This window comes from Phaenicophaeus curvirostris, chromosome 5 (assembly GCF_032191515.1).
Source record: "Phaenicophaeus curvirostris isolate KB17595 chromosome 5, BPBGC_Pcur_1.0, whole genome shotgun sequence".
NCBI lineage: Eukaryota > Metazoa > Chordata > Aves > Cuculiformes > Cuculidae > Phaenicophaeus > Phaenicophaeus curvirostris.
The window spans coordinates 70,446,754-70,501,046 of NC_091396.1; the positions used below are offsets into that span (position 1 = coordinate 70,446,754).

The 54,293-nt window shown below is 53.7% G+C and overlaps 1 protein-coding gene and 1 long non-coding RNA gene across 10 annotated transcripts; both read left to right on the plus strand.

Annotated features, from left to right (window-relative positions):
* Positions 1-10,392: 10,392 nt before the first annotated feature.
* LOC138721647 (uncharacterized) lies at positions 10,393-52,652 on the plus strand. 9 transcript variants are annotated; one of them, XM_069859005.1, is made up of 14 exons: positions 10,393-10,479; positions 10,963-11,240; positions 12,399-12,514; positions 13,173-13,301; positions 13,918-14,489; positions 14,928-15,727; positions 19,093-19,202; positions 20,085-20,174; positions 21,196-21,396; positions 48,712-48,824; positions 49,875-49,965; positions 50,299-50,420; positions 51,294-51,601; positions 52,262-52,652. In XM_069859005.1, exons 8-13 carry the CDS (start codon positions 20,104-20,106, stop codon positions 51,407-51,409), a joined length of 714 nt encoding a protein of 237 aa, XP_069715106.1. In that variant the 5' UTR covers positions 10,393-10,479; positions 10,963-11,240; positions 12,399-12,514; positions 13,173-13,301; positions 13,918-14,489; positions 14,928-15,727; positions 19,093-19,202; positions 20,085-20,103; the 3' UTR covers positions 51,410-51,601; positions 52,262-52,652. The 9 variants fall into 9 exon arrangements, with proteins under 9 accessions (XP_069715106.1, XP_069715108.1, XP_069715105.1 ...); XM_069859007.1 differs by having other exon boundaries at positions 14,174-14,489; positions 19,071-19,202; XM_069859004.1 differs by having other exon boundaries at positions 14,174-14,489.
* LOC138721649 (uncharacterized) lies at positions 22,829-23,867 on the plus strand. Its single transcript, XR_011337577.1, has 2 exons — positions 22,829-23,261; positions 23,628-23,867. It is a non-coding gene; the product is annotated as an uncharacterized lncRNA (long non-coding RNA).
* Positions 52,653-54,293: the final 1,641 nt, after the last annotated feature.

Consider the following 54,293-nt stretch of genomic DNA (forward strand, 5'->3'; position numbering starts at 1 on the left):
GCAGATCATATTCTGAATGCTGTTAGTTTCTTGACTTCAAGAACTTCCTACGGCAATACTTTCTTCAGTCTAATCGTGTGTTGCATGATGCAGTTCCTTGTATTCATTTTAAACTTTTGCCTTTGTTCATTAATTGTCCTTCATCTTTCTGTTAGGACATGGGGAGAATATATATTTCCTAATTATCTCCTCCAGATGACTCTCCATTTTTTATATGAACCTGGAATTCTTCTATTTCTCTCTTTCATGTAGTAATAGTGCCCATGACCAGAGCTGGCTTAGGCCATCTGCCACCAACAGATTTCTGGTGGAGGTAGATGCCACCAGTATGAGTTTCTAGACCCAGCCCTGCTTTTACCCTGATTTTTATCTCTGTTCACAGACCAAATTTTCTTCCTCTCTTTCTCTAACAAGAGAGGCAGGTGTGAAATCTCAAGAGAGACAGCTGAACAAGTTAGAATTGGAGGATGCATGAAAGAATGAAAGCCATTATTTTCGTCTGTGTGCTACAATAGAGAGCACCGTTCGTAAAGCAGCAGCTTCAGTTAGCCTGAGCTTTAATCTTCTCAACTTTCACTGTTAGTCCCAAGGGAACTTCCTAAAGCAGTGGGAGGATACGACTTCTGCAAGAAGTAAAATTTTTATGGAACAAGAGATGCTCAACAGAGAACGGCCTCTCTTGCCATCAGTTCTCCTGTTAGGATAAAACACTCTAAAGGCTCGTGTTTATTTTTTTGCTCCAAAGCATTCCAAGGGGCTCATGGCTGTGGATTTTTGATGGGCATTTTGCATCGTTCTTTAAATGGCTTTCAATAGTACCCAGCATAATCTTCTCCATAATTTTCCCAGGAATGGAGGTTAGGCTAACAGATCTGTAGCTTCCTGGATCTTCCTTTCTTCATGGCTTTTTTGTGAAATGGAATAATACTGGCTAGCTTCTGGTCAGTAGGAGCCACCCCAGACTCCCAAGACTTCGTAAGATGAATTTTGGAATTTTTCTTTGTCACTTGCCATTTTTTTTAAATCCAGATGTTTTTTCAGAGAAGTACTTTTTTTTCTTTATGATTTCTTTCTGAATTCCTCTACATTCAAGATACTCCTGCTTTAATTGTCCTCTTGACAGGACAAGAGGGAATGGCCTCAAGCTCTGCCAGGGGAGGTTCAGGCTTGACATCAGGATAGAAAGGGTCACTGGGCACTGGAACAGGCTGCCCAGGGAGGTGGTTGAGTCACCTTCCCTGGAAGTATTTATAAGACCGATGGATGAGGTGCTGAGGGTTGGATTCCATGATCCAGTGGGTCTTTTCCAACCTAGTGATTCTGTGGTTCTGTAATTCACCTTGACGGTTATTTTTGGAACTGGCATTTTGCATTGACCGATGTTAACACTTGCACACAAACTTGAAATATTAAGACCATGTTTGAAGATTCTTTCTGGGACCTGGAATAAGATATTGGGAAGAAAAGAATGATAATTCCTTTATTTAATTAATTTGGATGAATGAAAATAACAACTTTCCTTCACTTTGTTATATATCTAGCTCTGACAATACCCTTACTTACTTGGCAGTACCAGGAGTCAGGGCCTAAGTTCTCACAGCTGCCTCTTCCACCGTACCTAAACAGCAGAGAAACAAAGGCATTACTTCATCACTTTGTTTTCCTAAAAAATGCAAATGCAATAGTTTAAGCTCTTTTGTCAAAGGGGTTTAGGCCAATCCTGACATTCTAGTGGCAACTCCTCCCCTCACCTGTTGGTGACTTGATCCTCAAAAATGTAAGAATCCTGTTTCCAGGCAGATAGCATTTATGAGCTGAGCAGTGTCCATGTTCCCAGGACCAGCTGTATTTAGGGGGTAAATGAAAGAATCCTCTAGGACTCATTCATTTTTGTATGAAAACCTCTTAACAAAGCTGAATAGAGCACTAGTGCACATCAGCTCCAGAAGGTAATTCACTGTCTCTGTGAATTTGTGTGAAAGGAAGACATTGTCCTGTTGATTGACATGGAAGAAGAAATAGCTGCAGGAATTCCTAAGCCCAGCATCAGCCAGGACGTGGCTTAAACTCCATGGCTCATTCGTGCACGTTTTTCCCTCTCAGACAGCTGCAGTTAATGAGCTGAATACACAAGACAGCAGCTCATGTCTTGTCTCTAGGAAACAAGTGAAAATTCCCATTCTATCAGTTCTTTTTACATCTTTGTGGTTATTTATGCACAGTTACCTAGAGTGCATGCAGAATAGACTATTATTATCACTGTCAGCTCTAATAGTGTGATATCTAGGAAATTCAGGCATGAACTGCTGCCCTGTTCTGCTACTTGTTGCACCAGTACAGACCAGAAAGGACTCTGCTCAAAACCAACAGCGTAGACATTGAGGATGGGAGTAAGACACATGGAACATGCAGGTAGATGGGGGCAACACAAGGAAACAGTGGGCAAGCAAAGTGTGAGTTTCTATCTTTTCTGTATTGTGCTGACCAGCCATCTAGGTCACAGAATCTTAACTCTTTTTCAAGTACCTGCAGGCATCTACTAGGCTGTCCGTTAGCAGTCTCGTCACCAAACTAACCAAGCCCAACTTCTCCATATGTCATATGCTCAGCCCCAACTTAAAACCCTTTTATTACACTATCCCCAGTCTCTTGATAGTTTTCTTATACGGGGAGACATGCAGCTTTAGGCAGCACCACAGATGCAGCGCTGAGCAGAAGGGAGTACTGACTGCCCCCGGCCCTCCTGACTGTCCTGTTGCTAAAGCAGCCGAGGATGAGGTTGCTTTTCACCTCACTGTCCACCGAGGTCTCCAGGTCCACCACCCAAGAATTATCAGAAGTAAATCAGATTAGGTACAGGTACCTGGCGAATAAGAAAAACTGCCATTGCAGCTCAAACAAGTAAGAGGGAGCTGTGAGCAGGTCATAGCAGGTTTGGACAGAGCAGACGTGACAAGCCATGGCAAATTCAGCACACAGTTCATGGTCTGTTATTAGTAACAGCAATACTTTGTTACAGGGCTACGTGGTTATCGTACAACACACTGGTGTGAGTTTCCTTTCTTCCTTTCTATCCATCTCCACCCTTCTCAGCCTGTTTTTTTCAGGGAAAGTTGTCAGAAAATGTTTTGACAAATATTTTGGAGGGGAAGCTCTATGTATTTTTTGTAACACTGAGTTGCTTGCTCTTTGCTACTTGGACCAAAGTGGAAGCAGAGGTGCGATGGCCACCAGCGAAAGCCTTTAGCCAGCACGGGCGGAAAAGTGACCTGGGCCACTGCAGTGGCGCACACTCCGTGACGTACTCCACACACCTTTTAAACGAACGACCCTGCAGCTCAGTGCTTTGTGCATTTGTTTTACAAGAAGTAAATAATAGCTATGAATCTCCTTCTCTGGAGCATGTTTTACTGACGCCACAAAATGCTGCGACACAGTCTGCTTCACAGCAAACCTACGGTGAAAGCCAAGTGCCCCTCAAGCCATGAAGCCAGAGCTCTGCAGCCCTGCCCGGCCGCCGCAGTGCAGGCTTGCCATCTGCAGGCCAGCCTCGCATCCAGCTCCCTTCGAGGCTCCTGGGCCCCAGGGGCATCCTTCAGAAATGCAGGAGACGAGAGCACTACCAGGGACACCAGAGAGCCTGGCACAAACCGCACCTGCATTAAGACCTGTTGCTCTACAGGGGCACAGATTTTGCAGCCAGCTTAACACAGGAATTACTATTATCTGTTGCCTAAACATGGTCCTTACCCAATCCAGTGCCATGCACGGTTTATGCATGTGTTCCTGGACGTGCAGGAGGGAGATGAACAAGCCCTGGAAGTCACCTGCAGGATAGTTAACCTCTCCTTTCCATTACAGGGGTCAAATCACTCCCTCCCTGGGAAGTCCGGATCTGTGCTAAAGTCACCAGAATAGCGTACACCTCCTTAAAGACCACACCATCCCCTTCTCTTCTGTCACGGCTATTTGTTACCGGAGTACGGCTTGATGTGCAGGCAATTCCTCACCTACAAATGTATCTGCAGAGAAAATCAGACTGTGTACATTCCTGTGATGACTTTGTCATAGATCCTGCCCTATAAAAATGCTTGTAGTCTCCCACTGTCCTGGAGCGGCAGTGGCATAGAATTATAGAACGGTTTGGGTTGGAAGAAGCCTTAAAGATCATCCAGTTCCACACCCCCTGCCATGGGCAGAGACTCCTCCCACTGCATCAGGGGCTCCAAGCCCCATCCAACCTGGCCTTGAACCCCTCCAGGGATGGGGCAGCCACCCCTGCTCTGAGCAACCTGGGCCAGGGCCTCCCCACCCTCACAGCAAAACATTTCTTCCTTGTATCTAACCTAAATCTACCATCTTTAGTTTGAAACCACTGCCCCTCATCCTGCCACTACACTTCCAGATCAAGAGCCCCTCCCCAGCTTTCCTGGAGCCCTTTTCAGTACTGGAAGCTGCTCTAAGGTCTCTCTGCAGCCTTCGCTTCTCCAGGGTGAACAACTCTGACTCTCTCAGCCTGTCCTTGTACAGGAGGTGCCCCAGCCCTCGGATCATCTCCATTGCCTCCTCTGCACTTGCTCTAACAGATCTATGTCTTTTCTGTGGGCTCCAGAATTCAATACTGGGTTCCAGGTAAGGTCTCATGAGAGCAGAGTAGAGGGGCAGAATCACCTCTCTTGCCCTGCTGGTCTTACTGTTTTGCATAGAGCCCAGGACACAGTTGGCTTTCAAGCTTGTGAGAGCATGTTGCTGGCTCACATTGAGGTTCTTATCCACCAGCACCTCAAGCCCTTCTCCTCACAGTTGCTCCAAATCCATTCTCTGCCCAGCCTGCATTTGTGCTTGGGATTGCCCCAACCCTGGTGTAGGACCTTTTGCTTGGATTGTTGAACTCCGTGAGGTTAGCACAGGTCCTCCTCTCCAGCTTGTCAAGCGATAGCATTTCACTCATCCCTCTAGACTCAGCTTGGTGTCATCTTGGTGTCATTGAGAAGTGGTACTTGTGGCTAAATTAACAATAGCTGTCAAATACACTAAGAAATGCATAGTCATCTTCGTAACTTTACCCTGATTACATACAAATAGCCACTGTGCTCCTCAGTGCTTTGCTGTTAATCTTGTGACAGCTAATGCGTATCTAAGCAATTACCTAGTAGCAGGGCAGTTTCCTCAGCACCTTTGAGATGAATACAAGTTAAGAAACAGTGTTCTAGCATCACCTAAACACAACAAATGATGGATTTGGTGCAGTGCTCCTTCTTCTAATATTTCTATAAGATAATCACCCTGATTTATTTCTGTGAGTAGTCCACCTCATCAGCTGGCCTGAACCTTACAGATACAAACATTTCAGTAACCAGCCAAGACCAGCATCAAGAAACTATGCTGTAAAAGAGACCCGAGCTTAAAAAAGAAAGAGAAATTGTTATACTAAGGAAGGACAATCCTCCTTAACTTTAGACCAGCTTGCACACCATCAGAGTAATGCCAGCTGAGATCAGTGGTTGTACAATGTCTGAAGGATTAATGCCTCACTGCCCCTTGATAGGAAAATTACAGCCTTTTGCTACTCTCATTCTGCCCAGGTCTTTCTCGCTGACATTTGTGATAACATGACATATAATAATCCTGCCTATCCTAAGCTGTCAGTACACAAGAACTTCTGTAAAAATGGGCAAGACCATTCACAAATTCCTATGTGTGAAGTGATCCATAGTACTGAGCAGTACATTATCACACATTTCTCCCTTGCCAGCACTGTTCTGTAACCCTGCTGTAATGAACTGCAACGCACACCGCTGCTCCCGGCATTGCCAGTGAACAGCACCTTTCCCTCACAGGCTGCTTTTGGCAGAGGGAAGCGGGTTATGCGCAGGAAAGTTGCCCAGATGACAGTGTGGTATCCTGAGCCGTACTTGAGCTGTAACTGTGGTCTTTGCTCTCCTATAGATTCTGGTACAGGTCTCCCTGTGGTTCAGTAGCTCTGCCACAGCTGCCAGTAAAGGGGAGAACTATGTATTTCAGTGTATTTTGCTATCAAAATTGCCATTCATGCCCCATGAAGTCAGTAGAGCCACGCACCCATCCAGAGCAGAATTTACAACCGCACAAAGTATTTCAAGGATCCTTCCTGTGCACTGGATGTTCCAGTCAACAGATGAGAGTGCTTGGTGTTAAAGCACCAGGCACAGCACAGCATGTCACTGCACACCCACACAGCACAGAGAGGGTGCAGGCTCGGAGAGGAGAGGAGAAGAGAGGAGATGGTGGAATGGAATGGAATGGAATGGACCTACAACCACCATTTGATCCAATTGCCTGAATGCTGTACACTTATTTTTGTAAGGTTACCATATGCATTCCCTACTTTTTAACTATTTGAGTTCTTGAGCATCTTTAAGAATTTTTGTGGTCTGAGCTGACTTGAGAAAATTCAGGAAAGCTGCTATTTCCCTCCTCTTCCCTTCTGTATTTGACTTGAGTGTAAGATTTTTTGAGCCTTTTAATGAAGATATAGTCTGCTATATACGAATAGTTCATTACAGATCACCCATTTTCCATACCTGAAGTTTGGAAGATGAGGGGTGTTCTCGTCTTGCTTAACTATCTTCACGTGACTGGCAAAAAATATGCAAATATGTGGAGGCTAGGTCCGCAATGAAAATAGGAATGTTATTGTGCCACTGGTGGGACTAAGGCCGACAGAGTGGCCACAACAGAGCCTTCGTTTAAAGCTGTTGTAGAAGTCTTATAATTTCTGAGCTTCAAACTTCTTTCTGAAAGGCAGACTTATTTGGAGAATAAAAAAGGTGACACACTGCTACTTTTAATTAACCTAGTACGGAGGGTTTGAAATTAAGCGTTCAAAGCTGCTGTCAATTTTTTCCATATTTTGGGCAAGTTTTCTGACGTGCATCCCCATATATGGGATACACGTTAAAACTTTAATTAAATTCTGGGTCTGGGGAACATTTCTGTCATATTATTTACCTGTTCTAAAGTGTATAATAGTTGGGTATTTTTTTAAGTAAGATGATGTGTATAGAATACCTGACTATTTTATAACAAATAATCACATTTGAAGTCTCTTACCAGTTAAAACCTGTAAAATCCCATAATTTTTTCAAAAACTCTCAGCAAATTACTCTTCTACTACTATCACTGAATTTCCTCTACTGCAGAATGCATTGTTCTGTGTAAAGACTGTGTTTTTAAATTTAATTTCATCTGCTTTGTTTAACGTCTGCACAGTACTTCTCATGCAGTGCTGTGTGAGTTTGGGGACAGAGGGCTGCCTCTTAGCTCCTCATTGTTAGTACTGAACAGAAAAATTGAATATTATATTGATTTTTATATTTATCAGGATTCTTCTCAGCTTGGGAAATAGCTTTTCTGTTAACAAGATCAGTCACAGGTTTTTGCTTATTCATTGCTTGCTTTGGGGTTTATGTGGTATTTGGGGGATTTTTTTGTTTGCTGGTATGCTTTGCGGCATTTGAAGGGATTTTTGGTGTTGGGTTTTGTTTTGTTACTTTCAACTATTTAAAGCCAGTATGGAATCTGGAACCTGGAATCTGGAACAGTACTTTTAAGTTTTCACTCCATCCCAGGAAAACAACAAACTAGATTACTTTGCTTGCTGGCACCCCTTTGAGACCCAGAGACGTGTTTTTACGTGTTTCTGTGGAACGACAGAGCAGAGACTCTCAGACTACTCAAATCACCTGAGGCAGAGAAGTGCCCGAGGAACTGTGCAGAAAACCACAACAGCCATGGATGCCTTTTCTGCTGTTAACAGAGCCCTTTATGTGCTGTTATCCTCTACCAGCATAGTTCCTGTCTGCAGTATATTTAATCAGATCTCTCACAATCCGATATGCTCATGCGCTTGCTGCTTTCTCCACTCTCCCTAGTCACACCAGTAAGACATCCTGCTTTAGCTGCCTCTTCTTTGGTTTGGCTTGGGGTTTTAGTTGGTTGGGGGTTTTGCTCTGGTTTCATTTTTTTTATTGGGGTTTTTCTCAGTGTCAGAGGTCTCTCTGTTAACCTGCTCCTTAGAAGAATTTTGGTAGGTCAGGATGTCCTGCAAATACCTCAGTAATGGAAGCACACCGGGTTAGTTGCATCTTCCTCACTTTGCAGTCACAGAATCATAGAATCATAGAATCACCAGGTTGGAAGAGACCCACCGGATCATCGAGTCCAACCATTCCTATCAAACACTAAACCATGCCCCTCAGCACCTCGTCCACCCGTGCCTTAAACACCTCCAGGGAAGGTGACTCAACCACCTCCCTGGGCAGCCTCTGCCAGGGACCAATGACCCTTTCTGTAAAGAATTTTTTCCTAATGTCCAGCCTAAACCTCCCCTGGTGGAGCTTGAGGCCATTCCCTCTCGTCCTGTCCCCTGTCCCTTGGGAGAAGAGCCCAGCTCCCTCCTCTCCACAACCTCCTTTCAGGCAGTTGCAGAGAGCAATGAGGTCTCCCCTCAGCCTCCTCTTCTCCAGGCTAAACACCCCCAGCTCTCTCAGCCGTTCCTCATAAGACCTGCTCTCCAGCCCCCTCACCAGCTTCGTTGCTCTTCTCTGGACTCGCTCCAGAGCCTCAACATCCTTCTTGTGGTGAGGGGCCCAGAACTGAACACAGGATTCGAGGAGCGGTCTCACCAGGGCCGAGTACAGAGGGAAATGTGAGTAATATGAAGATCTACAGTACTAAGTCTAGTAAATTATCCTTCTGGAACAGTCGTGAGCTCAAGCCCCATTCAGGATCTGCTTGACTTCATTACAAACAATTTGGCTACACAAAAGGTTATTTCTGAATCTCCTGGTGCTTTTCTTGGACACAGGGAAGCTGAACGTCTATCCAAAAGCAGCTAATGACCAGGGAGATGGAGCCTTTTGTGCCTCAGGAGGAGGATAAATAGCAGGTGCCCGGGTGCTTTTCTGCGCTGGGCGGTCAGGGGGGCGAGTCGGAACCTCCCAGCGGGACGAGTTCCCGCGGCGGGACTCGGCCTGGTTCCCTTTCTCTTTTTGACCGAGTACGTCTAACAGCGCTGCCGGGGGGCCTCAGTGCTGCCGCGCCGTGGCCGCGGAGCGGTACTGCAGCCCGGGGCGGGGATGGGGGGAGCACAGGGCCTGTCATTGACCGTATTAGGGCAATCTGGGCAAAATGGCATAAAAGAGCAAATTGAGCGTGTAAGGGAAAACTGGGCCAATTGGCATAAAAGGTGAAAATAACAGAATCAGGGCAAATTGACCATACAACGCAAACTGGGAAAATTGCTCATAAAATGGCAAATTGACCATAAAAGACAAACAGGGCAAATTGCCGCATAAGGGCAAATACACCACAAAAGGGCAAATAAACCATGTAAGGGGCCAATTGCAATAAAAGGGCAAATTGAAAAATAAAAAGGCAAGTTGACCACTGGCAAACGCCTCCAATTGCCACCAAAGGGCAAACTGACCATAACAGGGCAAATTGATGATATGAGGGCAAACTTGGCCAATTGCCGTCAGAGGGCAATTTGACCAAAAGGGCCAAAACCGATCCGAACGCGGCACAGGCAGAGTAGGATCGAGAAGGGACCAGTCAGAGCTTGGAACGCACAGCCAATCAGAACACGGCACAAGCAAAGTGGGATCAAGAAAGGACCAATCAGAGTGCGGTTCGCTCAGCCAGCCAGAAGACAGCGCTGGCAAAGTGGTGTCGAGAAGGGACCGATCAGAGCTTGGAACGCTCAGCCAATGAGAACACGGCACAGGGAAAGAGGGATCCAGAAAGAACCAATCAGAGCGCGGAACTCACAGCCCTTCGATGCCCTAAGAAATGAATGGGGTGTGCCAAGTGCTGCCGCGCCGTGGCCGCGGAGCGGTACTGCAGCCCGGGACGGGGGAACGGGACGGCCCCCAGGGGCGGGCGAGCCGGGCGGGGAGCGGGGCGGTTCGCAGAGCGGCTCGGATCCGCTCGGCTGCTGTCGGCTCCGCGCGGCGCCGTTCGGGACGGCTCGGCTCTGCTCTCCGCTGCCCTCCCGCCCGCCGCCGGCTGCGGCCAACGGGGTGCGGGCTGGGGCTGGGAGAGGGCCAGCGCCCCCAGGGCCCCCGTGCCCCCACCCCGTCCTCCCCGAGCCCCGCGTGCCCCCTGTCCCTGCCCGGGGTGCCCGCGTCCCCTGTGTGCCCTGACAGCCTCGCGTGCCCCGGCTCCGCGTGTTTCTGCAGCGCTCGGCTCGGTGCGGCGGCGCTCGGCTGCCCCTGGGCAGGGCCCCGCACAGAGCGCTCCCATTGGCTGCGCCGCGCGTCACTCAGCGAGCGGCGGCCAATCAGCGCCGGGAGAGCGCCCGGGGGGCGGGCCGAGGCGGAGCGCGGGCGGGTGGTTCGAGCTCCGCACGGGGCCCGGGCGCCGCCCGCCCTCGCTGCCCGCCGGGGCCCGCGGCCGCAGCGGCACCGCTCGGGAGCGGCTCGAACGGGGCCGGGTCGGGTGAGTCAGAGGCGCCCGGAGAGGCGCGGGGGAGCGCTCTGTGGCCGGCGGCGCCGCTCCGGGCTCGCTGTCCGTGAGCCGCGGCCCTCCCGGGGCCGGCTCGGGCTCAGGGGCGGTCGGGGCCTTCGGGGCTGCGTCTGCGCTCGGCGTGCGGCCCCGCGGGGGAGATCCCCGCTCGGGAGGGGGAGGAGGGAGCGGGGGAAGGGAAGGAGGGGAGAGAGGGGGAAAGCAGCGGGGGAGGATGGGGCACAATGGGAGGAGAAGGGGGGAGAGAAGGAGGTGGGGAGGAGGGGAAGAGGGGAAGGAGCGGAAAGGGAGGTTTGGAAAGCGCTTTTGTGTTGTCGGTCTAGAGAGAGCGGGGGGTGTCGCTTTTTTGGGGTGTCGTGCGCGGTGGCGAGAGCTGCAGGGGCGGGGGGGGTCATTTCAAGCACGGTTACTTGGAGTCTTTTTCCCTAACAGCTCGTTCCTTTTGCTTTGATGCAGGATTATGGGGAGGAGGGGACTGAGTGCCCGTGGGTTGAAATCAGGGGAGCCCACAAGAAGGCTGATGTTGCGATGGAGTCTGTTACAGACCAGCCAGCCGAGAAGAAGCAGCTGATGAGCTCTTCTATCAACAACTGGGGATAGTCTCAAGATTGCTCCCTCTGGTCCTCGTGGCACACTTCAACCTTCCAGATATCTGCTGGAAGTACAATACAGCGGAGAGGAAGCAGTCTAGGAGGTTCCTGGAGTGCGTGGGAGACAACTTCCTCACACGGCTGGTGAGTGAACTGACAGGGGAAGGTGCCCTCGTGGACCCGCTGTTCATGAACAGAGAAGGCCTGTGGGGGATGTGGTAGGAGGACACCTGGGACAAAGCAATCACGAGATGATGGGGTTTTCAGCTCTAGGTGAGGTGAAGAGGGAGATTAGCACAACAGTCACATTAAACTTCCAGAGGGCAGACTTTGGACTGTTCAGAAGGCTGGCTGGCAAAGTCCCGTGGGAGACAGTCCTTAAGGGCAGGGGAGCCCACGAGGGCTGGGAGCTCTTCAAAAAGGAAATCCTAGCAGCTCAGCAGCAAGCCATCGCCATGCTCCGGAAAAGGAGCCGGCAGGGGAGAAAACCGGCTTGGTTGACTAGGGAGATCTTGAGAGACATCAAAAAGAAGAGGAGGGTCTATGAGCTTTGGAAGAAGGGACAGGCATCTTGGGTGAACTACAGGGAGGAAGTGAGATCGTGCAGGGAAAAAATGAGGGGGGCTGAGGCCCAACTAGAAATCAGATTGGCTAAGTCTGTGAAAGATAACAGAAAATCTTCCTATAAATACATTAACAATAAAAGGAGGACTAGGGAGAGTGTTCAGTTCCTATTGGGTGCAGAAAGGGCAACAGTGACAGGGGACGAGGGCAAGGCTGAGGTACTTAGTGCCTTCTTTGCCTCAGTCCTTAACAGTAAGGAAGTAAGTGCCCTCTGTACTCGGCACTGGTGAGACCGCTCCTCGACTCCTGTGTTCAGTTCTGGGCCCCTCACCCCAAGAAGGATGTTGAGGCTCTGGAACGAGTCCAGAGAAGAGCAACAAAGCTGGTGAGGGGGCTGGAGAACAGGCCTTATGAGGAGCGGCTGAGAGAGCTGGGGGTGTTTAGCCTGGAGAAGAGGAGGCTGAGGGGAGACCTCATTGCTCTCTACAACGATCTGAAAGGTGCTTGTAGAGAGAAGGGTGCTGGCCTATAGAAAAAAATTTTTCACAGCAAGGGTCATTGGGCACTGGCAGAGGCTGCCCAGGGAGGGGGTTGAGTCACCTTCCCTGGAGGGGCTTAATGGGCGGGTGGAGGAGGTGCTGAGGGACGTGGTTTAGTGATCAATGGGAATGGTTGAGCTCGATGGCCCAGTGGGTCCTTTCCAACTTAGTGATTCTATGATTCTTTTTGCTTTGTCAGCAGAGACAATCTGATGGAAGTGTTGGTGATGAGAGAGCCCCTGTGGGATCCCGAACCCTCCTCAGGGAGACGGGGAGAAGTGACGTGGCGGTGCCCTCCAGGCTAGGAGCTTTCGGGTACGTGGCTTTCTCAGGACTCATTCTTCTTTGTTAATCACCGTCGATCGAGTTGACGGCACTAGCTGGAGCGTTCTCCACTTTGGGTTAGTATGTGACGGCATCGCGTTTAGTGGATCGAGACAACAATATTAGGGTGCCAGGGGCTTCGCCAGCTGAACCTGTGCTCGCCACACAGCATGAACATGGCACACACACGCCAGGCCCACGCCCCACACATGCAATTCACCCCCCGTGCACATTGTGCTGCCCCCATGCACATGCCAGGCTAGCGGCACAACCACCCCATGCACGTGCTTTGAACATGCAAGTGGCATGCCACACGCGCCACAGAGCCCTTGTACACATCGCAACATGTCACACAGGCCACGTGCATGTTATGTGCATGCTGTGTACATGCCATCCTCAGGCAATGCATATGCTAGCAATGCACCATGAAGATGACACAACAGCCAAGCACACACCTTGCACACACAAGCAACATACCACACGCATGTATTGCACACGCAGGCAACATGCCACGCATGTTGCTTTTCTTGCTTTTCTTACTTAAGCTCCGATTGTCACCTGTAACTGGACAAATGCCTCTGTTAGCATCGTGATGGTATTCTGAGGTGGCGTTAAAAATTCCTTAACATATCGTGCACGTCTCTCTTAGCTCACAGCCCAAAAAGCCAGTCAGGATAATGTCCTTGCTGCAGAAAACCTGGCAGAAGTCTCTCAGCACAGCCCCGCTTTTTCAAAGCCCGATATTCTTCCATCTTCCATCCCGTCGTGAGGAGTAACGGTGAGTGAGCTGGCACGGCACGGGGGGAGGAGGAGGATGAACTTTATCTGCTCTCCGCTGGCTAAACGAAAGGGCTGTGGGACCATCTTCATGGCATCGTTGCCGAGCGAGGCCTCGTGTTGTTGCCCTTTAGCGTTCCTTTGCACGTGTGTACGTGTGCGCTTACGCACGAGTTGATGTTGCGTCACGGCTGTCGGGTGAAAGCCCCGGGGAAGGCGATGGCCGAGCAGAATGCGCGCAGGCCGTCCGACGCTGTTCAGAAGGCGGTTGGATCCCCGACGAGCCTGCAGAGGCACCTCAGGGCCCCACAAGGGTGAAACATTCATGTTCATAAGGCGTGGAGACGGATGGTGGTGTAACTAAGCGGGTAGCTTCGCTGTCGGGATCTGCAGCTGGAAGCTGTTGTGGGGTCGTCCCGTGGGTCTGAATTTTTCCAGTGCGGAGGCCGTGTGCTGGGACCGCAGATCTGTTGCTAAGCCAGAGGGACCAGCTCTAGGGGTGCAAAGGTGACGCGGTGCTGGGCGTCCTCGCCACACGAGAGTCGGCAGCACCGGGAGCCTCCTTAGCTTGAGGGTGTCTGCAGCTGAAGTGGCTTCTTTTGCCTCTCTCTGCACAGATTGGGCAGATCTCATCCTTCAAGGGAACGCAGAAGGCTCCGTATGCTCCCAGGTCCCGTAGAAAGGGAAGTTTGTGAATTCCCCGACTGCAGTAACCCCTGCTGCTGCCTGTGGATTGTTGCGCCAAAGACACCCTTCGTGCAGGGAGGGGGCACATGGGAGATGGGGGACGTGCTTACGTAAAGATTGTCTGGCGGGCGGTGTGTCTCCTCGGAGCCGTGTGAAAGCCGACCTCCGCTTTCTCTTCCCCTCTAGAGCGGGCCGAGGATGGGCTGCAAGGCCGAGAAAACCAGAGCGAGGCAAGTGGCCAGCCAGACTCAAAGTGGGGAGAAACGCTGATGCCTGGTGAACAAAGGAGTTTCCACTGCTGAAAGGGGTGAGAACAGACGTCGTGAGCATCCTTCTGTTGGGGGCCGGCAAGGGGACTAGAGCCGCTTCTCTGGGGAGAACTTGCACACGGCATGAGGGTTCTGTCATGGGAGGTGACTGAAACCCGATTCCCGATCCTGGCTTCGTGAAGGAGAAGAAAGGGCTGTGAGACCTGAAGGCAGGGCTCTGCTTCGAGGCAAAGGTGAGTGCCCCATGCACACGCCATACACATTCTAGGTTCACGCTATGCTCACCCTATGCATACGCCATGCACAAGCCTTGCGTACGCCACTGCGCCCATGCACACGCTGTGCACATGCCAGGCTCATGCCACAACCACCCCATCCACATGACACGCACACGCCTTGCACACACAAGCAACATGTCACACACACCACACATGCCACGTGCTTGTTATGTTTATGCCTCGTACATGCTCACACGCACCACAGACACGGCAGCACGCTGCCCTCCCGCTGGCTGCGGCCAATGGGATGCAGGCTGGGACTGGGAGAGGGACAGTGCCCCGTGTCCCTCCCGTCCCCCCGAAACCCTCCTGTCCCTGCCCAGGGTGCCGCATGGGGCCAGGGGGAGGGCGGGGATACACAGCCTTTCCTCTTATGTTTGCTCTCTTTTTTAGTTTCTCTATGACAGCTTTATTGGACTTGAGTTTTAGCCTCGTGATTATGCGTAAGACGTGGCTGAATGTGACGGGAAGACTGCTGGGAAAATGGCAAGAAGAGGATCGACAAGAAACAGTGGAACACGCCCTTTAGAGTTTGCTGCTCGTCCCGCTGCTGAGAAATGGGAGTGTCCCTGAATTTGCTACTGCATGAGACAGATTGAAGAAGTTTAATAGAAGTTCAGTTCTATCTAAATGGTAGATGGGACTGTGCTTATGTAAAGCATATTGTATGTAACTGTAACCAATACGCTTCCACGCACTGTATCTCAGCAGCTACAACATGGAAGGGATCTTTTAATCTGTACAGTTTTTTAACAATGATAATTGACGTTTGGTGGCTTAATAACATCTATAATTTTATGTCATTTCTATCAAGCCTGGCTGTCATACATTGAACTTTCAGTAAACCACCAACATTTTATACTTAGGAGTAATTTCTTATTACCCATCCTAAGTGGGATGCTATAGTTATGCTGTTAAAAGGGTGGGTCTTATTCAAAACGTCTGAAGGTCATAGTTGGGTTGGTTAAGTCTGTGCCACACCTGTTGTCAGCAACTAGGTACAGGTGAGGAGTTTGCCCCTTAAAAGGCCTCTTGATTTAGAGCTGGCTCTCCCCTGCAGCTGGAGCATTCAGTGAAGGAAGGGGCTACAGAAGCCTGCCTTTCTTCCTTTCTTTGCTGGGTTTTGAACAGTCGTGTGGTTTTCTTCATGGTGCATTTGAGCCTCCAGTCATCGTTTCTTCTGTGAGTTTCAGGTAATGCTTTTGCTTGTGGGTTTGCCTTTTAGTCTTAGAGTAAAATTGGTTTGCAATGTGGCAGCTTCAGAGAAATGTTACCACAAACGTTTGAAGTCAATGTCGTCTTTCTTTGTTCTTGTTTTATTAGTAGAAGTAGGGATTATTTTTTTTAGCTTTTTTTTTTTAATCTATTGGGGCCCTAAGGATTTAGGTTCAGCCTAAATAAGATTTCCAGTGTAGTTTTAGCGATATCTGTTACCGTTTTTCCCAGAGGTGGTTTGTTTAATTTGGGGTTTGTGTCGTAAGCAGTTGAAAATTATGTTTGCCTAGAACTTTTTGATGAAATGCCCAAGAAAACTGTTAGCTTGCCTCTTCCTAGCCAAGCTGGGTTTTTTTTTCATATTTTATGTATTTTATTTCAGACTGTAATGCCGAACAAAACTGCTACAATTTTACTGTAAATAGAGCTCAGCCCTAACTCGGTCTCTGCCGTTTCTAGAAGTTGTTCCAAAACCATCACGTGGCTTGGCACAGTTAAATACAATTGGCAGTCTCTGCTCCGTAAAGGTACTTAATGGAGCCACTGTGCAGGGTGAGCTGGTTTTCACATTGGGATGCAGTGAGGTTTATGCGAGTTAGCGCAGAGGGCACTGCCAGCCCTGTCCACGTCGTGTCTCTCTCAGCTGGAGTTGCTGTGTGTTGCTTGGAAAACGCCCTCGGTTTGGTTCTGGCTTCTGCAGGACATCCTCATATAAAATTTCACACAGGGAGTAACCGAAACAATTGTATAACTGGAGGGAATGGATAATGAATCAAACTCTATAACTCCGTTAAGGGTTATAAAGCAGGTATGTGTTTATTCGCCGGTGGGTGCGAGGGGCTAATCCTCCTAACTCACACACCGTATGGTCTGACAAGCAGATACTTGCACAGGCGCAGTGTCGTGGTGTGGGGCTCAGGGCTGAAGTCGCCTCCATCTTCCTCGTGAATCGTCCGTGAGCCCAGTCTGTGCGCAGGCGCCTTCTCGTCCTGGTCGAGCTCCGAGTCCGCAGAGCAGGAGGCACTCGGCTTCCCCTTATCAGTGACTGAGCTCCTCCCTTATCACCATCCAGGGTCTTGGAGGCCTTTGCTAGCAGACAGTGCCTATTTCAGTGAGCTAAGCCCTCTAAATTTTTCGAGCTTTTCCCCTGTCTCATATGCCCGCACATCACACACACCTGCTTCCTAACCCTTAACAGAGTGAGAGAGGGTGATTCCCCAAAACAATAGAAGGGCGAACTGACCCTCGAAGGGCAAATCGACCATATAAGGCAAACTGGGAAAACGCCTTAAAAGGGCAAACTGGGCAAATTACCGAAAACTCCTGAGTGAAGAGACGGTGAGAGACTCGGGGCGGGCCCGCCGCCATCTTGAGGGAGGGCAGGGCGTGTCGGTTTCCCCACCATCTTGAGTGAGGGCACGAGGGGACTGCCGCCATCTTGAGTAAGGGCACGAGCCAGTGAGAATGCGCGGGCTCGCCGCCATCTTGTGTGTGGGTATGGCGTATTGGTGTCGCCGCCATCTTGAGTGAGGGCACGGGGAAAGAGACTGGTGGGCTCGCCTTTATCTTCAGTGAGGGCACGGCGTGTTGTATTCTCCGCAATCTTGAGGGCACGGGAGAGGGAGACTGGCAGGCCCACTGCTATCTTTAGTGAGGCCACGACGTTCTGGTGCCGCCGCCCTCTTGAGAGAGGGCACGGTTCCCGCCGCCATCTTGAATGAGGGAAAGGCGTATCGGTTTCGCCGCCATCTTTAGTGAGGGCACGGGTTCTCGCCGCCATCTTGAGTGAGGGCATGGTATGTCGGTGTCGGCGCCTTCTTGAATGAGGGCACGGCGTGTCGGTATCGCCGCCATGTTGAGTGAGGGCGCGGGGAGGGAGACGGGTAGGCCCGCCGAAATCTTGAGTGAGGCCATGGCGTGTCGGTTTCGCCGCCATCTTTAGTGAGGGCACGGGGGGCGGAAGGGGGGGTCCTCGCCGCCATCCTGAGTGAGGGCATGGCGTGTGGGTGTCGCCGCCATCTTGAGTGAGGGCACGACGAGGGAAACGGGAGGTCACGACGCCATCTTTATTGAGGACACTGGGAGGAAGGCGGATGGGCCCGCCGCCATCTTGAGTGAGGCAACCGCCAATTGACCAGAACAGGGCAAAGCGACCATAGGAGGGAAAATTGACCATAAAGGGAAAATTGACCGTATAAAGGCAAACGGGGCCAATATCCATAAAAAGGCAACTTGACTATAAAAGAGCAAATTCGCCACAAAAGGGCAAATTTGCCATATAAGGGGGTAAGGAGCGACACGGAACAACACAACACGGAACGACACTCGTGCCCCAAACCCCCCGGGCACCCTGAGTTATAGAGTTTTATTCCGGAAAACGCAGCGAGGGGTTAAAGAGCCTCTCCCCCTCCACGCCCTGGCGGCTTTCAAACGCCGCGCCTCCCCCCGGCTTCCTCCCCCCGTTGGCTGAGCCGCTCGTCACTCGGAGCGCGGCGGCCAATCAGCGGCGGCAGCGCGGCCGGGGGCGGGATCCCTGCGCTCGGGGAGAACGGGGGGACTCAGTGCTGCCGCGCCGTGGCCGCGGAGCGGTACTGCAGCCCGGGGCGGGGGAACGGGACGGCCCCCAGGGGCGGGCGGGGCGGGGAGCGGAGAGCCGGGCGGGGAGCGGGGCGGTTCGCAGAGCGGCTCGGATCCGCTCGGCTGCTGTCGGCTCCGCGCGGCGCCGTTCGGGACGGCTCGGCTCTGCTCTCCGCTGCCCTCCCGCCCGCCGCCGGCTGCGGCCAACGGGGTGCGGGCTGGGGCAGGGACAGCGCCCCCAGGGCCCCCGTGTCCCCCCCAGGTCGGGAGCGGCTCGAACGGGGCCGGGTCGGGTGAGTCAGAGGCGCCCGGAGAGGCGCGGGGGAGCGCTCTGTGGCCGGCGGCGCCGCTCCGGGCTCGCTGTCCGTGAGCCGCGGCCCTCCCGGGGCCGGCTCGGGCTCAGGGGCGGTCGGGGCCTTCGGGGCTGCGTCTGCGCTCGGCGTGCGGCCCCGCGGGGGAGATCCCCGCTCGGGAGGGGGAGGAGGGAGCGGGGGAAGGGAAGGAGGGGAGAGAGGGGGAAAGCAGCGGGGGAGTATGGGGCAAAATGGGAGGAGAAGGGGGGAGAGAAGGAGGTGGGGAGGAGGGGAAGGAGCGGAAAGGGAGGTTTGGAAAGCGCTTTTGTGTTGTCGGTCTAGAGAGAGCGGGGGGGGTCGTTGTTTTGGGGTGTCGTGTGCGGTGGCGAGAGCTGCAGGGGCAGGGGGGGTCATTTCAAGCACGGTTACTTGGAGTCTTTTGCTGTAACAGCTCCTTCCTATTGCTCTGTCAGCAGAGAGAGTCTGACAACTGATGATGAGAGAGCCCCTGCGGGATCCCGACCCCTCCCCAGGGCGAGGGGGGAAGCGACGTGGCGGTGCCCTCCAGGCCAGCAGCGTTCAGGTACGTGGCTTTCTCGGGGCTCACTCCTCTTTGCTAATCACTGTCGATCGAGTTGACGGTGCGAGCCAGAGTGTTCTCCGCTTTGGGTTAGCAAGCAATGGCATCGTGTTTGGTGAATGCCGGATTGAGGTGACAATACCAGGGTGCCGTGGGCTTTGCCAGCCGACCCTGCGCACACCACGCACAAGCCATTGTCCCCACGCACACGCCGTGCACGTGCCAGGCTAGCGCCACAACCACCCCACGCACACTCCACGCGCGTGCTTTGAACATGCAAGCAACACGTCACACAGGCCATGCACGTGTTTTGTGCGTGAAGTGTACGTGCCATCCCCAGGCAGTGCATACGCTAGCACACACCATGAAGATGAAACATCAGCCATGCACACGCCCTGCACACACAAGCAACATGCCACGCATGCCATGCACGTGTTATGTACATGCCACACACACACCGTGCACACACCAGACACACTGCAAGCACGCTGCACGCATGCCAAGAGGGGAAGGAGGAGAAGGGGTTAGCTTTGGAAAGCGCTTTTATGTTGTCAGTGTAGAGAGAGCCAGGAGGGAAGTCGCTTCTTTGGATTTAAAACTCTTCTGTGTCGCAGAGTTTTACAATGGTGCAACATCCGTAACGCTTGCTGCAGATCCTCTCGGTTCAGACATTTCTCTGTTTCCTGTTACACTGAATACCTGTTTAGCCTTCTTGTCTGTTTTGAAGCTTAACGTCTTTTTAGACTTCCTTTTAGTATTTGTGTTAAAATACGTCTGGTAACAGCGGCAAGTAAGGGGAGTTGTCGCATTCTTAACGGTAACTGTAGAGTTAAGGTACCTTGAGTGCCTTGGGGAAATGCAGACACACCTCCCTCGTCCTTGCAGAGCACTATGGAGCCTTCCCATGTCTCTTCTACGCTCGCGGCGGAAGAAGAGGAGGGCGCCCATGGTGAAACAGAAGCGATTGCCATTCAGGTGAGAGGAGAAACATCCAGTCAGCACAGATTCATGAAAGGCAGGTCTCGCCAAACTAACCTGATCGCCTTCTATGACGAAGTGACTTGCTTACTGGATGAGGGAAAGGCTGTGGATGTATCTTCTTGGACTTCAGTAAAGCCTTTGACATGGTTTCTCAAAGCATCTTGCTTCAGAAACTGTCACCTCTGGCCTGGACAGGCGCACAGTCTCCTGGGTGGAAAACTGGTTGGATGGAGGGCCCAGAGAGTGGTGGGAAATGGTGTGAAATCCAGCTGGAGGCCAGTGACAAGTGGGGTTCCCCAGGGCTCAGTGCTGGGTCCAGCCCTGTTCAACGTCTTTATCAATGACCTGGATGAAGGCATCGAGTGCACCCTTAGCAACTTTTGCGGATGACGCTAAGCTGGGTGGAAGTGTGGATCTGCTGGGGGGTAGGGAGGCTCCAAAGGGATCTGAACAGGCTGGACCGCTGGGCAGAGTCCAATGGCATGAGGTTTAACAAGGCCAAATGCCGGGTCCTGCACTTGGGGCACAACAACCCTGTGCAGTGCTACAGACTAGAAGTCTGTCTAGAAAGCTGCCTGGAGGAGAGGGACCTGGGGTTGTTGGTTGACAGCAACTGAATATGAGCCAGCAGTGGCCCAGGTGGCCAAGAAGGCCAATGGCATCTTGGCTTGGATCAGACACGGCGTGGCCAGCAGGGCCAGGGAGGTTCTTCTCCCTCTGTAGTCGGCACTGGTGAGACCGCTCCTCGAATGCTGTCTTCAGTTCTGGGCCCCTCACCACAAGAAGGATGTTGAGGCTCTAGAGCGAGTTGTTTTTTTTTACGGGAAGGGTCATTGGGCACTGGAACAGGCTGCCCAGGGAGGTGGTTGAGTCACCTTCCCTGTAGGTGTTTAAAGGTCAGGTGGGTGAGGTGCTGAGAGGTATGGTTTAGTGAGTGATAGGAATGGTTGGACTCGATTATCCTGGGGGTCTTTTACAGCCTAATGATTGTGTGATTCTGTCTCTTTCCTCACAGCCCAAAAAGCCAGTCTGGAGAATGTCCTTGTTGCAGAAAACCTGGCAAAAGTCTCGCAGAACAGCCCTGCTTTTTCAAAGCCCGGTATTCTTCTGTCCCGTCGCGAGGAGTAACGGTGATTTTCTCGTGCTTATTGCTGCCCCCTCAGCGTCTGTCCTGTTCTCTAAGTGTGGCTGAACCGGTGCCTCAGGAGGTCGCCAGGTGGGAAAGAGCGGCTGCTAAAATATTTTTCCTGTTAGCTCAAGGGCTAAGGTATCCCGTGGCGCTGAGCTCGGGGCGATGAGATGGAAGCGCGGCCTTTCAGAGGCTGCTGTACCTGGGTCAACCGCAGTACGCCTGCCTCCTTTGAGGAGAGCCTCTGTTTGGAAAACTCGGTTGCTTGTCCTCCGTCCGGCTGCATCGGAGTGGCAGGAATCGCTAGAGGAGCGTGGTGGGCTCGGGCCCGTCTGGCACAGCTCAGAGGATACCGGGTGCTGGGGTGTCGTGTGGTGGCAGGAGCTGCAGGGGTAGGAGGTGGTTCATTTCAAGCACGCTTACTTGGAGTACTTTGCTGTAACAGCTCCTTCCTTTTGCTCTGTCAGCAGAAAGAACCTGGCAGAAGTGTTGGCGATGAGAGAGCCCCTGCGGGATCCCGACCCCTCCCCAGGGAGTTGGGGGGAAGCAACATGGCGGTGCCCTCCAGGCCAGCAGCGTTCAGGTACGTGGCTTTCTTGGGACTCACTCCTCTTTGCTAATCACTGTCGATCGAGTTGACGGCACGAGCTGGAGTGTTCTCTACGTCGAGTTAGCATGTGACGGCATCACATTTGAGTCTGTGCCAGATCGAGACGACAGTACTAGGGTGCGATGTGCTTCGCCAGGTAAAGGGATTATGCAAGAGCATACTAAAGCAGCCAGTGTCGCTGTTGAGCTGCCTTCAGACTGTCTTTTCCAGTTTCCCTGTTGCAAACTGACTCCTCGTTAACTTTACAGCTGCTCTGAAAAAAAGCTCCCAAAGCCAGCCCCGCAAACGACAGAGACAGCTCTGCCGAGCTGGCTGGGTTTCCAAGCTCTACAAGCGTGGTCGTGGAAGCAGAATGATCTCTGTAAAATCCACAACCTCGAAGCGTGCCTCGCGTCTTCCTGGTGGCTCACGCACGTGCCCGAGGCAGCGAGCGCACTTACAGACAGGTGCCTCCTGCCTTCTTCGCACCGATGATCCCCCCCAACCCCACTCCCCTGCTGCCAGTTTCACCCTCGTCAAAACTGCAAGTGTTTGCTTCCTTTCGGCTTTGATTGCTGTTTTCACAGGTTCATGTGGCAAACCCGGTGCGCGAATAAATACCGCAGCGTAGGAGTGAAGCCGGCGACCAGCCACTGACCTTGCCGAAGTCTCCCGACGTCTCAGGTAGTTGCTGGCGTGGATGGGCTTGCATGTGATCATAGGAAGGAGGTCTCATTGCTCTCCGCTCTCTTGACAGGCGGAGAGGAGTGGGAGCGGTTGCTTTTGTGCGGCTGCTCAGCCTCAAACCTACACTCGGTTCTGTTCTTGTTATGCTTGATGTGCGGGTGGGGGTGAGCTCTGTCTGAGGCACGGCACGCGGACAGTGCCGTGTGGTCTCCGTGGCCTCGCTTCGCCTCCAGGCATCTTGTTCTTTGGAGGCCAAACCAGGCTTTGTTCCTTCCTACAACTGTCGCGTGCCTGAACTAAACCAAAATGCCTCATCCGATCGCTGCCCGTCTCTGCCGGGCTGAGTCCCTTTCCTGCAGAGGCTTTGGTGACAGGCGCTTGCTGAACGGGTGCCGACGCGTGTGTCTGGAAGAGCTGCCTCGCCGTCGCACCTCTCGCCTCCGCGCGCGTGTTTCTCAGGCCTGTAGTCTGGGCCAAGCTCGAGTTGCGTGCAGTGACGTGGTTCCTGCCAGCCGGCGCGTTGCAGGTCTGACCCCGGCAAGAGAAGAGGCGTGCCGGGGGGAGCCTTCTGTGCCTCTGGAGGAGGATAAATAGCAGGGTGCCCGGGCTGCTTTTCTACGCTGGGCTGTCACGTGGGCGTGATTTAGAACATCTTAGCGTAACGAGTTTACACGGGGTAAGGCTCGGTTTGGTTTTGTTTCTCTTTTTGACCAAGTTCATCTAACAGAATAACTGTTAAAACGAATCACGTTCTCTATGGACTTCTCTGAAACTTGGTCCGGTGACACTGCTTTCCGTCTGGCGAGTCCTCCCGTTCCTTGCGGTTTCCTTTCGGGGGGGATGAGTGAAACCCTTGGCCGTTCTTTTGAAGGAGATTCTCTTCTCGGCTTGCTTTGTGGGGGCTGTAGAGCAGGGGCTGCGGGAGTTGGAAGGTCAGAGAAGGAAACGTGGGTGAAGGAGGAAAGCGTTTTTGTCCTGGGGCCGAGGGCCGCCTCGTCTCATCGCCCTGCTAACGATCCTTTCTGTGCATTCCCTCCTGCAGGTCTCTCTCCTCTGTGCAGCGTAGGAAGTGGATTCCTCTCCTCCTGCGCACGCCCAGCTGGAAGACGCGGCCTCGTCCAGACCCTCTGTCCCGGTCGCGCTGCCGCCACCTTTGCTGCGTGACTGGGAAGAGCGTGTCTGTCTCCAAGGATCCTTCGGCCTCTTCTGCCCAGGTGTGGGGAAGCCAGAGGACCCCCGTGGAAACCAGTGGTGTCCACATTAAAGCTTTTGATCGGTCGCCGACTGCCGTATGCATTTTTCAGTGTTGGAAGTGAAGAAAGAAGGTGGTGGAGGCAGTTCGGGGCGCGTGGCGATGGTGCCGCGAGCCACAGTCCAGCACGGGGAGCGCCGTGCTGCGCAGGCTCCGAGTTGGCAGCCGGCTGCACGCTGTACGGGCGGCCGATGGGCTTAGACGGGCTCGCTGGCGGCCGGGGGCACGTGCCGGCTCCCGATGGCGTGCGCCACTCGGAGGGAGAGCGGTGCAGGTCAGTGACGTTTCCCGGCCGCAGAGGGCTCGGAGAGCGGCCCCTCGGCAGGGAGAGCGGAGCCCGCAGCCGCCGCGGTGCCCGTGAGCGCAGCCCTGCTCGCCGTGGGACCGGAGCGAAGGGGCGGCCCGGGGGAAGGCAGGCGCGGTCTGCGCTGCTGCGGAGCCCGGCAGCGGGGGAGGGTGTGCGGGCAGCGCCGCGGGAGCTGCTGCTCCGGGCGTTCGGCGCCCGTCGGGATCGAACCCGCGAGGGGAGAAAACGGTAAAAACGGAATCGACGGCAAAAAGAGCTTCGGCCGGCTCGGTGCTGCCGCGTCGTGGCCGCGGGGCGGTACTGCAGCCCGGGGACGTGTGGCGACTCAGTGCTGCCGTGCCGTGGCCGCGGACGGTACTGCAGCCCCGGGCGGGGGGCGCGCACAGGGGCCCGATCATTGACCATATAAGGGCAAACCGGGCCAAGTGCCATAAAAACGAAAATTGCCATAAAGGGGCAAATTGAGTATATGAGGGCGAACTTGGCCAACTGCCGTAAAAGAGCAAAGTGACCATATACGGGCAAATTGCCATAAGAGAGAAAAGTGACCCTGTAAGGGAAAACTGGGCCAATTGCCATAAAAGGTCAAATTAACAATATAAGGGCAAATTGAGCACATAAGGCAAACTGAGAAAATTGCCCATAAAAGGGCAAATTGAGCAAATAAAGGCAAACTGGGCCAATTACCATAAAAGGGCAAATTGAGCATATAAGTGCAAACTGGCCAAATTGACAATAAGAGGGCAAATCGTCCATCGAACGGGCACAGGACACGGCACGGGCAAAGCGGGATCCAGAGGCAACCAATCAGAACGCAGAGCTGGCAAAGTGGGATTGAGAAGCGACCAATCAGGGTGCGGAGGAACAGCCAATCAGAAGGCAGCGCTGTCAAGGTGGGATCGAGAAGGGACCAATCAGAGTGCGGAACGCACAGCCATTCGATGCCCTAGGCAAAGAATGGGGGGACTCAGTGCCGCCGCGCCGTGGCCGCGGAGCGGTACTGCAGCCCGGGGCTGAGGGGGACGGGACGACCCACAGGGGCGGGGCGGAGAGCAGGGCGGGGCGCGGGGAGGGGAGCGGTGCAGAACGGAGAGGGACAACGTCCCGTGTCCTCCTTTGAAGCCCCCCCCCGCCCCTGTCCGCGGTGCACAAGTCCCCTCGGCTCGGCCCCGCGCGGTTTGCTCAGGCTGCGTTGGGTTCCGCTCGGTGCCGGCAGGCTGCCGTTGAAAGGGGCCCCGCGGGGACAGCGGGCGCCATGCTAAAGGGAAAGCAGTGGCTCCATGAGGTGCGCCGCCATGTTGTACGGCACGCATGCGCAGTGACTGCTAATGGGCGCCGCCATGTTGGACGGCACGCATGCGCAGTGACTGGTTATGGGCGCCGCCATGTTAGGCTGCACGCATGCGCAGTGACTGCTTACGGGCGCCGCCATGTTGGACTTCACGCACGCGCATTGACTGCAAATGGGCGCCGCCATGTTGTACGGCACGCATGCGCAGTGACTGCCTATGGGCGCCGCCATGTTGCACGGCACGCATGCGCAGTGACTGCATATGGGCGCCGCCATGTTGGACGACACGCATGCGCAGTGGCTACATTATAGGCACCACCACGTCGTACGGCACGCATCCACAGTGGATCCTCCGCTCAGCCACCGCCAGCCAATCAACGCCCGTACAGCGGTTGTAGGGCGGGCCCTGCAGCGAGCGCTCCCAGTGGCCGGAATCCCTGCGCTCGGGATGAATGGGGCGGGGACTCAGTGCTGCCGCGTCGTGGCCGCGGAGCGGTACTGCAGCCCGGGGCGGGGGAACGGGACGGCCCACAGGGGCGGGCGAGCCGGGAGGGGCGGGGCGGGGAGAGAGGCGGAGAGCGGCTTGCAGCCGCGCGGCGCCGTTCGGGACGGCTCGGCTCTGCTCTCCGCTGCCCTTCCGCCCGCCGCCGGCTGCGGCCAACGGGGTGCGGGCTGGGGCAGGGCCAGCGCCCCCAGGGCCCCCGTGTCCCCCCCAGGTCGTGAACGGCTCGAATGGGGCCGGGCTCGGGTGAGTCAGAGGCGCCCGGAGAGGCGCGGGGGAGCGCTCTGTGGCCGGCGGCGCCGCTCCGGGCTCGCTGTCCGTGAGCCGCGGCCCTCCCGGGGCCGGCTCGGGCTCAGGGGCGGTCGGGGCCTTCGGGGCTGCGTCTGCGCTCGGCGTGCGGCCCCGCGGGGGAGATCCCCGCTCGGGAGGGGGAGGAGGGAGCGGGGGAAGGGAAGGAGGGGAGAGAGGGGGAAAGCAGCGGGGGAGTATGAGGCACAATGGGAGGAGAAGGGGGCAGAGAAGGAGGAGGGGAGGAGGGGAAGGAGCGGAAAGGGAGGTTTGGAAAGCGCTTTTGTGTTGTCAGTCTAGAGAGAGCGGGGGGTGTCGCTTTTCTGGGGTGTCGTGCGCGGTGGCGAGAGCTGCAGGGGCAGGGGGGGTCATTTCAAGCACGGTTACTTGGAGTCTTTTTCCCTAACAGCTCGTTCCTTTTGCTTTGATGCAGGATTATGGGGAGGAGGGGACTGAGTGCCCGTGGGTTGAAATCAGGGGAGCCCACAAGAAGGCTGATGTTGTGATGGAGTCTGTTACAGACCAGCCAGCCGAGAAGAAGCAGCTGATGAGCTCTTCTATAAACAACTGGGGATAGTCTCAAGATTGCTCCCTCTGGTCCTCGTGGGAGACTTCAACCTTCCAGATATCTGCTGGAAGTACAGTACAGCGGAGAGGAAGCAGTCTAGGAGGTTCCTGGAGTGCGTGGGAGACAACTTCCTCACACGGCTGGTGAGTGAACTGACAGGGGAAGGTGCCCTCGTGGACCCGCTGTTCATGAACAGAGAAGGCCTGTGGGGGATGTGGTAGGAGGACACCTGGGACAAAGCGATCACGAGATGATGGGGTTTTCAGTTCTAGGTGAGGTGAAGAGGGAGATTAGCACAACAGTCACATTAAACTTCCCGAGGGCAGACTTTCGACTCTTCAGGGGGCTGGGAGCTCTTCAAAAAGGAAATCCTAGCAGCTCAGCAGCAAGCCATCGCCATGCTCCGGAAAAGGAGCCGGCAGGGGAGATAAACAGCTTGGTTGACTAGGGAGATAGTTGATAGGGAGACTTGAGAGACATCAAGAAAAAGAGGAGGGTCTATGAGCTTTGGAAGAAGGGACAGGCATCTTGGGTGAACTACAGGGAGGAAGTGAGATCCTGCAGAGGGAAAATGAGGGGGGCTGAGGCCCAACTAGAAATCAAATTGGCTAAGTCTGTGAAAGATAACAGAAAATCTTTCTATAAATACAATGACAATAAAAGGAGGACTAGGGAGAGTGTTCAGTTCCTATTGGGTGCAGAAGGGACAACCGTGACAGGGGACGAGGGCAAGGCTGAGGTACTTAGTGCCTTCTTTGCCTCCGTCTTTAATAGTAAGGAAGGTTGTTCCCTCTGTGTACAAACCCAGGAATTAAAGGAGCAGAATGAGGCTCCCATGATCCAAGAGGAGGTGGTCACAGCATTGCTTGCCCAGCTAGACACCACAGGTCTACGGGGCCAGATGGGATCCACCCAAGAGTGTTAAAGGAGCCATGGATGTGCTAGCCAAACCCCTTTCCATCATCTTCCAACAGCCCTGGCTGACTGGGGAAGTCCCACTGGACTGGAGGCTGATGTTGTGCCCATCTACAGGAAGGGTCGCAGGGAGGATCCAGGGAACTCCAGGCCTGTCAGTCTGACCTCAGTGCTGGGAAAAGTCACGGAACAGGTGATCTTGAGTGCTATCGTGAAGCACATGCAACAGAGCCAGGTGATCAGGCCCAGTCAACATGGGTTCACAAAAGGCAGGTCTTACCAAACAAACCTGTTAGCCTTCTGTGACAAAGTGACTCGGCTGCTGGATGAGGGAAAGGCTGTGGATGTTGCCTTCTTGGACTTCAGTAAAGCCTTTGACACAGTCTCTCGCAGCATTCTGCTTCAAAAACTGTCAGCCTCTGGACTGCACGGGCGCACACTGTCCTAGGTGGAAAACTGGTTGGATGGTCGGGCTCAGAGAGTGGTGGGAAATGGAGTTAACTCCAGCTGGAGGCCAGAGACAAGTGGGGTTCCCCAGGGCTCAGTGCTGGGTCCAGCCCTGTTCAATGTCTTTATCAATGACCTGGATGAAGGGGTTGAGTGCACCCTTAGCAAGTTTGTGGATGACACTAAGCTGAGGTTGTTTAGCCTGGAGAAGAGGAGACTGAGGGGAGACCTTATTGCTCTCTACAACTACCTGAAGGGAGATTGTGGAGAGGAGGGAGCTGGGCTCTTCTCCCAGGTGACAGGGGACAGGACGAGAGGGAATGGCCTCAAGCTCCACCAGGGGAAGTTCAGGCTGAACATCAGGATAAAATATTACACGGAAAGGGTCATTGGGCACTGGCAGAGGCTGCCCAGGGAGGAGGTTGAGTCACCTTCCCTGCAGATGTTTAAAGGACGGGTGGATGAGGTGCTGAGGGGCATCGTTTAGTGGTTGATGGGAATGGTTGGACTCAATGATCCAGTGGGTCCTTTCCAACCTATGGATTCTATGCTTCTATGATTCTTTTTGCTTTGTCAGCAGAGACAATCTGACAGAAGTATTGACGATGAGAGAGCTTCTGTGGGATCCCGACGCCTCCTCAGGGAGAGAGGAAGAAGCGACGTGCTGGTGCCCTCCAAGCCAGCAGGATTTGGGTATGTGGCTTTCTCGGGACTCATTACTCTTTGTTAATCACTGTTGATCAAGTTGACGGCACTAGCTGGAGCGTTCTCCGCTTTGGGTTAGCATGTGACGGCATCGCGTTTAGTGAACGCTGGATCGAGACAACAATACTAGGGTGGCAGGGGCTTCGCAGGCCGAACCTGTGCACGCCACCCAGCATGAACATGCCACACACACGCCAGGCCCACGCCCCACACATGCAATTCACCCCCCACGCACATTGTGCTGCCCCCATGCACGTGCCAGGCTAGTGCCACAACCACCCCATGCACGTGCTTTGAACATGCAAGTGGCATGTCACACACGCCACAGAGCCCTTGTACACATCGCAACATGTCACACAGGCCATGCGCATGTTATGTGCATGCTGTGTACATGCCATCCACAGGCAATGCATATGCTAGCAATGCACCATGAAGATGACACACCAGCCACGCACACAGCTTGCACACACAAGCAACATACCACGTACCACACGCATGTATTGCACACGCAGGCAACATGCCACGCGTGCCCTGCATGTGTTGTGTACGTGCCACACACTCCACACACAGGCCATTGCTTCCATGCACATTCCAGGCTCATGCCACAACAGTCAAGCACATGTCGCGCACACGCCTTCCACATGCAGGCAACATGCCAGGCATGCCACACACTCCATGCGTATATTATGTACGGGCCATGTACATACCATACACACGCCATGCACACGCTAGCACATACCATGAAGATGACGCGCCAGCCAGGCACACGCCGCGCACACGCCAGACACACTGCAAGCACGCCGCACACACGCGAAGAGGGAAAGGAGGAGAAGGGGAGCTTTGGAAAGCGCTTTTATGTTGTTAGTGTAGAGAGTGCCAGGAGGGAGGTCGCTTCTTTGATTCTCTTCTACAACCAGGCTTCTTTGCATTTAAAACCCTTCCGTGTCACAGGGTTTACAACGGTGCAACATCCGTTACGCTTGTTGCAGATCCTCTCGGTTCAGACATTTCTCTGTTTCCAGTTACACAGAATACCTGTTTAGCCTTCTCATCTATTTTGAGGCTTAAGGTCTTTTTAGACTTCTTTTTAGTGTTTGTGTTAAACTATGTCCCGTAACAGTGGTACGGAAGGGGAGTTGTTGCGTTTTTAATGGTAACTGTAGAGTTAAGGTACCTCAAGTGCCTTGGGGAAATGCAGACGCACCTCTTAGAGGTCCCTCATCTTTGCAGAGCGCTGTGGAGCCTTCCCATCTCTCTCATACGCTCGCGGCGGAAGAAGAGGAGGGCGCCCACGGGTGAAAGGGAAGCGGTTGCCATTCAGGTGAGAGGAGTAACGTCCGCTTTGCAGCTCTGAGCAAGGGTGACGTTTGTGATGCTGACTCCTGGTTCGGGAAGCAGTTTCTGGCTCCTCCGTTTGTTTCTCTGTGAATGAGGGCTCGGTGTATCGGCCCGGCTTCTGCGCCAGTGGCGTGGTCCTGTCGTTGACCACATCGTCGTTCATCGTGCGTGGGGGTGGGGGGCTTTATCTGTTTTCTTACTTAAGCTCCGATTGTCACCTGTAACTGGACAAATGACTCTGTTAGCATCGTGATGGTATTCCGAGGTGGCGTTAGAAATTCCTTAACGTATCGTGCACGTCTCTCTTACCTCACAGCCCAAAAAGCCAGTCCAGAGAATGTCCTTGCTGCAGAAAACCTGGCAAAAGTCTCGCAGAACTCCCCTGCTTTTTCAAAGCCCGGTATTCTTCCATCTTCCATCCCGTCGTGAGGAGTAACGGTGAGTGAGCTGGCACGGCACGGGGGGAGAAGGAGGATGAACTTTATCTGCTCTCTGCTGGCTAAACGAAAGGGCTGTGGAACCATCTTCATGGCATCGTTGCCGAGCGAGGCCTCGTGTTGTTGCCCTTTAGCGTTCCTTTGCACGTGTGTACGTGTGCGCTTACGCACGAGTTGATGTTGCGTCACGGCTGTTGGGTGAAAGCCCCGGGGAAGGCGATGGCCGAGCAGAATGCGCGCAGGCCGTCCGACGCTGTTCAGAAGGCGGTTGGATCCCTGACGAGCCTGCAGAGGCACCTCAGGGCCCCACAAGGGTGAAACATTCATGTTCATAAGGCGTGGAGACGGATGGTGGTGTAACTGAGCGGGTAGCTTCGCTGTTGGGATCTGCAGCTGGAAGCTGTTGTGGGGTCGTCCTGTGGGTCTGAATTTTTCCAGTGCGGAGGCCGTGTGCTGGGACCGCCGATCTGCTTGCTAAGCCAGAGGGACCAGCTCTAGGGGTGCAAAGGTGACGCGGTGTTGGCCGTCCTCGCCACACGAGAGCCGGCAGCACCGGGGGCCTACTTAGCGTGAGGGTGTCTGCAGCTGAAGTGGCTTCTGTTACCTCTCTCTGCTCAGATTGGGCAGATCTCATCCTTCAAGCGAACGCAGAAGGCTCCGTATGCTCCCAGGTCCCATAGAAAGGGAAGTTTGTGAATTCCCCGACTGCAGTAACCCCTGCTGCTGCCTGTGGATTGTTGTGCCAAAGACACCCTTCGTGCAGGGAGGGGGCACATGGGAGATGGGTGACGCGCTTACGTAAAGAGTGTCCTGCGGGTGGTGTGTCTCCTCGGAGCCGTGTGAAAGCCGACCTCCGCTTTCTCTTCCCCTCTAGAGCGGGCTGAGGATGGGCTGCAAGGCCGAGAAAACCAGAGCGAGGCAAGCGGCCACCTAGACTCAAAGTGGGGAGAAACACTGATGCCTGGTGAACAAAGGAGTTTCCACTGCTGACACGGATGAGAACAGATGTCGCGAGCGTCCTTCTGTTGGGGGCCGGCAAGGGAACCGCTTCTCTGGGGAGAACTTGCACACGGCCGGGGGGTTGTGTCATGGGAGGTGACTGAAACCCGATACCCGATCCTGGCTTCGTGAAGGAGAAGAAAGGGCTGTGAGACCTGAAGGCAGGGCTCTGCTTCGAGGCAAAGGTGAGTGCCCCATGCACACGCCATACACATTCTAGGTTCACGCTATGCTCACCCTATGCATACGCCATGCACAAGCTTTGCGTACACCACTGCGCCCATGCACACGCTGTGCACATGCCAGGCTCATGCCACAACCACCTCATCCACATGACACACACACGCCTTGCACACACAAGGAACATGTCACACACGCCACACATGCCATGTGCTTGTTATGTTTATGCCTCGTACATGCTCACACACACCATAGACACGGCAGCACGCTGCCCTCCCGCTGGCTGCGGCCAATGAGATGCAGGCTGGGACCGGGAGAGGGACAGCGCCCCGTGTCCCTCCCGTCCCCCCGAAACCCTCCTGTCCTGGCCCAGGGGGAGGGTGGGGATACACAGCCTTTCCTCTTATGTCTGCTCTCTTTTTAGTTTCTCTAAGACAGCTTTATTGGACTTGAGTTTTAGCCTCATGACTGTGGATAAGACGTGGCTGAATGTGATGGGAAGACTGCTGGGAAAATGGCAAGAAGAAGATCGACAAGAAACACTGGAAGGAATCTTTTAATCTGTACAGATTTTTAACAATGATAATTGATGTTTGGTGGCTTAATAACATCTATAATTTTATGTCATTTCAATTAAGCCTGGCTGTCATACATTGAACTTTCATTAAACCACCAACATTTTATCCTTAGGAGTAATTTCTTATTACCCATCCTAAGGGGGATGCTATAGTTTTGCTGTTAAAAGGGTGGGTCTTGTTCAAAAACCTCTGAAGGTCATAGTTGGGTTGGTTAAGTCTGTGCCACACCTGTGGTCAGCAGTTAGGTACAGGTGAGGAGTTTGCCCCTTAAAAGGCCTCTTGATTTAGAGCTGGCTCTCCCCTGCAGCTCGAGCATTCAGTGAAGGAAGGGGCTACAGAAGCCTGCCTTTCTTCCTTTCTTTGCTGGGTTTTGAACAGTTGAGTGGTTTTCTTTGTGGTGCATTTGAGCCTCCAGTCATTGTTTCTTCTGTGAGTTTCAGGTAATGCTTTTGCTTGTGGGTTTGCTTTTTAGTCTTAGAGTAAAACTGGTTTGCAATGTGGCAGCTTCAGAGAAATGTTACCACAAACGTTTGCAGTCAATGTCGTCTTTCTTTGTTCTTGTTTTATTAGTAGAAGTAGGGATTTTTTTTTTAGCTTTTTTTTTCTTTAATCTATTGGGGCCCTAAGGATTTAGGCTCAGCCTAAATAAGATTTCCAGATTTCCAGTGTAGTTTTAGCGATATCTGTTACCGTTTTTCCCAGAGGTGGTTTGTTTAATTTGGGGTTTGTGTCGTAAGCAGTTGAAAACTATGTTTGCCCAGAACTTTTTGACGAAATGCCCAAGAAAACTGTTAGCTTGCCTCTTCCTAGCCAAGCTGGTTTTTTTTTCATATTTTATGTATTTTATTTCAGACTGTAATGCCGAACAAAACTGCTACAATTTTACTGTAAATAGAGCTCAGCCCTAACTCGGTCTCTGCCGTTTCTAGAAGTTGTTCCAAACCCGTCCTGTGGCTTGGCACAGTTAAATACAATTGGCAGTCTCTGCTCCGTAAAGGTACTTAATGGAGCCACTGTGCAGGGTGAACTGGTTTTCACATTGGGATGCAGTGAGGTTTATGCGAGTTAGCGCAGAGGGCACTGCCAGCCCTGTCCACATCGTGTCTCTCTCAGCTGGAGTTGCTGTGTGTTGCTTGGAAAACGCCCTCGGTTTGGTTCTGGCTTCTGCAGTACATCCTCACATAGAATTTCACACAGGGAGTAACCGAAACAATTGTATAACTGGAGGGAATGGATAATGAATCAAACTCTATAACTCCGTTAAGGGTTATAAAACAGGTATGTGTTTATTCGCCGGCGGGTGCGAGGGGCTAATCCTCCTAACTCACACACCGTATGGTCTGACAAGCAGATAGTTATAGTGTAAAGACGGGCCTATTCGTAAGCGCCTGTTACATCTTCATGACCTTTCCCTGTTTCTTATTATAATTAGATTGGAGAAGCTTCTCCCGTCCTTGCGCAGGCGCAGGGTCGTGGTCTGGGGCTCAGGGCTGAAGTCGCCTCCATCTTCCTCGTGAATCGTCTGTGAGCCCAGTCTGTGCGCAGGCGCCTCCTCGTCCTGGTCGAGCTCCGAGTCTGCAGAGCAGGAGGCACTCGGCTTCCCCTTGTCAGTGACTGAGCTCCTCCCTTATCACCATCCAGGGTCTTGGAGGCCTTTGCTAGCAGACAGTGCCTATTTCAGTGAGTGAAGCCCTCTAAGTTTTTCGAGCTTTTCCCCCGTCTCATATGCCCGCACATCACACACACCTGCTTCCTAACCCTTAGCAGAAACAATAGGAGGGCGAACTGACTCTCTAAGGGCAAATCGACCATATAAGGCAAACCGGAAAAACGCCTTAAAAGGGCGAACTGAGCAAATTACCGAAAACTCTTGAGTGAAGAGACGGTGACAGACTCGGGGCTGGCCCGCCGCCATCTTGAGTGAGGGCAGGGCGTGTCGGTGTCGCCGCCATCTTGAGTAAGGGCAGGAGGGGACTGCCGCCATCTTGAGTGAGGGCATAGGGGAGTGAGAATGCGCGGGCTCGCCGCCATCTTGAGTGAGGGCAGGGCGTCTCGGCGTCGCCGCCATCTTGAGTGAGGGCAGGGCGTGTCGGCGTCGCCCCCATCTTGAGTGAGGGCACGACGGTACTGCCGCCATCTTGCGTGAGGTTACGGGCGAGTGAGAATGCGCGGGCTCGCCGCCATATGTGTGTGGGTATGGCGTGTTTGTGTCGCCGCCATCTTGAGTGAGGGCTTGGTGATTGATACGGGAGGGTGCGCCGCCATCTTGAGTGAGGGCACGGGGAGAGAGACGGGGGGGCTTGCCATTATCTTCAGTGAGGGCACGGCGTGTTATATTCTCCGCAATCTCGAGGGCACGGGGGAGGGAGACTGGCAGACCAACCGCTATCTTTAGTGAGACCTCGGCGTTCCAGTGCCACCGCCCTCCTGAGGGAGGGCACGGTTCCCGCCGCCATCTTGAATGAGGAAAGGCATGTCGGTTTCGACGCCATCTTTAGTAAGGGCAAAGGGAAAAATAGAAATCTGGTCGCCACCTTTAGTGAGGGCAGGGGAGGGTCTCGCCGCCATCTTGACTGAGGGCATGGCGTGTCGGTGTCGCTACCTTCTTGAGTGAGTACACGCAGTGTCGGTATTGCCGCCATATTGAGTGAGGGCGCGGGGATGGAGACGGGCGGGCCCGCCGCAATCTTCAGTGAGGTAACGGCGTGTCGGTTTCGCCGCCATCTTTAGTGAGGGCACGGGGGTCTCGCCGCTGTCCTGAGTGAGGGCATGGCGTGTCGGTGTCGCCGCCATATTTAGTGAGGGCACGACGAGGGAAACGGGAGGTCACGACGCCATCTTGAGTGAGGACACTGGGAGGAAGGCGGATGGGCCCGCCGCCATCTTGAGTGAGGCAACCGCCAATTGAACATAACAGGGCAAAGTGACCATAGAAGGGAAAAATGACCATAAAAGGGCAAATTTACCATAAAAGGAAAATTGACCGCATAAAGGCAAACGGGGCCAATATCCATAAAAAGGCAACTTGACTATAAAAGGGCAAATTCGCCATATAAGGCGATAAGGAGCGACACGGAACGACATGGAAACACGGAACAACACAACACGGAACGACACTCGTGCCTCAACCCCCCCCGCGCACCCTGAGTTATAGAGTTTGATCCGCAAAACACAGCGAGGGGTTAAAGATCCTCCCCCACTCCCCGCCCCGTCGGCTTTCAAAGGCCGCGCCTCCCCCCGGCTTCCTCCCCCCGTTGGCTGAGCCGCTCGTCACTCGGAGCGCGGCGGCCAATCAGCGGCGGCAGCGCGGCCGGGGGCGGGATCCCTGCGCTCGGGGAGAACGGGGGGACTCAGTGCTGCCGCGCCGTGGCCGCGGAGCGGTACTGCAGGCGGGGGGGATTGGGCGGGCGCACAGGGTCCCTGTCATTGACCGTGTAAGGGCAAACTACTTTAATTGCCATAAAAGAGCAAATTGACCATATAAGGGAAAACTGGGCCAATTGGCATAAAAGGTGACATTAACAGTATAAGGGCAAGTTGAGCATATAAGGAAAACTGGCAAAATTGCTCTTGAAATGGCAAATTTACCATATAAGATAAACAGGGCAAATTGCCATGAAAGGGCAAATTGCAATAAAAGGGCAAATTGAAAATAAAAGGGCAAATTGATCATACAAGGGCAAACTTGGCCAATTGCCATAAAAGGATAGATTGACCGTTAAAAAGGAAATTGAGACTATAAGGGCAAACTGGGACAATTGCCGTCACAGGGCAATATGACCATAAAAGGGCCCAAACCAATCCGAACGCGGCACAGGCAGAGCAGGATCGAGAAGCGACCAATCAGAGCGCGGTCAATGCAGCCAATCAGAAGATACCGCTGGTGAATTGGGATTGAGAAGTGACCAATCAGAGCGTGGAAAGCACAGCCAATCAGAAGACAGCGCTAGCAAAGTGGCATCGAGAATCGACCAGTCAGAGCTTGGAACGCACAGCCAATCAGAACGCGGCACAAGCAAAGTGGAATCCAGAAAGAACCAATGAGAGCGCGGAACTCACAGCCCTTCGATGCCCTAAGAAATGAATGGGGTGTGCCAAGTGCTGCCGCGCCGTGGCCGCGGAGCGGTACTGCAGCCCGGGGCGGGGGAACGGGACGGCCCCCAGGGTCGGGCGAGCCGGGCGGGGAGCGGGGCGGTTCGCAGAGCGGCTCGGATCCGCTCGGCTGCTGTCGGCTCCGCGCGGCGCCGTTCGGGACGGCTCGGCTCTGCTCTTCGCTGCCCTCCCGCCCGCCGCCGGCTGCGGCCAACGGGGTGCGGGCTGGGGCTGGGAGAGGGCCAGCGCCCCCAGGGCCCCCGTGCCCCCACCCCGTTCTCCCCGAGCCCCGTGTGCCCCTGTCCCTGCCCGGGGTGCCCGCGTCCCCTGTGTCCCCTGACAGCCTCGCGTGCCCCGGCTCCACGTGTTTCTGCAGCGCTCGGCTCGGTGCGGCGGCGCTCGGCTGCCCCTGGGCAGGGCCCCGCACAGAGCGCTCCCATTGGCTGCGCCGCGCGTCACTCAGCGAGCGGCGGCCAATCAGCGCCGGGAGAGCGCCCGGGGGGCGGGCCGAGGCGGAGCGCGGGCGGGTGGTTCGAGCTCAGGGGCGGTCGGGGCCTTCGGGGCTGCGTCTGCGCTCGGCGTGCGGCCCCGCGGGGGAGATCCCCGCTCGGGAGGGGGAGGAGGGAGCGGGGGAAGGGAAGGAGGGGAGAGAGGGGGAAAGCAGGGGGGGAGGATGGGGCACAATGGGAGGAGAAGGGGGCAGAGAAGGAGGTGGGGAGGAGGGGAAGGAGCGGAAAGGGAGGTTTGGAAAGCGCTTTTGTGTCGTCGGTCTAGAGAGAGCGGGGGGGGTGTCGCTTTTTTGGGGTGTCGTGCGCGGTGGCGAGAGCTGCAGGGGCAGGGGGGGTTCATTTCAACCACGGTTACTTGGAGTCTTTTGCCCTAACAGCTCGTTCCTTTTGCTTTGATACAGGATTATGGGGAGGAGGGGACTGAGTGCCCGTGGGTTGAAATCAGGGGAGCCCACAAGAAGGCTGATGTTGTGATGGAGTCTGTTACAGACCAGCCAGCCGAGAAGAAGCAGCTGATGAGCTCTTCTATCAACAACTGAGGATAGTCTCAAGATTGCTCCCTCTGGGCCTCGTGGGAGACTTCAATCTTCCAGATATCTGCTGGAAGTACAATACAGGGAGAGGAAGCAGCCTAGGAGGTTCCTGGAGTGCGTGGGAGACAACTTCCTCACACAGCTGGTGAGTGAACTGACAGGGGAAGGTGCCCTCGTGGACCCGCTGTTCATGAACAGAGAAGGCCTGTGGGGGATGTGGTAGGAGGACGCCTGGGACAAAGCGATCACGAGATGATGGGGTTTTCAGTTCTAGGTGAGGTGAAGAGGGAGATTAGCACAACAGTCACATTAAACTTCCAGAGGGCAGACTTTGGACCGTTCAGAAGGCTGGTTGGGAAAGTCCCGTGGGAGACAGTCCTTAAGGGCAAGGGAGCCCACGAGGGCTGGGAGCTCTTCAAAAAGGAAATCCTAGCAGCTCAGCAGCAAGCCATCGCCATGCTCCGGAAAAGGAGCCGGCAGGGGAGAAAACCGGCTTGGTTGACTAGGGAGATCTTGAGAGACATCAAAAAGAAGAGGAGGGTCTATGAGCTTTGGAAGAAGGGACAGGCATCTTGGGTGAACTACAGGGAGGAAGTGAGATCGTGCAGAGGAAAAATGAGGGGGACTAAGGCCCAACTAGAAATCAAATCGGCTAAGTCTGTGAAAGATAACAGAAAATCTTTCTATAAATACATTAACAATAAAAGGAGGACTAGGGAGAGTGTTCAGTTCCTATTGGGTGCAGAAGGGACAGCAGTGACAGGGGATGAGGGCAAGGCTGAGGTACTTAGTGCCTTCTTTGCCTCAGTCTTTAATAGTAAGGAAGTAAGTGCCCTCTGTACTCGGCACTGGTGAGACCGCTCCTCGACTCCTGTGTTCAGTTCTGGGCCCCTCACCACAAGAAAGATGTTGAGGCTCTGGAACGAGTCCAGAGAAGAGCAACAAAGCTGGTGAGGGGGCTGGAGAACAGGCCTTATGAGGAGCGGCTGAGAGAGCTGGGGGTGTTTAGCCTGGAGAAGAGGAGGCTGAGGGGAGACCTCATTGCTCTCGAGAACTCCCTGAAAGGAGGTTGTGGAGAGGAGGGTGCTGGCCTCTGGAAAAAATTTTTCACAGCAAGGGTCATTGGGCACTGGCAGAGGCTGCCCAGGGAGGGGGTTGAGTCCCCTTCCCTGGAGGGGCTTAAGGGACAGGTGGATGAGGTGCTGAGGGACGTGGTTTAGTGGTTGATGGGAATGGTTGGACTCGATAGTCCCGTGGGTCCTTTCCAACTTAGTGATTCTATGATTCTTTTTGGTTTGTCAGCAGAGACAATCTGATGGAAGTGTTGGCGATGAGAGAGCCCCTGTGGGATCCTGACCCCTCCTCAGGGAGACGGGGAGAAGTGACGTGGCGGTGCCCTCCAGGCCAGCAGCGTTCGGGTACGTGGCTTTCTCAGGGCTCATTCCTCTTTGCTAATCACCGTCGATCGAGTTGACGGCACTAGCTGGAGTGTTCTCCACTTTGGGTTAGTATGTGACGTTTAGTGAACGCTGGATCGAGTCAACAATACTAGGGTGCCAGGGGCTTTGCCAGCCGACCCTGTGCACGCCTCACAGCATGAACATGGCACACACATGCCAGGCCCACACCCCACACATGCAATTCACCCCCCACGCACATTGTGCTGCCCCCATGCACATGCCAGGCTAGCGCTGCAACCACCCCGTGCACATGCTTCGAACATGCAAGTGGCATGCCACACACGCCACAGAGCCCTTGTACACATCGCAACGTGTCACACAGGCCATGCGCATGTTATGTGCATGCTGTGTACGTGCCATCCACAGGCAATGCATATGCTAGCAACACACCATGAAGATGACACACCAGCCAGGCACACACCTTGCACACGCAAGCAACATACCACAGACATCTATTGCACACACAGGCAACGTGCCACGCATGCCATGCATGTGTTGTGTACATGCCACACACTCCACACACACGCCACTGCTTCCAGGCTCATGCCACAACAGTCAAGCACATGTCACGCACACGCCTTCCACATGCAGGCAACGTGCCAGGCATGCCACACACTCCATGCATATGTTATGTACGGGCCATGTACATACCATACACACGCCATGGACATGCTAGCACATGCCACGAAGATGACGCGCCAGCCAGGCACATGCCACGCACACGCCAGACACACTGCAAGCACGCTGCACACACGTGAAGAGGGAAAGGAGGAGAAGGAGAGCTTTGGAAAGCGCTTTTATGTTAGTGTAGAGAGTGCCAGGAGGGAGGTCGCTTCTTTGATTCATTTCTATAACCAGGCTTCTTTGCATTTAAAACCCTTCCGTGTCACAGGGTTTATAACTGTGCAACATCCGTTACGCTTGCTGCAGATCCTCTCGGTTCAGACATTTCTCTGTTTCCAGTTACACAGAATACCTGTTCAGCCTTCTCACCTATTTTGAGGCTTAACATCTTTTTAGACTTCTTTATAGTATTTGTGTTAAACTATGTCCCGTAACAGTGGTACGGAAGGGGAGTTGTTGCGTTCTTAACGGTAACTGTAGAGTTAAGGTACCTCAAGTGCCTTGGGGAAATGCAGACGCACCTCTTAGAGGTCCCTCATCTTTGCAGAGCGCTATGGAGCCTTCCCATCTCTCTCATACACTCGCGGCGGCAGAAGAGGAGGGCGCCCACGGGTGAAACGGAAGCGGTTGCCATTCAGGTGAGAGGAGAAACGTCTGCTTTGCAGCTCTGAGCGAGGGTGACGTTTGTGATGCTGACTCCTGGTTCTGGAAGCAGCTTCCGACTCCTCCGTTTGTTTCTCTGTGGATGAGGGCTCGGTGTATCGGCCCGGCTTCTGCGCCAGTGGCGTGGTCCTGTCGTTGACCACATCGTCGTTCATCGTGCGTGGGGGTGGGGGGCTTTTTCTGTTTTTGTACTTAAGCTCCTATTGTCACCTGTAACTGGACAAATGACTCTGTTAGCATCGTGATGGTATTCGAGGTGGCGTTAGAAATTCCTTAACGTATCAGGCACGTCTCTCTTTCCTCGCAGCCCAAAAAGCCAGTCCAGAGAATGTCTTTGCTGCAGAAAACCTGGCAAAAGTCTCCCAGAACTCCCCTGCTTTTTCAAAGCCCGGTATTCTTCCATCTTCCATCCCGTCGTGAGGAGTAACGGTGAGTGAGCTGGCACGGCACGGAGGGAGGAGGAGGATGAACTTTATCCGCTCTCCGCTGGCTAAACGAAAGGGCTGTGGGACCATCTTCATGGCATCGTTGCCGAGCGAGGCCTCGTGTTGTTGCCCTTTAGCGTTCCTTTGCACGTGTGTACGTGTGCACTTATGCACGAGTTGATGTTGTGTTAGGGCTGTCGCGTGAAAGCCCCGGGGAAGGCGATGGCCGAGCAGAATGCGCGCAGGCCGTCCGACGCTGTTCAGAAGGCGGTTGGATCCCCGACGAGCCTGCAGAGGCACCTCAGGGCCCCGCAAGGGTGGAACGTTCATGTTCACTTTGCGTGGAGACGGATGGTGGTGTAACTAAGCGGGTAGCTTCGCTGTTGGGATCTGCAGCTGGAAGCTGTTGTGGGGTCATTCCGTGGGTCTGAATTTTTCCAGTGCGGAGGCCGTGTGCTGGGACCGCCGATCTGCTTGCTAAGCCAGAGGGACCAGCTCTAGGGGTGGAAAGGTGACGTGGCGTTGGCCGTCCTCGCCACACGAGAGCTGGCAGCACCGGGAGCCTCCTTAGCATGAGGGTGTCTGCAGCTGAAGTGGCTTCTGTTGCCTCTCTCTACCCGAATTGGGCAGATCTCATCCTTCAAGGGAACGCAGACGGCTCCGTATGCTCCCAGGTCCCGTAGAAAGGGAAGTTTGTGGATTCCCCGACTGCAGTAACCCCTGCTGCTGCCTGTGGGTTGTTGTGCCAAAGACACCCTTCGTGCAGGGAGGGGGCACGTGGGAGATGGGTGACGCGCGCTTACGTAAAGAGTGTCCTGCGGGTGGTGTGTCTCCTCGGAGCCGTGTGAAAGCCGACCTCCGCTTTCTCTTCCCCTCTAGAGCGGGCTGAGGATGGGCTGCAAGGCCGAGAAAACCAGAGCGAGGCAAGCGGCCAGCTAGACTCAAAGTGGGGAGAAACGCTGATGCCTGGTGAACAAAGGAGTTTCCACTGCTGAAACGGATGAGAACAGACGTCGCGAGCATCCTTCTGTTGGGGGCCGGCAAGGGGACTAGAGCCGCTTCTCTGGGGAGAACTTGCACATGGCCGGATGGTTCTGTTGTGGGAGGTGACTGAAACCTGATTCCCGATCCTGGTTTTGTGAAGGAGAAGAAAGGGCTGTGAGACCTGAAGGCAGGGCTCTGCTTCGAGGCAAAGGTGAGTGCCCCATGCACACGCCATACACATTCTAGGCTCACGCTATGCTCACGCTATGCATACGCCATGCACAAGCCTTGCGTACGCCACTGCGCCCATGCACACGCTGTGCACATGCCAGGCTCATGCCACAACCACCACATCCACATGACACACACACGCCTCGAACACACAAGCACCATGTCACACACGCCACACACCCCATGTGCTTGTTCTGTTTATGCCTCGTACATGCTCACACGCACCACAGACACGGCAGCACGCTGCCCTCCCGCTGGCTGCGGCCAATGGGCTGGGACTGGGAGAGGGACAGCGCCCCGTGTCCCTCCCGTCCCCTCGAAACCCTCCTGTCCTGGCCCGGGGGGAGGGTGGGGATACACAGCCTTTCCTCTTATGTTTGCTCTCTTTTTTAGTTTCTCTAAGACAGCTTTATTGGACTTGAGTTTTAGCCTCATGACTGTGCATAAGGTGTGGCTGAATGTGATGGGAAGACTGCTGGGAAAATGGCAAGAAGAGGATCGACAAACAGTGGAACACGCCCTTTAGAGTTTGCTGCTCGTCCCGCTGCTGAGATATGGGAGTGTCCCTGAATTTGCTACTGCATGAGACAGATTGAAGAAGTTTAATAGAAGTTCAGTTCTACCTAAATGCTAGTTGGGACTGTGCTTATGTAAAGCATATTGTGTGTAACTGTAACCAATATGCTTCCACGCACTGTATCTCAGCAGCCAGAACATGGAAGGGATCTTTTAATCTGTACAGTTTTTTAACAATGGTAATTGATGTTTGGTGGCTTAATAACATCTATAATTTTATGTCATTTCAATCAAGCCTGGCTGTCATACATTGAACTTTCAGTAAACCACCAACATTTTATACTTAGGAGTAATTTCTTATTACCCATCCTAAGTGGGATGCTATAGTTTTGCTGTTAAAAGGGTGGGTCTTGTTCAAAACCTTTGAAGGTCATAGTTGGGTTGGTTAAGTCTGTGCCACACCTGTGGTCAGCAACTAGGTACAGGTGAGGAGTTTGCCCCTTAAAAGGCCTCTTGATTTAGAGCTGGCTCTCACCTGCAGCTGGAGCTTTCAGTGAAGGAAGGGGCTACAGAAGCCTGCCTTTCTTCCTTTCTTTGCTGGGTTTTGAACAGTCGTGTGGTTTTCTTCATGGTGCATTTGAGCCTCCAGTCATTGTTTCTTCTGTGAGTTTCAGGTAATGCTTTTGGTAACTGGTAACTGGTTTGCCATGTGGCAGCTTCAGAGAAATGTTACCACAAACGTTTGCAGTCAATGTTGTCTTTATTGGTTCTTGTTTTATTAGTAGAAGTAGGGAATTTTTTTTTTAGCTTTTTTTTTCTTTAATCTATTGGGGTCCTAAGGATTTAGGCTCAGCCTAAATAAGATTTCCAGATTTCCAGTGTAGTTTTAGCGATAGCTGTTACGGTTTTTGCCAGAGGTGGTTTGTTTAATTTGGGGTTTGTGTCGTAAGCAGTTGAAAATTATGTTTGCCCAGAACTTTTTGATGAAATGCCCAAAAAAAGTGTTAGCTTGCCTCTTCCTAGCCAAGCTGGGTTTTTTTTCATATTTTATGTATTTTATTTCAGACTGTAATGCCGAACAAAACTGCTACAATTTTACTGTAAATAGAGCTCAGCCCTAACTCGGTCTCTGCCGTTTCTAGAAGTTGTTCCAAAACCATCACGTGGCTTGGCACAGTTAAATACAATTGGCAATCTCTGCTCCGTAAAGGTACTTAATGGAGCCACTGTGCAGGGTGAGCTGGTTTTCACGTTGGGATGCAGTGAGGTTTATGCAAGTTAGCGCAGAGGGCACTGCCAGCCCTGTCCACATCGTGTCTCTCTCAGCTGGAGTTGCTGTGTGTTGCTTGGAAAACGCCCTCGGTTTGGTTCTGGCTTCTGCAGGACATCCTCACATAGAATTTCACACAGGGAGTAACCGAAACAATTGTATAACTGGAGGGAATGGATAATGAATCAAACTCTATAACTCCGTTAAGGGTTATAAAGCAGGTATGTGTTTATTCGCCGGTGGGTGCGAGGGGCTAATCCTCCTAACTCACACGCCGTATGGTCTGACAAGCAGATAGTTATAGTGTAAAGACGGGCCTATTCGTAAGCGCCTGTTACATCTTCATGACCTTTCCCTGTTTCTTATTATAATTAGATTGGAGAAGCTTCTCCCGTCCTTGCACAAGCGCAGTGTCGTGGTGTGGGGCTCAGGGCTGAAGTCGCCTCCATCTTCCTCGTGAATCGTCCGTGAGCCCAGTCTGTGCGCAGGCGCCTTCTCGTCCTGGTCGAGCTCCGAGTCCGCAGAGCAGGAGGCACTCGGCTTCCCCTTATCAGTGACTGAGCTCCTCCCTTATCACCATCCAGGGTCTTGGAGGCCTTTGCTGGCAGACAGTGCCTATTTCAGTGAGCGAAGCCCTCTAAGTTTTTCGAGCTTTTCCCCCGTCTCATATGCCCGCACATCACACACACCTGCTTCCTAACCCTTAACAGAGTGAGAGAGGGTGATTCCCCAAAACAATAGAAGGGCGAACTGACCCTCTAAGGGCAAATCGACCATATAAGGCAAACTGGGAAAACGCCTTAAAAGGGTGAACTGGGCGAATTACCGAAAACTCCTGAGTGAAGAGACGGTGAGAGACTCGAGGTGGGCCCGCCGCCATCTGGAGTGAGAGCAGGGCGTGTCGGTGTCGCCGCCATCTTGAGTGAGGGCACGGCGTGTCGGTGTCGCCGCCATCTTGAGTGAGGGCACGGCGTGTCGGTGTCGCAGCCATCTTGAGTGAGGGCACGGCGTGTCGGTGTCGCCGCCATCTTGAGTGAGGGCACGGCGTGTCGGTGTTGACGCCATCTTGAGTGAGGGCACGGCGTGTCGGTGTCGCCGTCATCTTGAGTGAGGGCACGGCGTGTCGGTGTTGACGCCATCTTGAGTGAGGGCACGGCGACGGACTCTGGCGGGTCCGCCGCCATCTTGAGTGAGGGCATGGCGTGTCGGTGTCGCCGGAATATTGAGTGAGGGCACGGCGTGTCAGTATCGCCCCCATATTGAGTGAGGTCACGGGGATGGAGGCGGGTGGGCCTGCCGCAATCTTGAGTGAGGTAACGGTGTGTCGGTTTCGCCGCCATCTTTAGTGAGTGCACGGGGGTCTCGCCGCCATCCTGAGTGAGGGCATGGCGTCTCGGTGTCGCCGCCATATTTAGTGAGGGCATGAGGAGGGAAACGGAAGTCACGACGCCATCTTGAGTGAGGACACTGGGAGGAAGGCGGATGGGCCCGCCGCCATCTTGAGTGAGGTAACCGCCAATTGACCAGAACAGGGCTAAGCGACCATAGAAGGGAAAATTGACCATAAAAGGGCAAATTTACCATAAAGGGAAAATTGACCGTATAAAGGCAAACGGGGCCAATATCCATAAAAAGGCAACTTGACTATAAAAGGGCAAATTCAACATAAAAGGCGATAAGGAGCGACACGGAACGACATGGAAACACAGAACAACAGGACATGGAACGACACTGGTGCCCCAACCCCGCCCCCGCGCACCCTGAGTTATAGAGTTTGATTCCGCAAAACACAGCGAGGGGTTCAAGATCCTCCCCCCCTCCCCGCCCCGTCGGCTTTCAAAGGCCGCGCCTCCCCCCGGCTTCCTCCCCCCGTTGGCTGAGCCGCTCGGAGCGCGGCGGCCAATCAGCGGCGGCAGCGCGGCCGGGGGAGGAATCCCTGCGCTCAGGGCGAACGGGGGGACTCAGTGCTGCCGTGCCGTGGCCGCGTAGCGGTACTGCAGCCGGGGGGATTGGGCGGGCGCACAGGGTCCCTGTCATTGACCGTGTAAGGGCAAACTACTTTAATTGCCCTAAAAGAGCAAATTGACCATATAAGGGAAAACTGGGCCAATTGGCATAAAAGGTGACATTAACAGTATAAGGGCAAGTTGAGCGTATAAAGCAAATGGGAAAACTGCTCATAAAATGGCAAATTTACCATATAAGACAAACAGGGCAAATTGCCATAAAAGGACAAATAAATCATAAAAGGGCAAAGTGCAATAAAAGGGCAAATTGAAAATAAAAGGGCAAATTGATCATACAAGGGCAAACTTGGCCAATTGCCATAAAAGGATAGATTGACCGTTAAAAAGGAAATTGAGACTATAAGGGCAAACCGGGACAATAGCTGTCACAGGGCAATATGACCATAAAAGGGCCAAAACCAATCAGAACGCGGCACAGACAGAGTAGGATCGAGAAGCGACCAGTCAGAGCGCGGTATCTACAGCCAATCAGAACATGGCACAGGCAAGGTGGGATCAAGAAACGACTAATCACAGCGCGGTCAATGCAGCCAATCAGAAGATACCGCTGGCGAATTGGGATTGAGAAGTGACCAATCAGAGCGCGGAAAGCACAGCCAATCAGAAGACAGCGCTAGCAAAGTGGCATCGAGAATTGACCAGTCAGAGCTTGGATCGCACAGCCAATCAGAACACGGCACAAGCAAAGTGGAATCCAGAAAGAACCAATCAGAGCGCGGAACTCACAGCCCTTCGATGCCCTAAGAAATGAATGGGGTGTGCCAAGTGCTGCCGCGCCGTGGCCGCGGAGCGGTACTGCAGCCCGGGGCGGGGGAACGGGACGGCCCCCAGGGGCGGGCGAGCCGGGCGGGGAGCGGGGCGGTTCGCAGAGCGGCTCGGATCCGCTCGGCTGCTGTCGGCTGCTGTCGGCTCCGCGCGGCGCCGTTCGGGACGGCTCGGCTCTGCTCTCCGCTGCCCTCCCGCCCGCCGCCACTGCGGCCAACGGGGTGCGGGCTGGGGCAGGGACAGCGCCCCCAGGGCCCCCGTGTCCCCCCCCAGGTCGGGAGCGGCTCGAACGGGGCCGGGTCGGGTGAGTCAGAGGCGCCCGGAGAGGCGCGGGGGAGCGCTCTGTGGCCGGCGGCGCCGCTCCGGGCTCGCTGTCCGTGAGCCGCGGCCCTCCCGGGGCCGGCTCGGGCTCAGGGGCGGTCGGGGCCTTCGGGGCTGCGTCTGCGCTCGGCGTGCGGCCCCGCGGGGGAGATCCCCGCTCGGGAGGGGGAGGAGGGAGCGGGGGAAGGGAAGGAGGGGAGAGAGGGGGAAAGCAGGGGGGGAGGATGGGGCACAATGGGAGGAGAAGGGGGGAGAGAAGGAGGTGGGTAAGAGGGGAAGGAGCGGAAAAGGGAGGTTTGGAAAGCGCTTTTGTGTTGTCGGTCTAGAGAGAGCGGGGGGGGGTGTCGCTTTTTTGGGGTGTCATGCGCGGTGGCGAGAGCTGCAGGGGCAGGGGGGGTCATTTCAAGCACGGTTACTTGGAGTCTTTTTCCCTAACAGCTCGTTCCTTTTGCTTTGATACAGGATTATGGGGAGGAGGGGACTGAGTGCCCGTGGGTTGAAATCAGGGGAGCCCACAAGAAGGCTGATGTTGCGATGGAGTCTGTTACAGACCAGCCAGCCGAGAAGAAGCAGCTGATAAGCTCTTCTATCAACAACTGGGGATAGTCTCAAGATCGCTCCCTCTGGTCCTCGTGGGAGACTTCAATCTTCCAGATATCTGCTGGAAGTACAATACAGGGAGAGGAAGCAGCCTAGGAGGTTCCTGGAGTGCGTGGGAGACAACTTCCTCACACGGCTGGTGAGTGAACTGACAGGGGAAGGTGCCCTCGTGGACCCGCTGTTCATGAACAGAGAAGGCCTGTGGGGGATGTGGTAGGAGGACACCTGGGACAAAGCGATCACGAGATGATGGGGTTTTCAGTTCTAGGTGAGGTGAAGAGGGAGATTAGCACAACAGTCACATTAAACTTCCAGAGGGCAGACTTTGGACCGTTCAGAAGGCTGGTTGGCAAAGTTCTGTGGGAGAGAGTCCTTAAGGGCAGGGGAGCCCACGAGGGCTGGGAGCTCTTCAAAAAGGAAATCCTAGCAGCTCAGCAGCAAGCCATCGCCATGCTCCGGAAAAGGAGCCGGCAGGGGAGAAAACCAGCTTGGTTGACTAGGGAGATCTTGAGAGACATCAAAAAGAAGAGGAGGGTCTATGAGCTTTGGAAGAAGGGACAGGCATCTTGGGTGAACTACAGGGAGGAAGTGAGATCGTGCAGGGAAAAAATGAGGGGGGCTGAGGCCCAACTAGAAATCAGATTGGCTAAGTCTGTGAAAGATAACAGAAAATCTTCCTATAAATACATTAACAATAAAAGGAGGACTAGGGAGAGCGTTCAGTTCCTATTGGGTGCAGAAGGAACAACCGTGACAGGGGATGAGGGCAAGGCTGAGGTACTTAATGCCTTCTTTGCCTCGGTCTTTAATAGTAAGGAAGTAAGTGCCCTCTGTACTCGGCACTGGTGAGACCGCTACTCGAATGCTGTGTTCAGTTCTGGGTCCCTCACCACAAGAAAGATGTTGAGGCTCTGGAACGAGTCCAGAGAAGAGCAACAAAGCTGGTGAGGGGGCTGGAGAGCAGGTCTTATGAGGAGCGGCTGAGAGAGCTGGGGGTGTTTAGCCTGGAGAAGAGGAGGCTGAGGAGAGACCTCATTGCTCTCTAGAACTCCCTGAAAGGAGGTTGTGGAGAGGAGGGTGCTGGCCTCTGGAAAAAATTTTTCACAGAAAGGGTCATTGGGCACTGGCAGAGGCTGCCCAGGGAGAGGGTTGAGTCACCTTCCCTGGAGGGGCTTAAGGGACCGGTGAAGGAGGTGCTGAGGGATGTGGTTTAGTGATTGATGGGAATGGTTGGACTCGATAGCCCCGTGAGTCCTTTCCAACTTAGTGATTCTGTGATTCTTTTTGCTTTGTCAGCAGAGACAATCTGACAGAAGTGTTGGCGATGAGAGAGCCCCTGCAGGATCCCGACCCCTCCTCAGGGAGAGGGGGAGAAGTGATGTGGCGGTGCCCTCCAGGCCAGCAGCTTTCGGGTACGTGGCTTTCTCGGGACTCGTTCCTCTTTGCTAATCACCGTCGATTGAGTTGACGGCACTAGCTGGAGCGTTCTCCACTTTGGGTTAGCATGTGACGGCATCGCGTTTAGTGAACGCTGGATCGAGACAACAATACTAGGGTGCCAGGGGCTTTGCCAGCCGAACCTGTGCACGCCACACAGCATGAACATGCAACACACACGCCAGGCCCACGCCCCACACATGCAATTCACCCCCCATGCACATTGTGCTGCCCCCATGCACATGCCAGGCTAGCGCTGCAACCACCCTGTGCACATGCTTTGAACATGCAAGTGGCATGCCACACGCGCCACAGAGCCCTTGTACACATCGCAACATGTCACACAGGGCACGTGCATGTTATGTGCATGCTGTGTACGTGCCATCCACAGGCAATGCATATGCTAGCAATGCACCATGAAGATGACACACCTGCCCCGCACACACCTTGCACACACAAGCAACATACCACATACCGCACGCATGTATTGCACACGCAGGCAACATGTCACGCATGCCGTGCATGTGTTGTGTACATGCCACACACTCCACACACACGGCACTGCTTCCATGCACATTCCAGGCTCATGCCACAACAGTCAAGCACATGTCACGCACACGCCTTCCACACGCAGGCAGCATGCCACGCATGCCACACACTCCATGCGTATGTTATGTACGGGCCATGTACATACCATACACATGCCATGGACATGCTAGCACATACCATGAAGATGACACGCCAGCCACACTGCAAGCACGCTGCACACACGCGTAGAGGGAAAGGAGGAGAAGGGGAGCTTTGGAAAGCGCTTTTATGTTGTTAGTGTAGAGAGTGCCAGGAGGGAGGTCGCGTCTTTGATTCTCTTCTACAACCTTCTTTTTAGTGTTTGTGTTAAATTATGTCCCGTAACAGTGGTACAGAAGGGGAGTTGTTGCGTTTTTAACGGTAACTGTAGAGTTAAGGTACCTCAAGTACCTTGGGGAAATGCAGACGCACCTCTTAGAGGTCCCTCATCTTTGCAGAGCGCTATGGAGCCTTCCCATCTCTCTCATACACTCGTGGCGGAAGAAGAGGAGGGCGCCCACGGGTGAAAGGGAAGCGGTTGCCGTTCAGGTGAGAGGAGAAACGTCCGCTTTGCAGCCCTGAGTGAGGGTGACGTTTGTGATGCTGACTCCTGGTTCGGGAAGCAGCTTCTGGCTCCTCCGTTTGTTTCTCTGTGGATGAGGGCTCGGTGTATCGGCCTGGCTTCTGCGCCAGTGGCGTGGTCCTGTCGTTGACCACATCGTCGTTCATCGTGCGTGGGGGTGGGGGGCTTTGTCTGTTTTCTTACTTAAGCTCCGATTGTCACCTGTAACTGGACAAATGACTCTGTTAGCATCGTGATGGTATTCCGAGGTGGCGTTAGAAATTCCTTAACGTATCATGCACGTCTCTCTTTCCTCGCAGCCCAAAAAGCCAGTCCAGAGAATGTCCTTGCTGCAGAAAACTTGGCGAAAGTCTCGCAGAACTTCCCTGCTCTTTCAAAGCCCGATATTCTTCCACCTTCCGTCCCGTCGTGAGGAGTAACGGTGAGTGAGCTGGCACGGCACGGGGGGAGGAGGAGGATGAACTTTATCTGCTCTCCGCTGGCTAAACGAAAGGGCTGTGGGACCATCTTCATGGCATCGTTGCCGAGCGAGGCCTCGTGTTGTTGCCCTTTAGCGTTCCTTTGCACGTGTGTACGTGTGCGCTTACGCACGAGTCGATGTTGCGTCATGGCTGTTGGGTGAAAGCCCCAGGGAAGGCGATGGCCGAGCAGAATGCGCGCAGGCCGTCCGACGCTGTTCAGAAGGCGGTTGGATCCCTGACGAGCCTGCAGAGGCACCTCGGGGCCCCGCAAGGGTGGAATGTTCATGTTCACTTGGCGTGGAGACGGATGGTGGTGTAACTAAGCGGGTAGCTTCGCTGTTGGGATCCTCAGCTGGAAGCTGTTGTGGGGTCGTCCCATGGGTCTGAATTTTTCCAGTGCGGAGGCCGTGTGCTGGGGCCGCCGATCTGCTTGCTAAGCCAGAGGGACCAGCTCTAGGGGTGGAAAGGTGACGCGGTGTTGGCCGTCCTCGCCACACGAGAGCCGGCAGCACTGGGAGCCTCCTTAGCGTGAGGGTGTCTGCAGCTGAAGTGGCTTCTGTTGCCTCTCTCTGCCCCAATTGGGCAGATCTCATCCTTCAAGCGAACGCAGAAGGCTCCGTATGCTCCCAGGTCCCGTAGAAAGGGAAGTTTGTGAATTCCCCGACTGCAGTAACCCCTGCTGCTGCCTGTGGATTGTTGTGCCAAAGACACCCTTCGTGCAGGGAGGGGGCACATGGGAGATGGGTGACGCGCTTACGTAAAGAGTGTCCTGCGGGCGGTGTGTCTCCTCGGAGCCGTGTGAAAGCCGACCTCCGCTTTCTCTTCCCCTCTAGAGCGGGCCGAGGATGGGCTGCAAGGCCGAGAAAACCAGAGCGAGGCAAGCGGCCAGCTAGACTCAAAGTGGGGAGAAACGCTGATGCCTGGTGAACAAAGGAGTTTCCACTGCTGAAACGGATGAGAACGGACGTCACAAGCATCCTTCTGTTGGGGGCCGGCAAGGGAACTAGAGCCGCTTCTCTGGGGAGAACTTGCACACGGCCAGGGGGTTCTGTCATGGGAGGTGACTGAAACCCGATTCCCGATCCTGGTTTTGTGAAGGAGAAGAAAAGACCTGAAGGCAGGGCTCTGCTTCGAGGCAAAGGTGAGTGCCCCATGCACACGCCATACGCATTCTAGGCTCACACTATACTCACTCCATGCACACACCACGCACATGCCTTGCACGTGCAAGCAACGTGTCACACACCATGTCCATGTTATGCCAATGCCATGTACACACCATTCATACACCACGGACAAGTCTTGCACACAGAAGCAACATGCCACACACATGCCTTGGACACAGAAGCAACATGCCACACCATATTCATGTTATGTACATGCTGCGTACACACCGTCTACATGCCTTGCACACGCTAGCACACACCATCAAGATGATGGATTAGCCATGCACACACCACACACATGCCACGCATACGCCACTCCACCCATGCACACGCTGTGCACATGCCCGGCTCATGCCACAACCACCCCATCCACATGACACGCACACGCCTTGCACACACAGGCAGCATGTCGCTCACACCACACATGCCACGTGCTTGTTATGTTTATGCCTCGTACATGCTCACACGCACCACAGACACGGCAGCACGCTGCCCTCCCGCTGGCTGCGGCCAATGAGATGCAGGCTGGGACCGGGAGAGGGACAGCGCCCTGTGTCCCTCCCGTCCCCCCGAAACCCTCCTGTCCTGGCCCGGGGATACACAGCCTTTCCTCTTATGTCTGCTCTCTTTTTTAGTTTCTCTAAGACAGCTTTATGGGACTTGAGTTTTAGCCTCGTGATTACGCGTAAGATGTGGCTGAATGTGACGGGAAGACTGCTGGGAAAATGGCAAGAAGAGGATTGACAAGAAACAGTGGAACACGCCCTTTAGAGTTTGCTGCTCGTCCCGCTGCTGAGAAATGGGAGTGTCCCTGAATTTGCTACTGCATGAGACAGATTGAAGAAGTTTAATAGAAGTTCAGTTCTATCTAAATGGTAGATGGGACTGTGCTTATGTAAAGCATATTGTGTGTAACTGTTACCAATACGCTTCAACGCACTGTATCTCAGCAGCTACAACATGGAAGGGATCTTTTAATCTGTACAGTTTTTTAACAATGATAATTGACGTTCGGTGGCTTAATAACGTATATCATTTTATATCATTTCAATCAAGCGTGGCTGTCATACACTGAACTTTCAGTAAACCACCACCATTTTATACTTAGGAGTAATTTCCTATTACCCATCCTAAGTGGGATGCTGTAGTTATGCTGTTAAAAGGGTGGGTCTTGTTCAAAACCTCTGAAGGTCATAGTTGGGTTGGTTAAGTCTGTGCCACACCTGTGGTCAGCAACTAGGTACAGGTGAGGAGTTTGCCCCTTAAAAGGCCTCTTGATTTAGAGCTGGCTCTCCCCTGCAGCTCGAGCATTCAGTGAAGGAAGGGGCTACAGAAGCCTGCCTTTCTTCCTTTCTTTGCTGGGTTTTGAACAGTCGTGTGGTTTTCTTCATGGTGCATTTGAGCCTCCAGTCATCGTTTCTTCTGTGAGTTTCAGGTAATGCTTTTGCTTGTGGGTTTGCTTTTTAGTCTTAGAGTAAAATTGGTTTGCAATGTGGCAGCTTCAGAGAAATGTTACCACAAACGTTTGCCCAGAACTTTTTGACGAAATGCCCAAGAAAACTGTTAGCTTGCCTCTTCCTAGCCAAGCTGGTTTTTTTTTTTCATATTTTATGTATTTGATTTCAGACTGTAATGCCGAACAAAACTGCTACAATTTTACTGTAAATAGAGCTCAGCCCTAACTCGGTCTCTGCTGTTTCTAGAAGTTGTTCCAAAACCATCACGTGGCTTGGCACAGTTAAATACAATTGGCAGTCTCTGCTCCGTAAAGGTACTTGATGGAGCCATTGTGCAGGTTGAACTGGTTTTCACGTTGGGATGCAGTGAGGTTTATGCGAGTTAGCGCAGAGGGCACTGCCAGCCCTGTCCACATCGTGTCTCTCTCAGCTGGAGTTGCTGTGTGTTGCTTGGAAAACGCCCTCGGTTTGGTTCTGGCTTCTGCAGGACATCCTCATATAAAATTTCACACAGGGAGTAACCGAAGCAATTGTATAACTGGAGGGAATGGATAATGCAAGCACCTTCCCATGGAGCTAGGGAACTCCCTCTGTTAAACAGGCTCTGTTTTCCTCCCCCCCATAGTGGGGAGGGCTTGCTGCTGTGCCTGACTCCTTTATTGATGTGAGGCCAGAGATTATCATAAGATCAGAAAGGGACTGTCTGCAGAAGCAAGAATGATAATTAGGACCTGATATGGATCATCTGCCCGTGTCTTGCATCTTTAGTCACTGAGGAAATGCCAATCCAAAAATTCCTACTTGCAGGTCCATAGGAAGAAGAATATTTTGTCTGTAATAATGACAAATTGTGAAGTGTGGAATTCAGTGGCTGAATTAATATCAAGTGCATCTTTTCTTCTTCATTGAATTTTAAGGCAAAGCTTCTGGAATCCATACAAACAGTTGGGAGGGGAAGGGTTTCAAAGTCCTTTCACACTCAAAGTGCATAAATGCTCTGTGCATTTCATAACATTTCTCAATATCCCTTTTATGGGTACAGCTTTTTACTGTTTGAGCATTCATCAGTTTGGCTTAAATTGCAGGCGTTAAAGGGCTTAGGCCAGAAGTTCTCTTCTGGAAGCTTAGTGTCGGGCATCCCCTAGTCCTGTAAGTGCAGTGCAGCTCAAAGTAATAGTTATCTGAGTGATGAATGCTGTACAAGGCAGTT

Bases quoted from the DNA above. Each gene is read 5' to 3' on its own strand.
- LOC138721647 (XM_069859005.1), top strand. From the start codon at position 20,104: ATGTCTCTTCTACGCTCGCGGCGGAAGAAGAGGAGGGCGCCCATGGTG. The intron at 21,397-48,711 runs GTGGGAAAGAGC...CTTTGTCAGCAG, and splicing joins GTGCCTCAGGAGGTCGCCAG to AGACAATCTGACAGAAGTGT. The intron at 50,421-51,293 runs GTGAGTGAGCTG...CTTCCCCTCTAG, and splicing joins TCCCGTCGTGAGGAGTAACG to AGCGGGCCGAGGATGGGCTG.